This window comes from Eupeodes corollae, chromosome 3, assembly GCF_945859685.1.
Source record: "Eupeodes corollae chromosome 3, idEupCoro1.1, whole genome shotgun sequence".
Taxonomy (NCBI): domain Eukaryota; kingdom Metazoa; phylum Arthropoda; class Insecta; order Diptera; family Syrphidae; genus Eupeodes; species Eupeodes corollae.
The window spans coordinates 49839090-49911178 of NC_079149.1; the positions used below are offsets into that span (position 1 = coordinate 49839090).

General features: G+C 33.4%; 2 protein-coding genes and 1 non-coding gene across 9 annotated transcripts; 2 read left to right on the forward strand and 1 right to left on the reverse strand.

Annotated features, from left to right (window-relative positions):
- Window positions 1–3780: 3780 nt before the first annotated feature.
- Window positions 3781–34692, reverse strand: LOC129951055 (serine/threonine-protein kinase meng-po). 7 transcript variants are annotated; one of them, XM_056063060.1, is made up of 8 exons: window positions 34206–34691; window positions 27518–28353; window positions 6097–6358; window positions 5894–5993; window positions 5649–5831; window positions 5063–5549; window positions 4665–5013; window positions 3781–4232 (listed from the first exon to the last, which is right to left on the reverse strand). In XM_056063060.1, the coding sequence occupies exons 2-8, from the start codon at window positions 27578–27580 to the stop codon at window positions 3988–3990; spliced, it is 1689 nt and encodes a 562-aa protein (XP_055919035.1). In that variant the 5' UTR covers window positions 27581–28353; window positions 34206–34691; the 3' UTR covers window positions 3781–3987. The 7 variants fall into 7 exon arrangements, with proteins under 7 accessions (XP_055919035.1, XP_055919034.1, XP_055919033.1 ...); XM_056063061.1 differs by having other exon boundaries at window positions 4019–4232; window positions 4642–5013; XM_056063059.1 differs by having other exon boundaries at window positions 3781–5013; window positions 27518–27661; window positions 34454–34692.
- Trnar-ucg (transfer RNA arginine (anticodon UCG)) lies at window positions 27601–27673 on the forward strand. Its single transcript has one exon. It is a non-coding gene; the product is annotated as a tRNA-Arg (tRNA).
- An 8449-nt stretch (window positions 34693–43141) lies between the features above and the next one.
- Window positions 43142–44683, forward strand: LOC129950456 (uncharacterized protein K02A2.6-like). The gene has a single exon (XM_056062395.1). It carries the CDS (start codon window positions 43142–43144, stop codon window positions 44681–44683), a length of 1542 nt encoding a protein of 513 aa, XP_055918370.1.
- The last annotated feature ends 27406 nt before the right edge of the window (window positions 44684–72089 follow it).

Here is a 72089-nt window from a genome sequence, read left to right on the forward strand (position 1 = left end):
TTTAAAACTGTCAAACAACTCGATACTCGTTCGAAAGTAGAAAATTTTTTGAAAATAAGTTGGTATAACTGGCATTCGATTCTACTTTCATACGTGGTACTATTTGAAAGTAGAATCGGAAATGAGTTTCGAATAGAATCAAAAGTAGAATCGAGATACATAGTAGGGCCCCTGATTTCCTCCGCCTTTACACGTTTCAAGCGAAACTTTTCATTGAATGTAAAAGTATCAGAAATTTCATAATTTATACGCTGTCGATAAATTTTTCTTCTTCTACGTATATGTTGCACGAAATGGTCACTTAAATCACTATCGGTGCTACTATGCCTGCGACGACGTAACGACATTCTTAAACTGGAGACAATATTCTTATTGCAAATTACAAATTGTAATGAAATCTACTCATCATCTTTCTATTGTAAGAAATGTTCATAAACTGAACAAAATTGTAAATATATTTGATTTGGTGGAACACAAACTTACAAAAAATAATTTATTTTACAAATTTGTATTTGTAAACTACAACAAAAAAACTTTTTGGTGAAACGCAAATAATGAAATTTCTACAAAATTCCCTTTGTAATCTACAACTACAATTTTGTAACATAATTATCTCGTGAAACAGAAAAAATCAATTTTTCTACAAATTTGTTAAAAAAGCACTTGTAATTTACAATTTGTAATTTGGTGAAATAGACCACAGAATATTTTTGGATTATTTATTAATACAACTTTTTTTATTTATATTTTTATATTTGTTCTTCATATTGGAATTTATTTATATTTATTTAAAATAAATGTAGATGAATAGAATATATCAATTAAACAAGTACAAAATGTAATATATTTACTTAATTCATACTACAATTTAAAGCAACTTCAAAGTTAAATCTAAAAAAATAAATCTAAAATAAAAATATTACAAATTTAATACATTAAGAGCGTCCATAAAATGAAGTTAGTTAAATTATCTTTATATTTCAGAGTTTGTGCTTCCTTAGGACTAATTTTGTTATATTTATTTAAAATAAATAAAATAAACATGTATTAAAAGGTTAAATATTAATTGAAATACAAATTTAGACTAATTTTTTTACTTCATATTGAAATTTATCACAAATTGTTTAATTTTAAAAGTAATTAATTATTATTGAAATTTAAAAACACGATCATTTTAACATTTTCGGGTTTTAAACGAGTTCTTCTGTCACTAATTATTTGTCCGGGCTTTGAAAATATTCGCTCACTAGGGACCGATAAAATTAAATTCGGTGATATCGGTTGTCGCCCTTTCCAAAAGGCTAATGGATCAGACTTTCTGGCTTGAAAGTCTTCCTCAATATAGCCCTTGAGTTCTCTGATTGCCGATGATCTTAAATTTGAGATAATATTTTTAACAATGCTTTTATCAAAATAACTCCACAACATATCATCGCAGTTGACAGGAACAGCAAGAACTCTCACTGTCGCAACTCTTGATGAAGATTGGCATATCAAAGCCAGTTCCTCCTCCAAATTTATTTTGGCTATTCTTTTAACTTTACACTTTGGTCTTAAATCTGTAACACTTAGGTCTTAAATCTAGGGTTCATTACGGCGTCGGTTTGGTGCACAGAATTCCTATAAATTGGAATGAACCTGTGGGTCAACAAGCCTTTGAGTTCATTCGCAAACTCCTTGGTGAACTGGAGGAATCATTAGAACACGATACTTTCCTGGTACTCGAGCACCGTGTACCAAAACAATTATTTTTGAAATGCTCACAAACTTCTCAACGCTAAACCTTAAACTTTTAATTACGTTTAGTAGAGAAATGAAATTCAAACTTAGGCATGTTACAATAACTCAAATTAACCTTTTAGGTAAGACAGAGTTAAAAAAAAAATATGAAGATCCGAAACTGTCATTTTAATGACAAATACAAATATATAAAATAAGAAACATTTGTGTTTTCAGAACTTTAAATAGTTTTTTTCTTTTTAAATTCAATAAAACCAAATAGAAGATATTATATGATTGATTTATATTTGTATTCTTGTGTCCTTACCGATCAGCTGATTGTGAAACGTCAAAACCAGTTTGCCCTTAAACGCACTTTAGAAACCCTTGACTATGTAGCCACTAACTTTGTGAATGCGACCATTTTATTTTTAACAGCTATCTCAATTAGCACAGCTATCTCTATGTGCACCGACATCTCCTTTCAAACCCTCTCTCCCTTTCCTAGTGCTCACACTGTGTCTACATAATAAGGGTAATATATCCCCTTGAGTGTGCGCTTATTATAAAAAAAAAAAAAAAAAAATTGGCAAAATTGTGAAGAAATTTGAAGAGACTGGATTGGTTACAGAATTTGTAAGGCCTGTTCATTATCGCGATCGTCTAGCTCGTAGCACTAAAAATGTCGCTGCTATAAGTAGAAGTGTTCCCGAAGACCCGAATGTTTCGGTTCCTCGTCGTTCTCAGGAATTAAGACTGTCTTACGGCTCATTATGACGTATTTTACATTTGGAGGGGTGGAGTACATTTCTCACTCGGTGGGTATGTTAATAAACAAAATGGTGGTATTTGGGGTTCTGAGAAGTCTCAAATAATTGAATATTGGCCATTACATCCACAAAAAGTCACTTTTTGGTGCGCTCTTCCGTCCGGAGATGTGATTGGACCTTATTTATTCGAAATCAGAGATGGAACGACGGGGCCTGATTATGAGATTCGCGGCGAATCGTTTTGCTAGCGAGTTTGCCATTTTTCAGTTATTGCCTTCGCTTTCGCCCCGTTCGTTTCAAATTCGACCAATTAACGAATTCAAAGGCGAATTTATAATGTCATACTCATAATGTTTGTTGGCGAGTTGAAATCCGACAGCTTTTGTTTTGGCCGGTTCACAGGCGAAGGAGTGTTTATTATTCACTGTTCGATTTCGTGGATACTTTCTTGATTTTAATTATATAAAAATGTGAGTTAGCTTTATTTTAATTTTCTTGTAATTTATCCAAAAAATATAATGAAATATTAAATTTAAAAATTAATTCAACGAACGATAAAAACAAGCAAACAAATCGACATCAATTTGTGGCTCTCGTAGAGTTTATATAGAACAACAATTTCATTGCAACAAATTCCCCCCGTGTATAAATATACACCATACTTGAATCCATTTTAAATTTAATATTGCTTACAGCAAATTTCACAAATTTACTAAAATAAAAACAAAATTTTGTGGAAAGCTCTCAAACTAAAAGTGTCAAATCACTGGAATATAGGAAGAAAAAGTCAAACCAAAAGTTTCAAATCACTGGAATAAAGGAAGAGCTATTTTCGTTTCGCCGCGAATCCGTTAATAAGGAAATACGACGCGAGTCGAATTTGAAATTTATAATTTTCCACAATCCACAATTTTCAATAAATAACCGCAAATTTCACAAACTCAATCAAAACAAAACAAATTTTGCTTGGAAAGCTGTCAAAACACTGGAATATAGGAAGAAAAAGTCAAGCCAAAAGTGTCAAATCACTGGAATATAGGAAGAACTATTTTTGCTTCGCCGAATTCGTTAATAAGAAAAAACGACGCAAGTCGAATTGAACCTTATAATCAAGCCCCTGGGAGCGTAATTTTTCGTCGTGGTATCAACTGGCCACCAAGGTCAATTGATTTAACTCCCTTTGGACTTTTTTCATTTTACCGTTCTAAAACCAGCATGAGGCAAAATTGTTTGTGTTTTGAGAGCAATTATGAATTCTTGAATAATAATAAAAATAATCAAACATCAAATATTTAAAACTAAAATCTCATTAACTTTATTTAGCTTAAATAGTACAAAATGTATCGCAATAGATTATAAATGTATTGTAATAGATATTAATTATAATCTTTAAATAGTAACATTTAGGTTATTTATGTGTAATGTGTGTTTTTCTTTTATTAAAAACAAATTTATATCACCACCAAAGAAAAGAAAACAAAAACAACCCGATCATTAACTATTTCTTCTTTAAAATAGCAAAGCGATCATAAGGTGTGTCTTTCATTGATGTTCCCGAATGGAATCCACCGGAACTTATGTGATGATTACTCTGATTCTGTGTCTTACCATTCATCGGAGTTCTATTATCTCGCATTCTATCTATGTTAGTTGGAACAGCGATGTCTTCTTTTTGTGTCATCCACTTCGTACTCGGGGCATCGCCATTGGTAGTAGTGGTTGACCCATAGCCGCTGTCCTTGACTTCAGAAGATTGCCGCGAATGAAATGAAACAAATGGTGACGTCATAGTCGCCTGATCAGAAGTTGTTGGCATTGTAGCAAGCGATTGAAAAGCATTAGCAAGCCCCATAAAAGATACATTATTACCATTAGCATTGGGCTGATGATGATGATGCACTGCACCATTATCATAATAAGATGATGGCCCATTTAATAAATGATTAGTTGTGTCAAGAGCTGACGAAGAAGCGTATAACTTAGAATTGGCTAGCGCTAGCTTAGCCGAATCGTATCGGTTCCGTTGGAGAAGATTCTTCTTCACTACGGTCGATGTGCCGCTGGCAAAATTATTATTAATGCGTGTAAGAGCGTCATCAGAGCTCAATTGGTTAATACTAAGCGAATGTGACATGCCATTTTGCGGACTAACCATATGATGCATAGGCTGCTCACCTAGCGCGTTCATATTCGTCTCGGATGCATAGAGATGAAAGTCACTCGATAAGAGTTCATTGCGACTGCCCAATGTAAGAATACTCCCTTTGAGGCTGTCAGTTGAAGTGTTTAAGGAATTCATGCCGGTAGGGGAGGGACTGGATTGGATGACAGTGCCCATGGAACTTGGTCCTTGCTGGAGAGCTCCAGTGCGGGGATCAAAGTGTTTCTGATTGGCGTCTTTTAGAGTTGTCTTAATTTCCTTTTTGGCCGGCTCAACCGTGCGAATTGAAGAGATGTGACCTGCCACTGGCCCTCTAGACACAGACGAGGATGGAGATGCGGATGCATCAGTTTCTTCTTCATTCTAGAAAGAAAATATGTGAGCATATACAAATTGTAATATCAAGTCTTACTTCATCTTCTTCAGTTATGATCGAGGACTCGATCCAATCTTTGATACGATTCTTCTTTGCTGTTCTGTCGACGTTCGACTCGATGCCACATGCCACCAGGGTATGAAGCAATCGATGTTTTTCGTCGGGACTGCTGTGGAACGAGTACATTGATGGACACAGTTCATCAGTCTCGTATTCAGCCATTTCTTTTTCTGCTGTCTTGGCAAGCCACCGGTCATCTATGAACTTAGCCAAATCTGCTAAATTCTTTGGCCTTCGTTCGGGTCTAGGTTCCAAGAATCTGCGAAACATTCTCGAAGATTTCGATGCAAGAAGCTTGAATAACTTTGGCGTTCGCCGAATGGGAAGCATCATTGTACCCTGCCATGTTAGGTATCGAACATAGCGAGGGTCATCGCTAGCTGCCTTCTGCCAAGGCAGGCAACCAGTGAGACAAACAAAAATTACAATTCCAAATTGCCACACATCGTGACTTGGATCGGCCCTAAAAGTAAGTAGAATCAAAGAGATTAGTTTAAAAAAATTACTTGGACAGTCTGAACTCGAACCATGACCTTTACGTGATATTTATATCGAAACTTACTTGTAAGTGCCTTCGGGCTTGATTTGTAATACTTCCGGAGGACTGTAAGGCAGCCATTCATTTCGCCTCTCCACTACCGTATCGGTTTGATATGATTCTCCAAAATCGCAAAGCTTGACTCGGGAAAAATCAGAGCGGTAAATGAGAACGTTGTCCAGTTTAACGTCCCGATGAACTATGTCTCTAAAAATGTGAAGCCCATGAAAACTACAAATTCTTTAAATGTAGTTATACCCTTAACTTACTTTGTGTGCATATAATCTAGAGCGCATGCAATTTGCTTTGCCACTCGCTTGCTATGAAGCTCTCCAATGCCAGTATCCGTAACGTTAGATGTTAAGTCACCTTAAAAAGTTAAATCAAACCCGATCAAATTATAGTTAAATATTAATTACTTAATTTTAAAAGATAAATACATATGAATATGGAACTTAAATAAAGACCTTACCCAAAGGAGCATATTCCTGAGTGAATACATAGAATCCAGCCGTTTCGAATGCCACATCGTATGTCGTCACAATATTTCTATGGATGCCTAAATGCAGTCCGTAATGGAATTCACGATAAAAGTCCCGCAGCGATACGTATGGCTTTGGTACAGCTTTGAGGACCATCTCAGTTTGGGAGGCCCGATGCTCCACCAGAAGTATCTTGCCAAACCATCCCTCACCGACAATTTGCAGAATGTCGAACTCATCAACTAAATGGATCTGTGAATGGAAATGGAACGATAAGAGAGGGTTGGTTTTTTTTTTTTTTTTTTTTGGTAAATCATCATCACAGAGCCAGAGCCAGAGCAGGAGCCTGAGCAGAGCAGAGACGAAAGGAGTGATAGCTGATATAGTGAATGTGAATGCAGAGAAATTGAACTTAATTGAAATTGAATGCAGCACCAGGGCCATGCACCAACTCACAGAGCAATGGATGGGATTCATATTATTTGACATCCTTTAATATCTGTACGCACTGCAGATGGAGGTATTAAGTTAACCATATTTAATAATAATTTTCCAGTGGGAAGCCTGATGCGTTTTATTCTATAGGGTAGGTATGATATGATGGGATTGCAGTATGAGAGCTATACGACCGACCGACGATACGCAAAACGCAGTAGAGCATTAGTGGGGGCTTTAAACTCAATCAGAACTTCAATAATGATATTATAATTTTTGATATCTGGTGATATTATTCGCAGTTAATGGTTAAAGTTGGATTGATTGTGTTGGCATAGTGAGCTCCGTTTGCATAATTATTTTGGAATCAAAAATAAATGAGACAAATTTCAATTCTAATCCCTTATTTTTTATGGGGTATTGAGAGGGAATCAGGATATTTTTGATGGGATTAGGCGTAATGTATTGATTCTCATTTTGTACGGGGTAACTTTTAACCGAATAGAACTTCTAAACGAAAAAGTTATCAGAGGAAAAGTCTTTAAATGTGATTATTTAACTATGTTAAAAACAATGGAAAAAAGTATATAAGGTATATAAAAGTATAGAGGCAAAATAACCTAATGCTAATAGGTCACAGTCTTACTGAGGTTTAAAGTGTTCCTTGATCAAAGTTTAAGATTGAAACTATAACCTAAGGATAAGAACCAATAAATAATAAACCCGAGGCTTGTTTGATGATTGTAAGGCAAGTTGACTTGAAAGTAAGGCAAGTTTCTAACATCTGATTGGCCAGCTGCCAAAAAAATTCCTTCTAATTAAGGCAACTTTAATGGAAAGTTGTCTGGAAAGTTAGTCAAGAAAAATCTTCTGGCACGAGTACGATAACTTTGGCGACAAGATATAATAACGGTTTTTGGTAGAGGGGCTTAATACAAGCATTTTTACTATGGGAGGGGGGTCTATCTCCCCCCGTTTAGGCGGTAGGGGCAATTAAAAAAAAATATGTACATTAAATGGAAAAAAAATAATTAAAAAATAATGGTAATACATACAATTAAGTTTTATACCTTTTTTTAAAGCCAACATTTTTGTCTATTAGCTTGTTTTTAAATAAAGTCAAAACTATGCATAGTTTTTGAAAAAAATAGTTTTAAAGTCAAAATTTGTGCAAAAAAAAAGTAAAAAAAAGGGTTAAAGTGTAATTTTTCAATACTTCAAGATTAAGTACCACTGTTTTTATTTCAGAATTTATTGCTCTTATTTGTTTTTGATCAAAAACTAAAAACAAGATGATTTTATGTCTTTCAGTTTTGAGAAAATTGAAAATAACCACAACTATTATTTTAATTTAATTCTTTTTTTTTTGCATGACTGGTCTTATTTTGATAGTAACAATGGTAGGTTCGAGTTTGGTTGTATGCAACAGTGGGATCTGTAAGGGGGGGCATGCTGCCCTCCTGCAACCCCCCTGATTGGATACACTATAGGATTTGTGGTGGGTGCAAGTTGGAGTGCGTGCAAGATGAATATATCTTAATCCTTATTCGATTATTACTATCAAAATAAGCCTACGTTAATACCTAAGCAAGGAAAAAGTAATTTAATTGAAATATTTTGTTTTTGTAATTTTTAATTTTCTCAAAAACTTAAAGACATAAAATCATCTAGTTTTCAGTTTTTGATCAAAAACAAATAGGAGCAATAAATTATGAAACAAAAACAGTGGTAATTAATCTTGAAGTATTGAAAAATTACACTTTAACCCTTTTTTTTACTTTTTTTTGCACAAATTTTGACTTTAAAACTATTTTTTTCAAAAAATATGCATAGTTTTGACTTGATTCAAAAACAAGCTAATAGACAAAAATGTTGGCTAAAAAAAGGTATAAAACTTAATTGTAAGTATTACCGTTATTTTTTAATTATTATTTTCCATTAAATGTACATATTTTTTTAAATTGCCCCTACCGCCTAAACGGGAGGAGATAGACCCCCCCTCCCATAGTAAAAACGCTTGTTTTTAACTGTTCTATACAAATCCGTCATCAAACTTTGTCTCCAAAGTTATCGTACTCTCCCCAATCTTCCTACCTATCAAGTCAATTCAACTTATGTCAAAATGACAACTGAACATGTTTTTTTCATTCAAGTGAAAGCTGAGGTTTACTACTCTATAATTTATTTATTTTCTGCACAATTTCATTTAATGTTTCCTGTAAAAGGGTTCCTTGTCAATTTAAAAAAGAAATAAGTAATATTTCTTTACAATGCAAAAGACAAATCGTGATGGACTATGTAGCTTCCCTGAGGAGTGTTTTGTAGACAATAATGTTTTTGGTAGTACTATGAACTTAAAGTAGAGGTTTGGGAAGCAAAGTTATGAATTTGAAATTCATGACACTTGGAAAACTAACTAGTTCCTTGGTAAAAATGTATGTTCAAAGAAAGCAGTCGAATGCAAATGAAGTCCTTATGTTGTCTGAACGTGCCCATTAAGCCCGCTCAGACGTCATAAGGGACTTGGAAGTAAGGCACTTTTCCATCATCTAATCGGCCACCTGCCAAAAACTTGCCTTGCAAATTCATTGGAAATTTGAATGGAAATCTAGTCACAACAAATCTCCCTAACCATCAAGTTAAATACACTTATGTCAAAATGAAAGCTTATCATAATAGGTCCATTCGCTTACTTTCTGCACTAAAATAAAGATATATTTTAAAGAGTGGGGGTTTAATTCTCCCACAAAAAGACAAAACTTCAAAAAACTTCAAGCACATCATGCTGGTCCATTGTTTTTTTTATGAAAAAACTTAATTAAATTTTAACTTGAATTTAATTTAATTTATTTGAAGTTCTATAAAATTTGACACTTTTACAAATCAGCCCAAAGAAATTTCTTTGGCTAAAATTAGCAGGTTGGTGAAATATTTTACTCTCTCGTGAGCGCTCTCTTCTACGAAAAACTACAAACTTTTTGAGTACGCGAACAGGATTTAGTTAAACTTCGTAATTTTTTGTTAAATTAGACTGTTTTAGAAATGTACGCAAACAGACCTAATATTTCATTTAACTGAAAGCTGAGCTTTATTTTACTACCCTGTGATTTATTTATTTTCTGTACAATTATATTTTATATTTTGTGTAAAAGGGTTTCTTGTCAAATTATAAAAGGAGTAAGTAATATTTCTTAAAAATACAAAATACAAGTCGAGATCGAATTGTAGCTTGTCTGAGAAATGGTTCAGTTTTTGCACGATCAACTGAAGGTGGAAGTTAGCGAAGTTCCGAGCTTGCAGCGTATGACACTTGAAAACCTAGCTAGTTGCCTTGTAAAAATTTGGGCTTAAAGAATACACTTCAGTCTAAGTCGGACCTTCAGACGTGTAAGAAGCGTAAACTCTGTCGTGTGTGAGTAATTAATAATCCATCATTACCAAGCGCGGTAGATCACCCAAACCCGAGGACAAACAATTGTCCTTGGATAAAAAACTTTGTGCAAACATGGATCATTTGACTAGTAAAAATACTCCAAATTGGAAAGATTCCAAATATTGGAATCCCCTACAGTGTCAACCCGATAATGATCCTGAAGAAGAAGTAATGGACGATGTTGTGTCGCCACCTTCTCAAAAAAAAAATTATGTTCCACCAATTAAACTTCTTAAAAAACCAATTGAATTTGTGCATAACTTAATGAAATCATTAAATATCGCAGAATATTCACTAAAAAGACTATCTATTGGTATAAAAATAGTGTGTGTATCCATTGAAAACTATAATTCTGTCCTAGTTAAACTCAATGAAGAAAATTGTCAATTTTTTTCGCATGATCTGATTAGTGCAAGACATTTCAAAGTAGTGCTTTATGGATTAGATGATGTTGAAGTAATTTCACTAAAAACAGAACTAATTAAACTTGGTCTGAAGTGTTTGGACATTAAAAAAATATCTAAAAAATATGATCATTATATTGACACTATATATCTAATTTCATTAGAAAATGGTTCAATCAAATTAAATGATTTAAAAAAAAACTTTCGTTCAATTTTGCATACGCAAGTCAACTGGAACATTCAACGTAAACTTAAAGGTAAATTAACACAATGTCACAATTGTCAGATGTTCGGTCACGGCGAACGTAATTGCCACATTAAAACATATTGTGCTATCTGCGCTGGTTCTCATCAGACTGTCGATTGCACAAATATGACAAATACTAAATGTGCCAACTGCAACGGTGATCATAGAGCGACTGACCCTACATGTATAAGTCGAACAAAATATTTGCAAATAAAAGAACGTTCGTCACCAACAAAATCATTTTCGTCATCAAAACGGTTGGCTGCAGCAACAACAACAACAACACAATGTGCTTTCACTCCTAGCCACCATCAAGAACCGGTTTTATTAGAGTCAATGACCGATTTTCCTCCAATTCGTCAACGAAGACAAGCCCCTTTAAATCAAATCAGTTCGAATACACACCTTAAATCTCCAACGAATATTGCATGGTCAAATGGTGTCACTGCAAGCCCTGTACCTATTAGCAACAACAATGTATGCAACAACTCACTTTTCTCAATCGAAGAACTTAATTCTCTATGCATGGAGATGATATCAAGTTTAGCTAATTGTAAAACTAGAGTAGATCAATTTAATGCCATCGCACATTTAGCAACTAAATTTTTGTATGCAAATAATGATAAGTAACATGATGTTAAACGAATATATAAATATTATTACATGGAATGCTAGAGGTATTCGCAAAAAATATATAGAATTTATAAATTTTTTAAATTCTAATATTGTTGATATTGCGTTGGTGACCGAAACTTGGCTTTCATCTGAAGTTAGGTTACCATCTTCAAATTTTAATTGCTACCGCGTCGATAGAACAGACCAAATAGGTGGTGGCGTTGCAATTCTAGTAAGAAAATCAATTCAACACTCACTTTTGCCAATGTTTGCTACCAAATGTATAGAAAACATTGGTATAGAAATTAAGCTAGGTAATGAAAAAAATATAAAGGTATTTTGCGTTTATTTTCCCGGCGGGTCATCATCTGAAGCTAAGAAAAAACTGCTTAAAAGAGATTTGTCTAAGTTTTTTTCACTTAAAGACGATTATTTGATTGGTGGGGATCTTAATTGTCGCCATAGAGATTGGGGTTGTCTACGAGCAAATGCTTGGGGCAATATATTGTCAAACCTTCTTCTCACATTTCCTGTCTCTGTTCTTTTTCCGTCCAGTCCAACTTATTTTCCTTCATCGTCCCGTGGAAGTCCATCCGTGCTTGATCTGTTTGTTACTAATGTTCAAACTAAAATTTCACCACCTTTTACTGTGAATTCGTTAAGTTCAGATCACGTACCAGTTTTTTGTCATCTTCTTTGGTCAGGGGTTGAGAACGTTAAATATTACTTAAACCTTAAAAATACTAATTGGTCATCCTTTCGTTCAAAAATTAAAAAGAAACTGCAAACGAATTCCGTAAATTTAGAAAATATTTCTAGTAATGCCGATGTTGATGATATTGTAGAGACCTTTACTGAAACTATTTTAGGTTGTGTTGATGAATGCGTTCCAAAAAAAAAGAGTAAAAATCGCTCAAAAATACTTCCAAAAGATATTTTAGAACTGATTAAAATAAGAAATGTTCATAGAAGGAACTGGCAGAGGTACCACCAACCATTCTCTCAAAGTATGGTGTCGTACTTCAACAAACGTATAACTTCTGCAATTGAAAATCTACGAAATGAAGAATGGAACACAAAATTAAAATTCCTAGAACCTGGTGCAAAACCTTTTTGGAATATAGTTAAAATAATTAAAAACAAAAATAGAAATATGCCCTTCTTAAAAACACAGTCTGAAACATTATATACTGACTTTGAAAAAGCTGAAGAACTTGGCGCAGTTTTTTTAACAAACCATAGGGTCTCTCAACACTTGGGAGAAAATACAACAAACGCACTAGTTCAAGAAGCTGTACAAAATTTTAATAATTTAGAAATTATAACTCCTTCTCATTACTTTGTGAAAGACAATGACATTAGAAATATTGTCAAAAAATTAAAAGTAAGGAAAGTAGGTGGTATTGATAATATTAAAAACGTTTATCTTAAAAATCTACCTCCGATCGGTTACGCACATCTTACAATCATTATTAATGCTTGCCTCAAACAGCAATACTTTCCAAATTCTTGGAAAGAAGCTAAAGTTATACCTATCATCAAAGCAGGTAAACCTTTAGAAAGTCCCCAAAGTTACAGGCCAATTAGCCTTTTAAGTAGTGTAAGTAAAATCCTAGAAAAAGTGCTTAAACAAAAAATAGGAAAGTTTATCTGTGATAAAGAAATTTTACCAGCCCAGCAATTTGGATTTAGACAATTTCACAGCACCTCTCATCAAGTTAAGAGAATCTGCGAAATTGTCAAAAGAAATCGATCTTTGGATAGATCTAGTGGAATGATCATTTTAGACATTGAAAAAGCGTTTGATTCAGTCTGGCACAATGGCTTAATTTACAAATTGTTACATTATAAATTTCCACCTTACTTGAGTAAAATTGTTCAAAGTTTTCTGTCTAAACGTCGTTTTAAAGTGCACGTAAATTGTGGTGTTTCTAGTTTATTTGAATTCAATTTTGGTGTTCCCCAGGGTTCTGTACTTGGGCCAATATTATACAACATTTATACTTCAGATTTTCCGCTTCTTGCAGATTGTGAATCAGCAATATTTGCTGATGATACAGCAATACTATCATCGCATAAGTTCAGTCTCAATATTGAGACGAATCTCAAAAATGCAATTGAAGTATTGGAACGTTACTATAACAAATGGAAAATTAAGCTTAACTTGGAAAAAACGCAAGCGATCTTTTTTTCAAGAAAAAGAAAAGCTTGCTATCTTCCAAGTAATCAGCTGCAAATCAGTGGTATAAATGTTGCTTGGGAAAAATCAGTTAGATATCTTGGTGTATACCTTGATTCTAAGTTAACGTTTCAGGAACATATAAATAAAACACTGAAAAAAATAAGTGTAGCGATAAAAATGCTTTACCCATTTATTCATAGAAAGTCTCTGTTAACAAATAAAAGTAAAATAATACTGCACAAAGTAATTTTTCAATCTATTTTTCTGTATGGATGTCCCGTTTGGGGAGATTGTGCAAAATGCCACATACAAAAGCTACAAATCTCGCAAAACAAAATTTTAAAAATGATGTTGAACCTACCATGGCATTATTCAACACAAGAACTTCATAACAGAGCAGGTGTTGAATTGATTTTCGAAAGAATTCAAAGATTAAATGAACGATTTATGTTAAAATGTAGTTTTGCTGAAAATAGTCTTATTAGTGAAAACTGTTTGTGAAAATATTTTTTTCCGAATTTGTACATATTAATATCATTTAATGTTGCATATATTGCTTGTAATTATATATTTTTTTATTTTACTTACATGTTAATAATTTATTTATTTATTTTCTTTTTTTTCGTAATTTATTGTTTATTTATTTATTTATTAATCTAATCGTTTACTTATTTACTTGTTTATTTATTTATGTATAATTTTTTTGTAATTATTATTTGTTTATTTATTTATTTATTTATTATGTTTATTTAGTTATGATTATATTTTATGTAATTCTTATATGTTTATTTATTTATTTCAATTATATTTTTGTTTATTTATTTGTTTATTTACTTATTCACTTATTTATCTATTCATCTATTTATTTGTTTTATTATTTTTCTATTTATTTATTTATTTATTTGTTAATATATTTATATATTTATTTATTTATTTATTCTGTAATACGAATGTTTAATCATCTAGTCATTTTAGTTTTAAGTTTTCTTTTTACAAAAATAAATAAAAACCAAAAAAAAAATTATAAAAAGAAATATATAAAATATAACAAAAAAAAAATATTATATAGTTTGATAAATGAATTATATTACTATTATTGTAATTTATGTTTATAGATATACATGTATGTATATATATATATATATATATTTTTTTTTTAAATTAAGTGAAGGTTTTTCCTTTCGTGTTTTCCTTCAAAATCTCTGTTATCATGTAAATAAATATTGTAAAAAAAAATAATGTTTCAGTAGAAAGATATTATATATCATATCTCTGTATGTAAAATGTGCGGTGGCAATCCTTGAAAAAAATTATAACGAAATAAAGAAATCAATCAATCAATCAAAGAATACACTTAACCGCAAATGAAGTCCCTTATGTTGTCTAAGCCATTGGCTGCGTTCAATCTCAGACAGATAGGGTATCCGGATATTTTTTTGTTAGTGTTTTACGTATAAAACAGCTGATCAAAAGCAGCTGAGATGTCAAAAAAGGTATCTGACAGAACAGCTGATTCAACTCATGGTTGAATTCCAAGAAACTTGAAAATTGTTTCAGCTTTTTGTATTTGTTGGTAAACAAAAAGATACAAAATGTTAGTTGAAGTTGTATTTGAGGATGTTCTGTAAATAATAGATGATGAAGAAGCTATTTGCCTCCGAATTTTTGAAGGTAATTATGATCTATTCATAAAAGTCCTCGCTTCTGTTAGGATAGTTTTCTGCTAAACGTAAATCGTTTTAAACCGGAGATTTCGCAAGTAAATTATAAATCGTCAAGAATTCCAATTGAGCTAAGAGGAAATTTAACATAGGTTAGAGATTAAGGTTAGGTATCTCTTATTTATTAAATTGTTAAGCACCTATCAATTCATCATCGTCCGACGAATCATTTGAATTATCCATTAAATGTTTTATCTTACAATAATTTTGAGTTCGAAGCTTAAAAGTTTCTCAGCTTTTTGGGAACAGCTGAAAGTTATTTTTATTTTTTGACAACTATCTCAATACAGCTATCCAACTCTTTCAACAAGGTATCTAAAAATCCCATACGATCAGATTGAGTTCGTAAACGTCACTAATATAAAATTGTGCCCTCAAAAAAAGATTAATCTTAATTCGTCAGAATCAAGAATAAGTGTCTTTCCTGGATCGGAGATCATAACTAAACCATTCTTGATACGATGACAGAACCTTGATTCTTAATACCATGACGGATGCAGGGGGAGTGGTTGTAGAGATCATGACCTGCCTGAGACATATTGTTCATAGGTTTTTGATTTATAAGTAATGACTTCATGTATAAATTTGTGGGTTATGTTTTTTATTCAATTTTCTGTTAAGATCTTATGAAAAAGAACAAACATTTTGTAATGACCTTAATGGTTTTTACAAAATGTAAACCATAGATAAGGTACATTACATTATTTCATCTCCTTTCTGTTGTAAAAAGAACACAGCATTAAGAAAGGATAAGAGACCGGCGATCTGAATTAAATTTGTTGGTGATTTGAAACACATGTTTGTTCGAGATCTTGACAAAATCGCAAATAAAAGTTACTGTTTTGAAGTTGCCTTTAAAAGTGTTTTATTTTCAAAATTGATAAAACATACTACTTTTTAAATCTTCAATGCCAAATTTTCAAAACAATTTTTTTTCTTTTTTGGATAGCGTATATTTTCAAAAATATTCGGTTAAATTTGTCAAGGCCATATCCCAAATACTCTCTGAAAGGAAGAAGTCTAAAAACCAACTGCTCGCAAGTGTTATTTGCAATGAAATCGTTTCATTTTTGGTGACATTCAAGAAATCAAAGAGATATTAATATGAAAAAGGCTTTAAATTTGAACTGAGTATACGCTTGAATCTCTACGACGATGTAGTTGATTGGATGGAAACGTACTATATGATATTTAAAGGCAATAAACACACTTTTCACGACGACGCTTTTTTGTTAGATATTAATGCATATTTTTCGATTCACATATAAAACTAAAAGCGAAGAACCGAGCTAGATGTTTGTTGGATAGGCCTAGCCTATAGTTCCCCCAGGACTGTAGCTCCTTTTTTTAAGTAAGTAAGTGTGAATGCTTTCACAATTAAGAAGTTGTAGAAATATTAAGACGATGTCTTGTTTTAACACATTTGTTTAAGAATAAACTGTCACTGTTTAGCTTCAAAAAATTGTAATATTTACATATAAGGTGAAGGTGGGCCCTCATAAAAGTTCAATCTTCATCATCTGCCTTATAATAAATAAAATTTGTACAAAAATTCGATTTTATGGTAAGTTTTTGACCCGCCCGACTAAAAGTCTTAATCCGCCCTTGTCTTGACGATTTATATAAAGAATGGTCAGCTAACATCATATCGCACGAATTTAATTGTGAGACCCTCTTTAAAATCAAGTTTTTGGCCAACTTTATTTGATAATTGTTTGTTTTAGTCTTCTTAACATCGAAATGCATTTCGCATTTTTTTAAGTAAAATTTTTGAAAAGCAGAATCGCTGCATTTACGCAAATGAGAATACTCACGTGAATATTGAAGAAACGATACATCCACAATGAGTGTCAATTTTAGGTTTTTTTTATATATGTGTACATATGTATGTACATGTTGTCCAAAATGACTCGGGCTTATCGACTTCCTTGCCACGAAAAACATGGTGTTAAGTAGCACAAGATTCCCTCTCCCAGATATCCACAAAGGTACTTGGCGATCTCCCAATGATTGAACATGCAATCAAATCAATCATGTTTTATTGACGGAACACACACCTGTAACATACTTGGCGTTCGTACGTGCAGATTAGCTAGCATAGATTTCGACCACAACGAATATCATATCCATGGAAGCTCTTAGGCGAACAACAACCACAAGGAGAAGATTCAATTGAAAGACTGCAGCAGGAGGATACCGCCAATGCTTTGGCCGACCGAGTATCCTTAGAGCTTACGAGAAACCCAAAACGGACGAGATGCGCCCAGAGACCCACTGGCAGCTTTGGAAACAAATTTTTAGGAATGGTCAGCTAGCTTTAGTTGTTGAGGGCTTTATATGGTGTAGGTGTAGATCCAAATGCTAAATACTCCATAATATGTCGTAAGAAATCCTAATTCTAGAGAAAACGACGATGAATCGACACATTCGGAACTTCGGCAACACTTTCACTTATGATGATACGCAGGCCTTACAATATCTGTAACCAATCCAGACTCTTCAGATTTCTTCAAAAATGTTGGCAACTGTTTGCGTAATTGGACGATTATGTTTACCATAATCTTCTCTTCAATCACGATATGTAGCTCTAGTAAGTTTTAACAATTTGTTTGCGCTGTGCTATTGTTAGTCAATCCTAAAGATCTACGACCCATAAGACTATCATCATTCCTTCTTAAGACCCTGGAAAGATTGATTGATATCCATTTAAGGGCACGTATCGATACAAGGCTTCTGTCTTCGTCTCAACATGACTACTGTAAAGGTAAATCGGTGGAAACAGCGTTAAACACTTTAGTACGCACCATCGAATATTCCCTCCATCATAAAGAGTTCACTATGGTTGCTTTCCTTGACGTCGAAGGTGCCTTTAACAACGTGGACACATCTGCAATCACATTTGCACTGACATCTCTAAATGAAGAGCGTTCGCTTCGGGAGTTAATTCATTTAATGCTTACTAGCAGAATAATTAACTCAAAACTGGGCAACTCTTCTAGCAGACGATTCGTTAGTAGAGGGACACCACAAGGCGGTGTTCTATCCCCTCTCCTCTGGAACCTAGTGACGAATGAAATCCTAACTATTCTGGATGCGGAGGGTTTCAGAGTGATAGCCTATGCGGACGACGTTGCTATAGCAGTTTCAGGAAAGCATCTTAATATCTTAAAAGAACTCTGAAAAAATGCCTTAGACAGACTAATACTTTGGGCTGATCGGTGTCGACTGGGTGTTAACCCACATAAAACCGATCTGGTCTTATTTTCGAGGAGATACAAAATTCTATTTGTCAACCCTCTTTATATTAAAGGAATCCAATTAAAATTCTCAGACGAGGCTAAATATCTAGGTCTTGTCTTAGACAAAAAACTAAATTGGAAACGCAATGTACAGGAAAGAGTCAAAAAAGCTACTGTAGCTCTCTTTTCTTGCAAAAAAGCTATTGGTAATAAATGGGGTTTACAGCCAAGAATCACGCATTGGCTATACACATCGGTAATCAGACCGATTTTAACGTACGGTGTGGCAGTATGGTGGACTGCTTTAGAGAAAGGTATAAACAGGGATAAGTTAAATAAAGTCCAACGTTCAGCCTGCCTATTTATAAGCGGATCGCTTCGCACGACCCCGTCTGCGGCACTGGACACCCTGCTCTACCTTACACCTCTTGACATATTTAGCAAACAAATAGCTGCAAGCTCAGCTATTCGCCTCAATGCTTCGTCGCAGTGGACTAACAACAACATTGGCCACTCCGTATTTCTAAGGTACTTAGAATCAATTCCAAAGCACACAGACTACACCATCCCCCAACTACAATTTGACAGAAACTTCCAGACTTCTACACCTACCAGATCTTTTTGGGAGGATAGGACATTCTTGGAGGATGAGTCAATCCATTTTTACACAGATGGCTCAAAAACCAAAGAAGGGGTTGGTGGAGGTGTGTACTCTGAACGACTGAAATTAAGTCTCTCAAACCGCCATTGTAGCGTGTTCCAGGCGGAACTTTTGGTGATTAAGGAAGTCCTATCTTAAATGAAAGAAAACGTGATACCAACATCTGGTATCCGTATTTTCTCTGACAGCCTGGCCGCTATCAAATCTCTGGACTCTGTCTCTACAAACTCTATAACAGTCCATAACTGTCGATCATCTCTACTGGAAATGGCACAACAGTTTAATATTCACCTTTGCTGGGTGCCGGGCCATAGAGACATTCCAGGTAACTGTAAGGCAGATGAACTCGCCAGGAACGGTACAGTACAGCCCATCCTACCACGTTTGGCAAGTACTGGCATACCAATCGCTACTTGTAAACTGTTGCTAATGCAAGACGCTGCGAGGAGGGCAGGCACCAGGTGGAACAACATCTCCACGTGTCAAGCTACAAAAAACATCTGGCCAACACTGGATATAAAACGTTCAAGGTGCTTGCTCTCTCTAAGCAGATCGCATATAAGCTCGATAATAGGTGTCATAACCAGACATTGTCTTATAGGAAGGCACGCCACGAGACTAGGCGTATTCTCAAATGAGTTTTGCAGAAGCTGTATGGACGAGGAAGAGGAAGAAAATGTTCTTCATCTTCTCTGCACATGACCTGCTCTAGCTCGAAAACGCAAGAACTACCTAGGAGAATTCTTCTTTAACGATCTAAACGATCTAAATCATATCGGTATAATCAGCCTCTCACTCTTCGTAAGGGACTCAAGCTGGTTCCATTGAGCTTAGGAGGAAGCCTCAAGATTCATTTGGTATCACAATGGGCCATTAAACTGGCCTAAGTGTGTCCGTTTCCATCTTGGACAGCCACTATAACTTAACCTAACGTGCTATAGTTAAGTGATCCAAATTGCGTAAATGTCAGACTTTCAAAAATGGTTTAACAACTTAATGTCAAATTCCAAACCTATACTTTTGAAACCGCAAATGGATAACCCGTTATAATCGTTTTTGTCTAAAAGGGAGGAGAAGTGCTCCCCTTTAGACACCCTAATGAACTTTAACTAGATTTTAAAGCTGAAGGTCAACTAGAACTATATAGTTTCATATTTTCCATTGGTGTTTCTTCAAAAAGCGTCAATAAATATGGAAAGAAAAATCAGCAAATGTCAAATTACGGTAAGCAAATATAAATACTGTCACTTCAATCAGGATTAAATGACGTTGAACATAAACTTTTTCTTTAATCATCATGACACAAGACATAAGACAAATACAATGACAACAAAAATAAATGTGTTCCATTGGAAAAAAGTATCCTGAAATATATGTACATACTCGTACATACATCTGTCAATTAAAATCTCCATAATTTCCCCAGAAAATGCTCAATAAAAGTTAAAAAAATTGTACACACTACAAAAACCTATACTAAATGCACTTACTTTTTAATTATGTGTTAACATTTATTTCTTGGTATTTAATTTATAGTGTTCCAAGAAAAAATTTAAAACACTCAATCTTAATACCGAAGAACTTTTCACCTAAGCTCAATAATACATGATTCTAGGTAAAATAAATTCCTTAAACAAATTACCAACCAAATTCAGTGTAAACAAAATTAAACAAAAATCCAAAAAAAAACTGCAATCGAAAAGTGATAATATATTTTCGCATGCCTCGTCATAATTTCATATCAATCATCAAGTGAAATTTAATTTATTAATATTTAAAGAAAAAAAAATTCGAACGCGAAATTTAGCCGCATGTTCGACCACATGCTGAGTAATTAGATAATTCCTGGCCAATAGCCAATGGTCAATTTATCGAAAGTAAAATACGAAAGTCTGCGAAATATAAAAGACTAATCTCATTGTAGCCGTCAAGACCTATTCGTGCCTTAATGATTCTGGGATGTGTCTCTCGATTAATTGACTTTAAAAATACATACCTACTTGTTGTACTATAATGGCTGTGTTGAATTCTATTAAAATGTGAAGGAAAAAGGGGGCAAGTACAGGTTATAAAAACGTCACCAGATGGCGTTTTTTTGATGTTCATTTCGACGTTTGGCCGGCGGCTCGAGAAGATTAAAGAAATAAATGTGTGGTCCCAATCATCCGTGAACTCTTTTCCCATCCACCTCCACATTATAGTGGAATATTATGTACAATTAGGTACATTATGTGATTAATATGTAAATATATAAAAATGTTGAGTAAGTAGAGGTAAGTTTTGAAAAAAGTTTCGATTTCTGTCCTCAGTGGCGCTGATGAAGTACAATACAAGCAATAAAATTGAAATAGGAACGGCTACCTGTACTTCTAGCCCAATTCTACGGTATTATTATTATATACTCGTTTATTTAATTTCTTGCTTGTGATATTTTGTAGCTTGTGTATAGTTTGGCCATATTATTCGCTGGCATGATGCCACTTTAGAAAAATGCGCTATTCCGAAACTCATGTTTTTTTTGTTCATAACGGTAACGGAGGAGATTATTTTATGTTTCTGATGGCTGAACGAAATAAACAATAATATTTTTGGGGTGACAAATTTGATTTTGGTGAATAGAATGTATACACAGTGCAAACAAACTTGGAATCTTAACAACCATATTCCGTATATTTGAATGTAAGGGAAGTATATAGAAATTCATATTCAGATGACTTTTGTATCTAATAATATGACATAATAATAAAATAAATAACATCAAACGCGTTAATATCAACCCTGCTTAAAAATTCGTAACAACCTAGCTTGAAACTATCGTAGATCGATAACGTGTAGCATTGTTAATCGATAAACCATAGCTTTTACACATGACTTGAGATATTGATAGAATGATGACGGAAGATGAAAACACCTACCTCAACAACTGAAATATATTGAGACCGTATATTCACACCCTTGACATTCAAGCAACTTTAATGGCAACACAAACACGCTTCACCTTGCTTCGCTTTTGTTTGTCATGTCTGACAGCTCAACAGCTGTAAAAGAGTCATCAAACAAAATACATTTGCTTTTTGAGGTATAAGCATTGGTTATTAGAAAAAATTAAAAGGTAAGTTATTGAAATATACATAGAATAACTATACAATTTTTTCTTGAAAAGGTTTTATTTTTGTAGAACAGAAAATGAGTTTCGAAGAACTCCTCATAGATTGAGCTCCCAGAACCACAGACGTCTCTCAGTCTGCGCTTCTTCTTGCTTCATGAGTTGAACATACCCACGATAGGCTGTGGGAAAAAATAACAGCTGCTAATGACAGAAGTGTCATTTTAGAAATGAAATGTCATATTAGAAATTTCATTCAAGGCAACCTCGAAGCAGGCCCATCGTAACGTAGACAAACCCGAAGCTGAAGCGTGTTTGTCCTTCAGCCATAAGTCTCTCAACATTTTAAGTTTCATACCATTAAATTATATTGCAACTAACTTATCTTTTTTAAAGTCTATACAAAATGTTTTTTTTTGTTTCTTTTAGTTCTAAATGTCCTATTTTAATTTTTGTCTGAAAGTGTTCCTTTTTATGGTTTAGCAACAGAAAGATCCGTTTGTTGATTGGTTACAGGTTACACCTGTAGTATATGTAAAGACTTTCGTCACCACTTATTAACAGGTGTTATCTACACTCATCTTTTTAAGCACAATAGCTTCTAATCACTAGGCCTTTGTGTATCTATAAATGTAATATTTTTGGTACCCGTCTCAGATGTCAAAATAACTTCCATTAATGCGAAATGATTTAATTACAAATATTATCCCCTACGCGAGTGTCTTTTAACATTTAGACTGTTGTCTAAATTTGAAAGTCTCCAAATTCCTAATCAATTTAATTTTAAAAGTTTTAATTTGATTACTTATCAACTATCATTTAATTGTTTATACTCATATTAAAGGCGATTAAAGAAGATGTTAAGGAAAAAAAAATGGGTTTTCATTCAAGTGTTTTTTAAAAAAACAACCTTAATGAAAAATCGTTTTTGGTAACAAAACCCGGAAATAGTTATGTGTTAGAAAAAAGTTGTTGGTACATAAAGGCTTTTGTCATCTGTCATCGTTTGGTATTTGACGAGTACACCTAGAGGATGATTTTTCAAAAACCATAAAAAAGTTTTTGAAACAAAAACACATAAAATTCAAAAAAAATTCATGAATCGATAGTACGGTCCATATAATTTAATGAAAATTATTTCATACAAATTTGACCTTCCTCAAATGGTCCATCCCCTAAGTCCAATTTTGGCATATACTCTTTCCAACATTTTGGCCGGTATCTCACATGCTTCAAAGTTCTTCCAATGCGGACTTGTCTGTTTAGACATGAGCTTTAACATAGCTCCACAAAAAAAATAGTCTAAAGGCGTTAAATCGCACGACCTAGGCTGCCAAATGACCGGTTCAGAACGTGAAATGAAATGTTCACCGAACTCACCTCTCAATAAGTCCATTGTTTAGCGTGCTGTGTGGTTGTGGCACCGTCTTGGTGATACCACATGTCATGCAAGTCAAGTTGTTGCATTTTGGGCAAACAAACCAACCACAGTTACGTTTCGATTTGCATCATCTTTAAAGAAGTACGATGGCACCAGCCCATAAACCGCACCAAACTGTGACTTTTTCTGGGTGCATTGGTAGCTCTTGCAATACTTACTTCTTGCAGATATTCGCTCAAAAATCGACAATTCTGCTTATTTACGTACCCATTGAGCCAAAAGTGAGCTTTGTCGCTAAACACAATAAAATGGAAGAAGCTCGCGATGAACTTTCTTAACAGAGAACGCATTTTGATAGCTAAATTCAATAATTTGCAAGCGTTGTTTGTTTGTAAGATTATTCATGGTTAAATTAAAGACCCAATTGAGGACGTTTGACAGTGAAACAAAACACGAAACGTGCGTCAGCTGTTTATACCAGTGTTGCCAAAAAGAAAATAGCTAAAAAGCCACACTTTAAAATATGAAAAAATAGAACGATACACGCTTAAACATTGCATTCAAATTGTTAAAATTCACTTAAAAATGGTGAACATTGTGCAGTCACAATTTGCACTTCTTCTTCAAAAAAAAAATACACTCTCTGAGGATTTTATAAAAACCTTTAAAACAAACAAAAATTGATTCAAAACTTTTCTTCAAACTTTTGAGAAGAATGAATGAAGACTTTCGTTTTGTTTGTGTGTTTTATTTTTACATATTTTTAAAATTTGCAAAAAGAAAAAGATTATTTCCTCTAACAGAACGCTAGGTTTAAGCTCAATTTCTGAAACATGTAAGTTGTGTGCAAGTATTAAAAAATCGAATTTTGTAGATACGTAGTTTAAGTAAAAAGCGGAGGAATTGTGTCCATTAGATTTAAATTTATTTTTTAATGCCCGGTATTTTTTAAAGCTTCGTATTCAACAATAGATAAATGCAAAAAAAAATAATTCTAAAGTAAAGTAAAGTATTTTTTTGTCAAAAAATGTATTTACATTTTCTAACTGCAAAATGACAAAAATTTCGTTTTACTGTTGGCGTTCTAGTTTTAACTTGCGACCTATAGGAGCTACATATTATGGCATCTTGAACTCGATATTTTAATCAAACATGACATTACGATGGCAAAGAAGTCGAAAAAGAGAGTCCTCTGATTCCGTCCATCTGCCTGCATATCTGCGTGTTCACGCTTCTACAGATCAAAGTATTGGGTTGATTGAACTCAAACTTAGAAGTTAAATTTTATTTTATTATTATTATTATACCATTAATGAATTTTAGCAACTTTACTTCACTATATAAAGTGTTTTTCTTCCGATACTTATGAAATATTAGTTTTGATTTATTAAAAGAAATTATTAAAAATAAAGTACTTGAGAATTTAGCTAATGTCTCATACATTTTCTTTAGGTTTGATAGTTCTGAAATACAGCGTGAAATCTGTTCATTGAGACGGTACAAACTTGAATTTAAGCTTATATACTAACCCCCTCAATCTTGAAAGATACAACGCAAAATTTAACTAGACAAGTTAACTTTGGCAACGAAACACTTTAACTGTGCAAATTGAAATAATATAAAGCGTGTTTATTTTTAGACAAGTGATGTTCAAAGCACTATTCACATGAGCACGACAAACGACTAACGAATATTCGACGATTTTGACGAAGTTTGACTTTGACTACAGAAACCAAAACAAGAATGATTTTTTTTAGGTTAAGTACGCGCGATTATTTTATTCGTTGAGAGTGTGGATAATGTGAAACGCGAATAAAGCTTTTCAGTTCGTATCAACTACAATTTTTTCCGGACGAATGAATTTGTTTTCTTAAATTTATTAATATATGATATTGAAAAGTAAAAGTATGCATCATAAATCAAATAGAAACTATATTGCTATCGTTTTGTTAAGAATTTGTGTGGAAATATGTCTTCAAACATATATAAACTCACATTTTGTAATTCATTCGTCGTTCGTTGTTCGCGCTCATGTGAATGCTGCTCAATCTGGCAATACTTTTTTCGGAGTTGATCTTTTTGACAGCTGTCGCAAATCTTTGAAATGTATTTTCATAAGAAAGTATTATTCAGCGATGAAGCTTAATTTTGGTTAAATGGGACGTTAAGAAGCAAAATTATCGTATTTAGAGTGATCATAATCCACAAGTTATTGTTGAGATGCCGTTACATCCTTATCCTTCGGATGTGGAACGTCAACGGCAGCGTAAAATAAGCTCATTCAATTCTGATCTTGAAAGCATTGTACAATGGGGAATCAATAATCTAATGCTTCGAGAACTCAATGCTGTCTCCTATCGTTAAAATTCGAATATAACTAATATATTTGGGCAGGTGCCCCTAAAACAAGCTTAAGTATTTTGGACGGGATCCAAAAAAGAGCTTTGAAAATGATAGGCGATAGAACTATAACCGAAACAATTAAGTCACTCGAACACCGCCGCAATGTTTCATGCCTTTCGTTTTTCTACCGCTATTTTTATCAACAGTGTTCTGTCGAATTAGCCAATTGTATCCCCCCCCTTAAACAAATTTAGCCCTAATACTCGTACTTCTAGGAATGCACATCAGTTTAACCTTGAGCTCTTTTTTAACCATACATTGAGAATTTGGAATGCTTTACCCAGCTTGGTTTTTCCCTATCATTTATCAAACTTTAAGACCAATGTGCATCGATATGTCCTCTTTAATCCTTTCCTATTTTCCTAAAGCCCGCATTGCGTTTAAACATTAAACATGCTAAGGGTATTAATAACACCTTGAGTGCCCGTTAATTATAAAAAAAGTCACTGTTTATTGTGATCTAGGGGCAGAAGAAATCGTTGGTCGTTATTTCTTCAAAAATAAATCTGGCCAAAATGCAACATTCAATGGAAGGTTTGTGAAGTCACTATATTTGCCAAGATAAGCCCGGACAATATCTGCGAATAGAATATTAGGTGCATTATTATTGACATACGGCACCAATTACAATTGAATTTTTTAGAGCCAGCCGCTGTGGCCACCTACCGAAAATCAATGTGTTTAAAACATAATGTCAAGCCCTTAACTTTATACGAAGCTTAGTTCTTGTCCATTAAATTAAGTTTTATTTATTTGTACCTATTTATTCTTAAAAACTACACGTCTAAAGGATGTTCTTTTTGCATTTTTGCATATATTTACATTTCGTATTTACGGAATGACTTGATTTATTTGTATTTACCTTAAATTTGTTAAAATTAATACAATTGCTTACCTATTCATCGACCAATACTCAGCATTTAAAATTTCTAATCATTTGAATTTTTTCATTCAAACGAAATCAAATGATTTCAATAATCAAATTTTGTAGAGTCACTACACTTTCGTTATTCCTAAATATTCGTTTGTTATTTTGGTACCGAATACTTCAACAATAAAATTCTACAATGCCCACACAAAACATATTGATCGATCAAAGAATTTTTCTTCAGAAACACAATAGAAAAAAAAAAACAAATTTATCAAATAAAATAAATTTTAAATTCTATTGCTCATGCTCTAAAAATTAAAGCACAAAGATGTATGAATATTGTGAGTTCTTCCCAGAAGTCAGAACTCAACTCAACTCACTCAATTTGCAAACCATTATTCTTTTCAAAATGATAACAATAAATAAATGTTTCATTTCTCAATTTCAATTAAATCAACAAACAACTTATAGGTACTCTTCTCTCAGTTCCACACCCAACAGGCTTTCATTTCAGTCTCAAGGCAAACAAAGCAAATTTACGAATAGGTACATAGGTATCAACATTTAAGATTTATAAGTAAATAATCAAAACCAAGTTCTTAGCATTTATTGTGTTTTAATCAAATAAACAATCTGACAATTCAGAATGTATTTAGGCAGGTATAATCTATATAAAATAACATTGCCCATTGTGATTTTGAAATTTTACAAACCTTTTCCAATTCGAATTCTCGTATCTTATGAATACTCCCACGCGGCTTCTTCATAACAGACATGTTGCGGCAAATTTACATGTGACCGTGTGGCCTAATGGATAAGGCGTCGGACTTCGGATCCGAAGATTGCAGGTTCGAGTCCTGTCACGGTCGAAAAATATACTTTTAACTTTTTAATTCTTGTAATTTTAAATGTTATACAAATTTTGATTTATGTTATAAAACTTAAATTGCAATTTGTGTATTTTGTTTTATTAAACAGAACTTTGTGTGGCTTGTCTAGACACAGCACCGGGAAATACACACTCGCATGAGTCAACAAACTTTTACCGCGAATTTATTAATAGTTTTTCTGTGTGCTCTTTATTCGATTTATAAATTTATATATTTATGTATAGAGAAGTTTTTGTTGTTTTATATTCCGAATGAGTTAAACAATGAAATTGTTCTTTGAATATTGAATTTATTTCATGTGCATCATCATCTCTCGCACTTCACCGCTTCGACGACCACGACAACGACGGGGCATAAAACAAAAGATTTGCATTCGAAATAACTCGCGTAAGCACGCCCCACGACACTGTTAACCATTTTTGCAATGCCACTCCGAATCACATTCACAAAGTGTGTGTTCGGCTTTATGTTTTTTTTTCTTTTTAATTTTTCTAGAAACAGGCCCGAACTATTTTTAGGAAACAGAAAGCATAATACAAAATATACATTTAATGGTTTTTAATGAAACAATTATTTATCAATCCATCAGAAGAGCGTTTTTTGCCAAATTATTATAAACAAATAAAGATTGATGTGTTTTGTTTTTTCTTAGTAAAAGCCTATAAAACAATAAAATATTAAATATAAGTAAGCACTATTTTTGAGGTTTAAATTTAATCGCAGGTCACAAGAAATTATAACGGAATCAATTTTAGATTTGTTTTAAATGTTTATTTTATTTTATTATTAATTCAAAATTGTTTTATTAGAGTATTTTTCTCTTTAAAACATTTCACTGAATTGTTGCTTTGCATCTAGCTTTCTCGAATGCTACGGATACACTGCTTTCGGAGTATTTTCGAATTTCGAAAGCGTTCTGGGATATTTCAGAATTCAGATGATTTGATGTTGCATTCTGTCGAGGTACCGAATGCCAATACTATACATATATTTTCGAATTATATTTTTGAGTATTTTAAAGATCAGTGAGTATTTTAAAGTGACTTTATGGTTCTCTTCTATGTACTGTTTTTAAGACGGTTTGTTTTTATATGTGCTGAATTTTAAAACAAAATTGTAAGTAGTTCTTGTAAATTTTTATTGATTCAAATGTAATTGTTTTGAAAACACATAATAAAAACATCATGTTTCAAAGCAGAAATGCCCCATGCAAAACAAAATCAAGAGACAAGTTGGTTTATATTTGATTCTCTTAAATTAGTATAAGATAATCAGCAAGGTTCTACATTTCACTTTTACTTTTAAATTAACTTTTACCCATATCTATTAATTTTTTTATTTTCTCGAAGGTAAAATGCAATAAGTTTCCGTGTTCTACATTTCGATTTCTGCAATTTTTTGAATGGTTTTTATTTGACTAGATTAAGTTTGTGTGATTTGACTTCTACAAGATAAAATTGTTTTAAAATAGAAGTAATTTCAATTACAGCTTCTATTCATACTTGAAGAAAAGGACAAAGCATTTAAGCTATTTTTCAGCACTACAAATATCATCCTTATAACATTTCGAATAAAACAATTAACTTCCTATAAGTGGATTTTTTATGCCAAAAGATTATGGCCAAGAAAAACCTTAAAGTACACGGTTTTCGGTTTTTTGTATTAAAGGTATTGCAAAATTACTCATGACTTTCTATTATTGAAAACCTTAAACGTGTTTATCTCAATACTGAATTTTTAAAATTGGCCGGACTCATAACTTTGTAAATTTTCAACCGATTGATTTTAAATTTGGAATGAGTATTTTAAAACACATTTTATGTCAAAGAACGTAGAATTTTTTCACATTGCGTAGTAAATGTGTTATTATAAATTATAGGACAATGTGAGGCCAAGATTGTTAGCACTTTTCTAGAATATATACTATATATACAATTAAAAAAAATTACTCATTGGAATTTAAAAATTACAGCAGCTGCTAGTCCGGCCGTGGACCCTTAAAAGAAGACTTCATTGCAAAAACATTGCATTTTGAACAATAAATGATATGTTCAATGAAATCCTGTTTCTGTAATTATATGTATTTTGTTGTTTTTCTAAGAAAACCTTAACAAAAACCCCATTTTTCCGCTCTCCATATAGGATGGTCTAACCCTTTCAAAACTGAAAAACTTCTGAATTGAAAAGTATATCTGCAGCTTAATGTAATGCACATCAACACTGAAAAACTTAACTTTTGGTTTTGAAAAATTGGTCGAAAAATACTCATTTTGTCATAAATAAATTTATAAAAACGTCGATATTATTTCATGTTTTCAAAAACTTATTTTTGAATTTAAAATACCATTTTTAAGATTTGTTTCATTCAGTTTATAATTCAATTGTATAAAAAGTCAGTAGAGGAGTTGTTGGAAAAACGGTAAAATTGATGAAGGCATAAATAAAGTTGAATGCAAAATTTAATTTGGATTTCTAACACCTTAAACAATACTGCTTTTCGTACAGTAATGTAGGTGAAGGTAGTCAAAAACTGTTTCAAGTAAAGTTCGTGAAACGATTTTTGTGATTTATCAGAAAAGTAAACAAATTGAAATCAGAATCTTAAGTAAGATAGTGAGGATATTTGTAAGCAAAATAAATATTATTAATAAGTTATTCGGGTTCGAAAATATTTTAAGTCTCAAGAGAAATTTCAAAATCAATGCTTTCGCTCGAGCTTTTACTATTTGTACATTTGGTTGAAAATCAAATGCATTACTTTCGTACTAAGATCCGATTATCAAACTCTATCATTTTGTTAAAAAAAATATTGTTTTCGATGACTCCATTAATTAAAGCTTGGGTCCGAAAAATAACAGGTTGCGTATACGCCAGAGTGTGTCATTTTTGTATCAGCTCTTTAAAGTTACTATAATAACAACTGATACTCGTAACATAATTTTTCAATGTGACGTGACGTGATGGCGAAATACGTTTTTGTTTGCTTAAATGTCAATAAATCATTGTATTTAAGATTGGTAAGGCATATTGGTAAGGCATACAGTTATTTCTAAATTTGAACCTAATTTTTGGTTGTTAAATATGACTTCCATATATTAACGGTTGGGACGAAGACTAACAGACTTCAAACTGAAAACGAAGACTTACAGATTATTTCTAGGCGAAATGCGAAAACGATTAATTTATCATTTTGGAACCTGATATAGTTTACTTCTAGAATTGCGCTATCGTGTTGGGCCTTATAAGGTAAAGCCGTTCTTAATAAGCCCCATTAATTTTGATTAAAGAATTTCGCAAAAGTTCTTGCAAAAATAAAAGGTTTTAAAGTAGAAATACTGAATATTATATTTTGTATTTATTTGTTGAAAAAGTCAAAAAGAGACTCTTCGCTCTAAAAAATGGCTTTAACGCCATTAACTAGTTTCCTTACATAAAATATACCATAATGGGGTCTAAGCGATGCTCAATTCTTGAGAACGTTGTAGAATTGACTGATTTGGCATTTTTTTGTAAATTCTTTTTTATTAATTCAATCTTAAACTTATCTTAAATCTAGACAAAAATTCATAAATTTATTTAAAACTTGGAAAACCACAGAAGCAAATTTAACCATCTAACATTTGTTGTTTTTCATTTTTTATTTTTCCTTCTTTTTTTTCTTATTCCAGGTTTTTTTTTTTTTTACCACCATTCCTAAAATTAAACCCTAAAACTATAAAACTAGTGTGTAAGCCAGCCAAGGCTTAAAACCCCATCCCGACTACCCACTATCAAGTGCCGATTGAAGCCACCAAAACTGGTTCTCCTGCTTCACCCTATCAGTTCGGTCCCGTTCGGACACAGCCCTACTGAACCGAAGGAGCTCTGCTCCGCCTTGTGCCATGACGTCCCGATTGTACAGGAGTCGCCTGACGTGGTAGATAAGCGGAACTGCCAAACTATCCTGTATCAGACCGCATCTATCTAAGAAGAAGAATGCTTCTTGTGGAATGAAGCCGCTCAAGCGTGCACTTTCAAAATACTAGTCGTTTGGATAGAACACCCCGAAAATTAAATTGTTGGTCAAGGACATAGCTCTTGCAATTTGACCTCGAATGAGTTTTATCACGAAATTGTCAATTTTGTTGATTCGAGCCCTGTTGTATAGGCCCTCGTTGGAATAGTAATGCACGTAAGAAGATTCGGATGTTCGGTATAAGCCGGTACAGTGTCGTTAACATTGCCGAACACCCGACACTTCTCGATCTGAGAATGACTGATTTGGCTCGTTTTCTAGGCATGTCTCACGGAAAAGGCAAAAATGCGCAAGGCATATATAAACTCACATTTTTGTATTAAACTTTGCCTGTCTACTAGGGCGTGAATTTCGACCAATAATAGGAATCGAAGCTCTTAAAGTTGCGGTTACGGACTGAATGATTTTTGCAGGTGATTCTCGTCCGCGTACTTAACCGCGTTGTAAATGTTAGGTATGACTAAATTGATAGTGACATTTCAATGATAAATGAAAGCCTCTTGTCAAGTTGTCAAGTCACTTTTAGAAAAAAGCTATATATAACTTTTTTTTTAACTTTGCTTATCTAATCCTAGTAATATCGGTAGGTTGTAAAGTTTAAGTAGATGTGTATGTTAAGAAAATATATACCCTCATCTTTTAATTGGTTTAAGTGTCATTTGATATTCAAAGTTATTGGAAATTGTAGACATTTTACTACATCTGCTAAAAGACTGCATTGAGTTTTGTAAGATTATTGCATTATAATTGGAAAGTAGGTGTAGAATTTCACAGTTTTTATGTTTACTTGTGCAATATTGATAAACTCAAGATATCTTTATGACCTGGTGCCCACTAAGAAACTTAAACATCGCAACATTAAAATTACTGTACGTTTCTAGTAACAGCAACACCAAGTAACAAAGTTGCTTTATATCGTTTCCACAACTTCCTGCAAGAACAAAATATGGAAATAATCGTATCAGTAGAAACGCACATAATGTGATGACATTTGTTTTGGTTTGGCTATGACAAACGGAAAATCCCGTATTTTGCACCTTTTTTGTGAACTATTTAGTTGCCTTAAGTAGACACTGTCCTCAATAATCCAAAGGTACTGAACCATGAGAGAGAGGTTAAAGGAGTTCTTTTTTATTTAAACCATAAGTTTAATTTTTTTTAAATTATTTAGTAAATATCCTTTGATATATGTTCAGAATCAGAACCATGTCTTGGACCATAATCTGTGATCAAAAGGCAAAAGGTTAAAGTTTTGAACTTAGCTAAAGTTGTTTAGCCATTATTGTTTCTTATATGTAAATATGTATGTATAATGTTTATTTGTATAATCTGTCGTATACTTAAACCAAACTATGTTTTTACTTCAAAACAATAATTTTTTTCATTACAATAATTTAGCCCTTGATTTCAATCCTTTTGCAATTTAGATTTCAATCCAGATAATTTCAAATAATACAAAAAAACTATTTGATCAATTTTTACTGCACTAAAAGAGTTTTAATTTAAAACTTTTTTGATTCATATTCTTGTCCTTCAAAAGTTGACTGCTAATGGCAACGTGTTATAAGTTCATTGAATTATGATCTTGACAGCATTGTCTAAAGGGTAATTAAAAAATTCGTAGAACTTCACGCCCCGAAAACTCAATGCTCCCTACTTTCGCTAAAGCAAAACTATTCCATGATGCCGCTATCCGAGGGTGGAACTTGTATCGAGGAAACTGAAAAGCTTTCAGTTCTAAGCGTAAACTGTTTTTTTATGGAGTGATCACATATAAGTTGTAAGTTAAAACGTTGCTAAATGTTAAGATTTTCTTCAACGATACACATTTTCTACACCTTCTGACCTAGTTATAATATATTTAGCCTTCATTCCCCAGATGCCTTTATTATAAAGTATCTTGAGACGTATTCAAAAGAGAGCTGTAATGTTTCATGCCTGTATTGTTTTATCCCAACGTGCATAAACTATGCTCTTATAAGTCAGATACATCCCCCCCCCCCGAATAATTCAACGGTAATACATGCACTTTTAGAAATACTTATCAGTTAACCCTTGAGCACAACTTCGGACATTCTGTTAACTTTAGAGATTCTTTTTTAAAACCACACTACACGAATGTGGAATGTATCTCCTGCTCTTTCTAATTTACAGACGTTCAAAACTAATATGCATCCGTATATTTTTTGACAACTTGTAAATCGACTTAAAATCTCTTGACAAAATCATATGAAGCAATAGTTTTATTGAATTTTAATTTCAACTACAGTCAAACCTCATCATACAACTGAAAACTACATTTATGAATGACTTAAGACTCAACAAATGCAATTTTAAATACCCAAACGTCAAAATGTTTTCTTGATTTGCTCCACTTAGTTAGCATATCCGAGATATGTACATAATTGAACATTCACAAAATGTTATTTACAAAACTATTCAAAAATATTCCGCAAGTCAACTATATAACAAAAAAACAAAACACATAAAACAAACCGTCACTCTCGCGTGCAGCAGGTCTAAAATACGTTAGACACTTTTAAACACTCTATTGTGAGGATCTATTTATAACACAAACTTTTTCTTATTTTTTTTTTTCGTTTTTTGAAAAATGAAAAATCACTTCCATTCAAAGATTTTCATCCGACCGAAATTTTGTAGGTATTTAGCATCAGTGCAGTAAATATTTCGTATATAATGCTGCAATTTTCAGCAACAAATAAAAAGTGAAAGAAAATTCTTACATAAATCACTTTGGACTCTTAGACAAATTTTTGAATTTTTGAAATATTTAAAAAAAATGTGGAACAACAATTGATTTTGGAATTTTATTTGAGAGCAACGGAAGGAAAAAAAACACTTTTTCGAGATCACCAGCACCAGAGGAATTTTTTTCTATTTTTATAATGCGACTTAATGCGTTGCGCGCGAGTGTTGGAAATTTTGCTTATTTCAAAACGTTCGGCGAGAGAATCAATTGCAAACTAAACCGTGCCGAAGAGCAAAAATGTTTTCAGGTTAAATTGTCTATTTTGAGATTTCGAAAATGATAGGATTCAGAAGACGATGATTTTCTTTTGATTTTCGGAGTAGGTACATCTGAATAACGCATGCGTTTGAAAGAAGTGACACGCGACGTAAAGCGGTTTGTTTTGTTGGTTGCAGTTGGGAAATTTGTTGTAGGGTAAATAAAGGTAAAATGACCGGAATACGGACTGGAGACCATTTTTCTTTTGCCTTAGATTTTCTAATTCTGGCTTCAAAATGTTTACCATTTTGTACTACATTTTAAAAATTTCAATGTTTTGTTGAAGGGTTCTGATGAATGGACTAGTAAAGTTCAGCTCGTTTCAAGTTTCCAAAGATGAAGCATAAACACAACATTCAGGCGATCTACAGATGATCCAACTCCTGATGTGGAATCGTGGACACTGATCATTTTCTTATTAAAACCCCTTAAGGAAACAATGCCTGAGACTACAATGAGTTGTTGATCGGAAAACTCTCAGCTGTTCTCCCATTCACAAGCGTCAAAACCATTGAAACCACTACCACGATATCATTTAGAAAGTAGCAGAGACTCCCATGGGCTATCAGCCACGAAAAAAGAATTGGTGGTATGATGATGAATGTGTGGTTCTGAATCGGGAGATGGAATATGCACGAATAAAAAAGCTTCCACAATAAGCAAGAGAGCAGAATTGTGAAAGTAGAAGACAAAAGAAAAGAAAAGAGCATCCGCAGCTTCTTAACTCAGTTATCTGAAAAAGTCCATTACCACCACACGCCAGATCTTCAAAACGGTTACAGAACGGGAATGCGATTCAACGAATAAAGCATATGTACCGAAGCAAAGGTAAATGCAGCATTTCCAGTAGCTGTTGAATGGATATCACGGTCTGTGCCTTCGGAACGGAACTCATTAAATATGGAAGCAATGTCCTCTGCACCATTTCGTCATACCCAATTGTGGAAAGATCAAATAGCCCAATATGCCTAATGCGTCTTTAACCTTTCTGCGACATTATGATCGGCACGTACCAATGTGCAGGTTTTAGGACAAGCAGGTCAACGATAGACCAAATATTCACATTAAGGCAAATCTTGGAAAAGACCAACTAATTTCAAGTCTAAATCCAGCATGTTTTTATCGATTTTAAAGCCGCATATGATGCCATAATTTGCCAGGAACTTCTATTAGCGAATGCAGCTTTGCCGTATATGGTGAAAAAACTTGCGTCGCAACGTTAAGATCCGACGAAGAATTATCTAGAGAACCGCTGCTACTTTGGTTTGGCTAAGCAAATAGGTTCAGCACTCCTTTCTCGAAAGACAAAGTGCACTTTTTACAAAATGTAATTTTTACCAGTTTTACTTTACGGCGCCGAGTGTTAGATGATTAATAAAAAAGGGGATTGATCCTGGCCATTTTCGAGAGAAAAATATTTCGTCGGATATTTGGTCGAATGAAGGAGAAGATTCAATAGTAAAATGTACGAGCTGTATCAAGTTGTGAATCTGGCCCAAAGAGCAAACACACGCCAAGAAAATCTTTAAAATTCCAGCAACCAGGTTCGAGACGAGTAGGAACACAGAACCTCCACTGCAAGGACCAAGCAGTTACTGACGAAAGAGCACTTTATCTTGAGGACTTTAAAGAGCTTGAAAAGGATCACACGATTGCCGGATAAGTAAGTATATAAATGTTAAGGCGGGTACCGTTCTATTATTTAGTAATGGCGTAGTTTTTATTTGTCAAATATCAAAAGATGACAGCCTAAAAAATAAGGCTAGGCTATACAAATATTAAACCTGTTATTGAAAACCCTTTACATTCCAGTATCATCCTATTTCTGTCACTTTTGATGGTTTTATTTTATTGATCAGAGGGCTGTTCGAAAACTTTTTTATAAAACATTTTTTAGTTTCTTAAACTGTTCATCTATGTGCATAAGTCTCCTATTTTCTCCACCCAGTCTTTAATTTTGTAAGCCTTGATTTTTACTTATTTGAAATACTTTTAAGTATTATTAAAGATAACAATTTTGAACACTCCTCTAAAAGATTGAGTACTCGAATTATATGTATTTTATGTATGTATAGATAAGCAGCATAAAAATCAATTACTTAAAACTAAAAACTTCGTTTTTTTTTTGTTCATCTGCACCTTAATCCGCACCACTTGTAGAGTTTCACAAGAATTTTTATAGAAATTAAAAACGACGAAGAAGGTATTCAGTTGTACGCACCAACTACTTCCTTCAGATCCTGCAAAAACTTCTTCTTTTATATTTTACATTAGACGTAGGTAGGTATAGGTAGTACGAACCTATCTACAACTGTGTTCTATTGAATTTATCATCTTCGTTATTCACTTTGAAAATCACTTAAATTGAAATGCTAACTTGTGCTAAACTCAGCCTTCCGCCGCTTTTTTTTGTGTTGTTCTCTTTTATAACTTTTATTTAATGCCTGGTTTCTTCGATAAAATTTATTTTGACTTCAAGGCAGGCAAAAAACTTCAGATGAAGGGAATATTTAGATGTGATACGTGAAAGCAAAATTTATAGCAGTAGCGATCTCTGTGTTCCGTATTTTTTGTTTCTTTAATAAACTTTAAATATAATTTTGTATCAACTGTCAAAAGAATCAAACAACATGGCTGCCATTAACTGTCAAAACTACTTTATTTTGAGGAGGATAAAACATCGTCTTGAAATAACATCTCTTCGACATAAATATCCTGGAAAAATAATTCTGTTAAAAATAATTCTTAATGCCTTTAACGCTTAAGAAATATGATTAAGAAATGAATCTGTTGGCAATTTATTTTGACGCCTCATCACCCGCTTTTATTTGACTTTTTAAAAGAGTTAATGAAGTAAGGCAGACATGTTTATTCTTCAAAAGAGTGCGAGTGAGAGAAAAAAACGCAATGTCACTTTAAAAGAGTATGAAACGTCAGTTTGACGTATTCGATTGGATTCGGAAATCGATTGGTCATATCTGAACCAAAAATTTGAGTTAGTGTGTTGCATGATATATTAAGATGAACCAAAAAGTGTTGTTCTTGGTTTTATTGTGTCTCTGAAATCAAAACGTTTTAATGGCTCGTATATTTATTTTTTTAAATTAAATATTGAATTGACAGATTCTCCTACATCGCGGACATTGAACATTGTTTGCATGTTTAAAAGTCTGTTTTAAATTTCAAATCTGAAAATTGGAAACAAAATTGTCCCCAAAAGCTAAAAAGGTCAGGTCAAAATTTAAAAAAGTTTAAAAAAATTTCAAAAAATGTTGCCTATTTTTGAAAGTTAGAAATTTCAACTTGGTTCAACCGGGAATTAACCATGCTGTCGCTGAATACTGAATTACTTCTACGAACAAAAATAAAAAAAACATGAAAGGACTCTGACTCTGTGATTGTTAAAGTCAATGAAAAAGTTTCTTTTGCGCTTATCTCATCCTTTTCTGGAGTTGGAGTTCCTGCATCTTTTTCGTTTATGATTTAATTTTTTAATGGGCATCCAAAGCGTTCTTGTAGTGAAAGAATGAATAAAAAAAACTTTTTTTTTCAAATTGGAATCTCATCCAACCCTTAAAATGTGCCAAGGCAGAGCACATCAGCCCTGTTTCCCGCGTTTTATATAGCATCACGGATACAGATGGCAACAGTCGCGGGAGCTGTAAAAGCAGCAGTGTTGCGGAAGCAAACTTTGCACCAAACTTGCAACTTTTACGTTGGTAGGTATAGTATACTCCTAGGTATGCGCATGCATGCTGCAGGAAGAGAGGAGGATACGAGCATCAGGATGAAGGAACACAACTTCAAACGAAGGGTGGAGCGGCACAAAAGATGTTTTCAAAATATTTTAATTTGTCCCTTGCGAGTAGCTTAGGGGGTCGAGACTCTGACACACAGGGTCTTGAGACTACGACAACATAACGAAGACGCGATGCTAAGAACGATTCTACGACAAGCTTTTGCGGGCTCATAATGTGCATCACATAGTTTGTGTGTCTCAATGTGTGGACTGTTTTTTTTTTATTCTATTTCTCATCTTTAGTGCGGAAAGGAACTAAAGTTTATTTTATAAGATATGCAAAAGGATGCCCGGGGAGTTAGAGTATAAGAGAGTTGGTACCCATAGTTAAGTAAACCCAAACCCAAACCGTTCGCATTCGCTTTTACCGCCACCATCTCTACTCTCGATTGTGCGGAATGAAAATCGGAATGCCTTAAACGATGTGCATTCACTCAGAGTGCTCAGCGTTCCTCAATTGCTAAAAGATGAATAATTCAGGACAATAGATGTTGTATATATTGTATATTGTTGCATGTTGCAATTTTCATTTTTAACAAGATTACCGGATGCATTGTTCGGGGGAATTCATCGTCTCCATCCTCGTCTTCGTCGTCGTTGGAGCAGTGGGTAGTTTCTATATTTACTCTATATAGTTTGGGTGTCTTGTTTTTGTTGTTATTTTAGGAAAAAGTTCTACACGAACAAAGGGTATTGTAGATACATTGTGAAGGTTGGTATATTTAGGAATGAAGCCGTGTGTTGAAGTTCCTCATGAAAATGACAGAAGTATAATTGGCTTTTTAACATAACAATGGTAATATTGTAAATTATATACACAAATTGTTTTGTGTCGCTGATGAAATTGCTATGTTTCATTCAGTTCAAAAATTTGTATACTACTGTTCCACAACGCAAGGATAAAAATATGCACACACAAACATAATATAACATTATTGGTATATGTAGGTTGTAGAAGATGTTTAAATAATTTTCCAAAATTATGTCTGATGCACAATTTGATAAGTTTCAACTATATGAAAAGTTTAACATCTCTTATTATTGTTGGGATGAAAAACAGAAATAAAGACAAAACTTTTTCATCAACGACAAAACTTTAATTTTTGATTGAATCAAAGTTTTACTATGCGTGTGTTTCAAGAGAATTATTTAATCAAAATATACTACAAATTAACATCTATGAAAAAGGGTAAATTTCCATGAATTATTTTATAATCATGTTGGGTGGTACGACTGTTTATATGTGCTGCATTAGCCTCTAGTGGAAAGTTTTAATGGTAAGTGAAGTGGTGGTAGAATATATGAAAATATTTCATACAGTATTGAGAAAAGTACAATAGGCCTTTTTAACCAGCCCGTTTATCACCAAAATATCTAACTCAATGGTTGAATTTTTCATTTTTAAGATATTTAGTTTGCAATGAATGAATGAAAGAAGGGTAAGTGAAATAAGATTAACTCTAAAAAATTGGTCTTATTTCACTTTTATAAAGTGCATTTAATCCAATTTCCAACAGCTGGTCGTATTACAGTTGAACAAAGTTAAACAAATCCAAATTGGTTTTATTTTACTTTACACTCAAGCTCGCATCTACCCCAAATCCTATAGTGTGCCCAAGAAGGGGGTTTGCATACCTCACCGTAAAAAATAATTTGGTCTTATTTCTAAAAATAATTGTGTTCTTGTTGTATATAAATATTCATATATATGAGCAACTGTACTGAATTATTGCTTTAAATATCAACTTAATCAAGTTATCAATTGATTTAATATTTTCCTGTTATCAAAATAAAATATTATTCGATTTTCATTTATATTATAATAAAGACGTTTCATAATTGAGTTAAAGGAATCCGCTTTTCATTCAATCCAGAGTTCCAAGACACAACAGTATTGGCGACGAGGTGAACACTTATTTTCAAAAACAGAAGATCATCGAACATAAAAATGAATTCCGAGCAACTCAATTCCTTGATTCAAGCTATGTCGAATATGACGACGGCCTTGCAAAATCAACAGGAACATCGAACGGCAAATATAAGCATAATTTCAAATTTCGACCCATTCAACCCCAAGGTTGAACAATTCAATAATTATAAAGAACGTTTAGAAAATCATTTTCAGATAAAAAAGATATTCGAAGATAAAGAGATGTGCGCTAAGTTATTGCTTCAATTTATTGGTTCTTCAAATTATTCGTTACTGACGTCACTCTCAGCTCCCAAAAATATTAACGAATTGAAATATGATGAATTGATTGAAAAATTAGAGAAGCATTTTTGTCCGAAAAAAAATTCATTGGTAGAACAACATTATTTTTTATCGGAATATCAAAATGAAAAGGATTCCATAAATGATTACTTAGCAAAACTTCGACAAAGGGTACTATACAGCAACTTCAACTGCACATGTGGTTTGTCCATAGCCAACATTTTTCTACGAGCTCAATTTATTCGAGGGCTTAGGGACAACAACATAAGAGAAAAACTACTTCAGGAAGAAAACTTGGAATTCGACAAAATTGTTGAACAGGCGATTAAACTCGAAGCATCAAAAATTAATTGCAAACTCATTTCAATTACGAACAACGCTTCGAACATAGAAATAAATAAAATATCAAATTCAAATTTTCAATCTCAAAATAAAATTCACAACCATGGCCCAAAACCTCGATCTCAAGAATATTCAAAAACGAAAAAATCGAAATCTTTTATAGATTACAAAAGTTTGGGAATCGAAGGACTGTGTCTACGATGTGGTAGAAATAATCACCTGGCAAATGATTGTAAATCTAATCGAAATCAACTAAGTTGTGAATTCTGCAAGAAACATGGTCATGTGAAGCGAGTTTGTTTGAAATTCGTATTAAATAAATCAAACCAGAACACAAACGCTATTACAAATGCAACAGATAACGCAGAGTACGATTATTCAGATAACATACATCATTTAAATAAAATAATTAATGTTTATGGAAAATCTGAAATATTTTCAATAGATGGTCGCAAATTTTACATAAATGTTTCAATAAATGGGAAACGTCAAGAATTCGAAGTGGACTCTGTGGCAGGCTTCACGTTACTTCCAGAGAAAGATTTCAACAAATTGAATTTAAATGTTCCCGTAAAAAAGTCAGATATTGGTTTTCGATCCTATACTGGTGAGATATTTGCTCCAATAGGAAAGGTTGAAGTACAGGTCCAATATCAAGATACAGTATCGAACGAGGAAATGTATATAGTTCCTTCAAAATACGCACCGCTTATAGGCAGAGTATGGATACGACATCTTAACATAAATTTACAAACGATCGATCAACCTACACGTACTGTCAAAAACGAAATTTGTACTATCGATTCAGTAACATTGCTAATGAACAAATATTCCACTATTTTTGAACAAAGAGTGGGATGCATTCCAAATGTTGTTTGTTCACTTAAACTCAAAGAGAAAACCAAACCCATTTACGTAAGAGAACGAGAAGTCCCATTTGCACTGCGTGAGAAAGTTGAAAAAGAACTAGATGAACGGAATAATTTCAAAAGTAAATACAAGCGATTGGGGTTCACCGATGGTGATAATTCCAAAACCCGATGGTAAGGTGCGACTATGTGTGGATTACAAAGTTGGTGTAAACCCTCAGCTCGAAACAGCTCATTATCCGATTAAACGAATCGATGAACTTTTGAATCAGTTACGAAATTCAAAATATTTTTGTCGTTTGGATTTATACAAGGCATATTTACACGTTTTAGTCTATGAAGAAAGCAAGCAAGTACAAACTATATCAACACACAGAGGCACGTATCGAATGAACCGTTTATCTTTTGGCATTAAAACAGCTCCTAGTGAATTCAATAGAATACTAGACCAAATACTTCAAGGATTAGAAGGTACGTTATCTTATTTTGATGATATTATTATTCATGGTGCAACAGTTACTGAATGCAAAGAACGATTAATTAATTGTTTCGAAAAATTACAAAAGTACGATTTACATGTAAACAAAAATAAATGTGAATTTTTCAAAACAGAAATTCGATATTTAGGCTATGTTATACGTAAAAATGAAATTCTAAAGTCACCAGATAAAGTTCAAGCTATTAAAGATATGTCACGGCCCAAGAATTCAGATGAAGTACATGCATTTTTGGGTATGATTACTTACTATTCAAAATTCATTCCTGATCTTTCGACAATAACTTTTCCTTTGCGACAATTACTTCAAAAAAATTATAAATTTAAGTGGTCAAAATCGTGCGAATTAGCATTTATTAAACTCAAAGAGGAAATTATGAGCAATCGTGTATTAACTCCTTATGATCCACAGTTACAGACTACTTTAGCATGTGATGCGAGTCCTGTTGGAATAGCAGCTGTTTTGTCACAGATTGATGAGGGTGTAGAACGACCAATTGCATTTATATTTCGATCACTAACACTGTCAGAACAAAATTATAGCCAACTCGACCGCGAAGCACTAGCTATTGTTTTTGCCATTGATAAATTTTACATGTATCTACATATATGGAAGAGAATTTATTTTGATCACAGATAATAAACCATTAACCAGAATTTTTCATCAACATTCAAAAATCCCAGCAATGACATCATCTAGACTTCTAAGGTATGCTTCGTTCCTTCAAGGATTTAACTACAAAATTCAACATAAAAAAGCAGAGGAACATCTTCATGTAGATTGCTTGTCGCGAAACCTTTCAACCGATTCATTTCAAAAATTTAAATTTTTCCTAGACGACGAAATCAAAGACCTTCAAGACGAAATTATCAATCAAATATCAACCGTGTCGTTAACAGCAACATCTATAGCGAAGGAAACAGAAAAAGATTCAAAATTGTCGAAACTTAAACAGGATTTACTTAAAGGCCAAATAGAAAAATCAGATTATTCTTTACAAGATGGTGTTATTTTTAAAGGAAATCGCGTCGTTATTCCAAACACTCTTCAAGACGAAGTCCTTAAAGAATTGCATCGTACTCATATCGGAATTGTGAAAATGAAACAACTGGCTCGTAAATATTGCTATTGGAATGGAATAGACTCAAGCATAGAAAAACTCGTCAGGTCTTGTGAAAAATGTGCTCTTTGTAAGAATAGTCCTCCTCAGATCACTACTCATCATTGGGATGAACCAAATGCTAATTTCGATAGAGTACATATTGATTACGCTGGTCCATTGCAAGGTTATAATTTCTTCGTTCTAATCGATGCAAAATCAAAGTGGCCAGAAATCAAAGTTACAAATTCAGCTCCTACATCAGAGGTAACTATCAAATTTCTTCAAGCAACACATGGTCTACCAAAAGTTATTGTATCAGATAACGCTTCGATTTTTCAAAGCAATGAATTCAAAGCATACTGTAAGGAAAATGGTATAATGCAAAAATTTATAGCACCAGGACATCCAGCTACAAACGGGTTAGCCGAACGATATATTAAAACATTAAAATCAAAATTAAACGCGATGTCAGAAGAAGAAGGCTCAATACATAATAAAGTACGTGAAATATTATATCGTTATAGAGCAACACCTTTATCAAATGGTAAAAGTCCAGCACAACAATATCTTGGAAGAGAGATGAGAATCAAATTAGATTGCCTATGTCCTGTTAAATATGAAAAATCTTCCAACGAAAAAGTCAACTCAATTCGAAATTTAAGTGTGGGAGATAGAGTTCAGTCAAGATTTTACTCAAACGGAAAGCCAGCTTGGAAATTTGGAGTTGTTAAGAAAAAGTTTGGTCAACTGCATTATGAAATGGAGCTCGACAATGGATATGTATTAAAACGCCATATAAACCAATTATACAAATCAGAAGTGGTTTTACCCGAAAAGGAAAATACTATTCAAGAAGATCAACCGAAAAGAAGTGATCCAAGTATAGATGAAATACAAATTCAATTTGAGCAAGTTCCAGTAATTCCAGGAAGTTTTGAAGTTCGAAGACAATCAGGAATAGAGACAATGAACATTCCTGAAAATCGAATACACACAGACATAGAACCAAGCAACATTCCTGTTCCAAATCGAAGAAGAATAGAAACCGACGGCGGCCAGGATATCTTCAAGATTATGAATAAAATAGTGTGGGAGATTGTTGTATATAAATATTCATATATATGAGCAACTGTACTGAATTATTACTTTAAATATCAACTTAATCAAGTTATCAATTGATTTAATATTTTCCTGTTATCAAAATAAAATATTATTCGATTTTCATTTATATTATAATAAAGACGTTTCATAATTGAGTTAAAGGAATCCGCTTTTCATTCAATCCAGAGTTCCAAGACACAACAGTTCCTTATTTCCCTTTGTAAATGTGCAATATGACCAACTATTCAAAAGTGGCTTTATTCCACTTTGGAAAGTGCAATAAGACCAATTCTTAAAAGTTTGTTCCATTAAAGAAGGGGGTAATGATCAAGTCTTACGATGTAAAATTATACTCTCAAATTTTTCGCTCCACAATCCATTTTCTACATATTTTTAGAGTCGGTTTCTTTTCAAAAAAGAGGCTGGGATGCGACCCACACTGATAACTTCCCATCCCGTCTGTCGATTTGTCTTGCTTAAAAGTTTGTCTATATGTACTAGTATCAATTTTTACCAAATTTGCGTACTATTTCTTGTAGATTTTATTTTTTATGAAAAAACGGACTGTTGTATTTTTATATAAACATTACTGAATATTGAAAACAATATTTTCTGTGAAATAAAATAAGTTTGAAGCCAATATTTTTAAATTTTGAAAAGCTATTTGAGTCGAAAGTAAATTTTTACCAAGTTTTAGTATTGTTTTTTTTTCGAGTTTTTTTTTTTTTGTAAAAAACCTGTCAATTCGATTTTTTTTTAAATTTTACCAAATGTTAATAACAATATTTCTTATAAGATAAAATTAGTTTGAAGCCAATATTTAAAACTTTTGAAGAGATATTTGAGTCGAAAATCAATTTTTACCAACTTTTATACATATTTATTAAAAATAATTGGTGTTCAGGAACAAACAATTCGACTGTTAACAGTCAACCATTTGAACGTCATTTTTAAGTTTAGGTTTTTGGTTTTTATTTTTTGTAAAAAAACTATCAATTCGATTTTTCTTAACATTTTTCAAAATGTTGAAAACAATATTTCTTATAAGATAAAATAATTTTGGAGCCTAAATTTCAAGTTTTTGAAAAGATATATGAATCGATATTCAATTTTTACGAACTTCGAGTAACGTTTTTTTTAGATTTTTATTTGTATAAAAAAAACTGTCAATTCGATTTTTCTCAAAATTGTATCAGATGTCTAAAACATTATTTTTAGTTGAAGTAATATTTTAGTCGTAAAATTTTGGAGGTGACAATTTTTTTTCAGTTAAATATTTACTTCTTTGATATCACGTTACAATATATTATATAAAATTTGATTCAAGTCTCTAGCGTTTTTAGTTCGTAAGATATTGAGGGTTTACCAACATTTTAAAATTTTTTTCAAACTGCTATGGTAAAAAAAGCACCCACGCAAGAAAGCACTCTCAAGAAATTGAGAGCCCTTTCTGCCTTATATCTGTATAAAAAAATGTATTTGAAATCGATATCTCTTCTGGTTCTTGAGCTATGGACGACGAAAAAAACGTCGCGAACGTACGGACGTACGGACGGACGTCGGTTTCTGTTTAAATAAAGGTTTAGTTGAGGGCAACTTTTACTTCATGCATGTAGGATGTGCCTACTGTCAACACCCCTAGTCCGTATGCCGGAAAACGATGTGCCAATACCATATCATCCCATTATCTTCTGTTAATCCTTGGCACCGTTGCTAAATCATACGACAGTCAAATAAATCACCAGCTAGACAAAAAGAACAAACGACCAGAGAAGAAGAAGCTTTACGAACACGCTACGGTTACGACATCATCGCGACGCATCGACCTTTCTTTTATATTATTTGCTAATTGTACTTAAAGTTTAACTTTAGTGTAATATTTTTCACAACTTAATTTGAATTTGTACTTATAATTTAGTATTTAAAATAAAACTTTTAAATCAGTTTTACTGAATAAAACTGTCTTTTGTCGGCGCACCCCTCCCACATGGTGTCAGAAGTGTTAAGATCCCCCTGCCCTTAATTTCTATAAATTCGGTATCGGATTGTGAACTATGTGTGTTGATTAATATCAAATAATTTGATTAATTAAAAGAAAAGAAAAAAGAAATAGTGAATTAGATATTACATGCAAAAAAAAAAAAAAAAATTAATCTGTGAAAGTGCTATGTGAAAAAAAAGTCATTCCCATTCCCACAGAATAAAAAGTTACTCTCTTTGAGTACAGTCTCCAAAAAAAAAAAAAAAAAACGGATAACAGACATATTAAAACCGATAAGTATCATTTTTTATATTGAACTTGAAAATCAATAGATATTTACATAACAGCTACATTCTTATTTTAATTTGTAATTCTGTTCACATGCATTAAATGAAGTTAGAGGAACTATCTACTAAAAAGCTTCAATTTCTTTTAAAACAACGTGGTTTATCGTCAAGTTATAGATTAAAAAAAGAATTAATAGAAAGGTTAAGAAATGCTTTGATGTCTGAAGTAGAAGAAAAGTTATTAACGGACAGTGTAGATAACTGTGAAAGCGAAAAGGAAGATAATCTAACTGAAAACTATCTAATTAAAAACGGTTTAAGCGATTGCAGTAAAAATACCGAAAATAGTGAATCGATAAAAATGGCCCAAAACAATAATTTTGTGTTTAAAGATGTAGAAGATTCACTTGAAACTTTCAATGGTGAAACGGGAAAAAATATAACAGATTGGTTAAAGGAATTTGATGACATTTCAAGTGTATGTGGGTGGAATGATATACAGCGCTATTTGTATGCAAGAAGGCTTTTGAGGGGTGCTGCGAAGTTAGCGATAGAGTCAGAAACGGGGGTACATAGTTGGAACGAACTCCAAAAAATGTTAACGAAAGAGTTTGGTCAAACAACGTGTAGTTTGGTCGCGCATCGCGCATTAGAGGCGCGAAAGAAACGTACCGAAGAATCATACCTTGAGTATATGTTTCATATGAAACAGATAGCAAATAGGGGAAAAGTTGATAATGAGTCATTATTGTCTTATATAGTGGGTGGGATCCCTGACAGTGTTTTAAATAAAACCATTTTATATGAGGCAAAAACTTTCGATGAACTAAAATCCAAATTCAAAATTTATCACGAAATGAAAGTGCAAAGGCAACGAAATAGGGGCGATGAGCGCGCGCAAGCTCACCCTGTAAAAACAAACGAAAACGGCAAAGACAAAGAACCAAACAAACAACGTTGTGTCAATTGTGGTGCAAAGACCCATAATACAAGTGATTGCCCATACAAAGAAAAAGGATCACGATGTTTCAATTGTAATGATTTTGGGCACCTATCAAAGAAATGCCCTAAAAAAATCTCGAAAGTAAACAGAGTTACCACGCCGACGGTTTTGGTGGAATTAAAAATCAATTGTTTTACTTTTAGTGCTCTTATCGATACCGGTAGTCAATTGTCACTTATTAAGAAGTCAATATTTGGCCGTTTAGATGAAAAAGTCGAAAACTCGGGTACTCTCCTTGCGGGCTTGGGCCAAGAGATTCGACAATCGATTGGTTCGTTGAAGTTATCAGTTATGATTCAGGGCACGAAATATACGCTTATTTTCGATATCGTAAACGATGAATGGTTATCAGAAGATATATTAATAGGTACAGAGATTTTAAAATACGCAAATTTGAACATTGAAAACGGACAAGTTAAATTAACCCCTATATTTTCAAACTCATGTTGTGCTAACGATGTTTACGAAAATGACATCTTCAAAATAGACCCTAAAGTTATGAAAAGTGAACAAATTTGTGATTTTGATGGCATTCAAAATGCTGAAATAAAAGATAGTCTTAAAAACGCCATTAAAGCTTATAGACCACAAAAACCGGAAAAGTCATGTGTCCAAATGAATATTGTGTTAGAAAACGAAAAACCTATTTATCAGCGCGCGAGGAGATTAGCTCCAAAAGAGAAAGAGATAGTTCAGTTAGAAATTGCAAAATGGTTAGACGAGGGTGTTATTGTCCCCAGTAACTCTGATTTTGCAAGTCCCATAGTGCTCGCGAAAAAAAAGGATGGTGCTTACCGCGTATGCATTGATTTTAGAAGACTTAATACGAAAATTATAAAAATACGATATCCCCTCCCGCTTATGGAAGACGTTCTCGATGAACTTTACAACGCCCATGTATTTACGACTTTAGACTTAAAAAACGGTTTCTTTCACGTTGACATTGCTCCCGAAAGTAGAAAATATACCTCTTTCTTAACACCTGATGCACAGTACGAGTTCTGTAAAGTGCCGTTTGGTCTTTGTATATCTCCTTCCGTTTTTCAGGAATATATTAACCAAATTTTTAAAGATCTCATTTTGAAAAAGCTAGTGCGTATTTACGTGGATGACTTTATAATCGCTTCGAAAGATGAATACGAAAATTTCGATACATTATTGTTAGTTTTAGACGTCGCAGCTAAAAACGGTCTTCAATTTAATTGGAAAAAATGCAAATTTATGTTACGATCTATAGAATTTTTGGGACACATTGTCGAACACGGTACGGTTAAGCCCTCGATCGAAAAGACGAAAGCAGTAAGAAACTTCCCTGAGCCTAAAAACGTTAAGCAAATGCAAAGCTTTCTCGGGTTAACAGGTTTTTTTAGAAAATTCATACCCAATTATTCAAGAATTGCGAAACCCCTATCAGATATGACAAGAAACTCTATGTCTGTATTTCGTTTTGGACATGAGCAAAGATCCGCCTTCGAACATTTAAAAGATCTTCTGTGTAATGACCCTGTCTTAAAAATCTTTAATCCAAATTTACAAACCGAATTACATACCGACGCCAGTAAGATAGGCCTTGGAGCAGTCCTACTCCAACTTCACGATAGTGCTTTACACCCAGTGTTTTATCTAAGTTTCAAAACTAAGCCTGCAGAAGAAAAATACAGCAGCTACGAGCTCGAGGTGCTCGCTGTAGTAAGATCTTTGAACAAACTCCGCGTTTATCTAATGGGACTAAAATTTAAAATTTACACTGACTGTTTAGCGTTTCAGATGACTATGAAAAAAAAAGAGTTATGTTCACGGGTGGCGAGATGGGCTCTACAACTAGAAGAATTCGATTGCGAGGTTTTGCATAGACCAGCTAATGCCATGAAACATGTAGATGCTCTTAGCAGAGTACTTACTATAACAAACGTCGAAACCGGAATTTTACATCGTGTTAAAAATGCGCAAAGCAAAGATGAAACTTGTAAATTAATTTTAAATGTGCTGCAACGTGATAGCTACGAAAACTACGTTAACAGAGGCGGTGTTTTGTACAAATTCCTCAAAGGTTCATATTTACTTGTTGTCCCGAAAAACATGCAAAAAGAAATTATTCGAAACGTACACGAACCAGGTCACATCAACGCCCAAAAGGTAGAAAAGATTGTTAGGCAGGAATATTACTTCCCTTGTATCCAAAAAAGAGTTGCAGACGTTATTTCAAATTGCGTGTCTTGCATTCTTGCAGTAAAAAAGAGCGGAAAACAGGAAGGTTTTCTAAACCCTATAGAAAAAGTTGATATACCGCTACACACCTATCATTTAGACCACCTTGGCCCGATGCCCTCAACGGCTAAAAACTATAAGTACATATTTTGTGTAATGGATGCTTTTACAAAATTTGTGTGGATTTTCCCGGTCAAGACAACAACGACGGATGAAGTCCTTAAAAAGATGATATTCCTTGAAGACATATTCGGAAACCCACACCGAATTATAACGGATAAAGGTGCTGCCTTTATATCGACAGCATTCAAAGAGTATTGCGAGCAAAGAAGTATCCAAAACGTTCAAATCACGACTGGAGTTCCTCGGGGTAATGGTCAGGTGGAACGTATGAACCGCATTATCATAGAAATGCTCACCAAACTATCGATTGAAAATCCACTTAGATGGTATCAACACGTTTCACGACTTCAAAGGACGATTAACTCAACAGTATCCAGAGCTACAAAAAAGACACCGTTTGAACTTTTGATCGGTGTACCAATGAGAAATGAAGAGGATATGAGGCTTTCGGAAATGATGGAAGAGGAGATAAGGAACGAATTTGAAGCAAGCAGAGTTGAGCTTCGAAGAGATGCTAAACTACAAATAGAAACGTTGCAACAAGAGAACAGAAAAAACTACGACAAAAACCGAAAACCAGCTTACAAATACGCCGTGCACGACCTTGTGGCAATACAACGCACGCAATTTGGTCCAGGACTTAAAGTTCAACCTAAGTACCTTGGGCCGTATGAAGTTACAAAAATCAAACGCAACGACCGATACGAACTAAGTAAAATTGGAAACCACGAAGGACCCAATAAAACGTCATCTGCTGCAGATCTTATGAAACGATGGATAAATGATGATGACGATAACGAATCTGATTCATCCGAGGCGGATTCAGCGCAGGATGACCGAATGTAGGATGTGCCTACTGTCAACACCCCTAGTCCGTATGCCGGAAAACGATGTGCCAATACCATATCATCCCATTATCTTCTGTTAATCCTTGGCACCGTTGCTAAATCATACGACAGTCAAATAAATCACCAGCTAGACAAAAAGAACAAACGACCAGAGAAGAAGAAGCTTTACGAACACGCTACGGTTACGACATCATCGCGACGCATCGACCTTTCTTTTATATTATTTGCTAATTGTACTTAAAGTTTAACTTTAGTGTAATATTTTTCACAACTTAATTTGAATTTGTACTTATAATTTAGTATTTAAAATAAAACTTTTAAATCAGTTTTACTGAATAAAACTGTCTTTTGTCGGCGCACCCCTCCCACATGCATAGCTAGCGTTCTGTCTTTTTTGATCTTGTTAATTCTAAAATTTTTAAGAACTCAATAGCCCATCAGGACATGATTACACTCTACATGCAATCTTAAGACTTGATGACTTGTCTTTCTTTTGATAAAGGGTGCATCACACCGTTTAATTTGGACAAAACTCTGGTATTTTAGTCAAACCAATAACTAACAAAAAAGCATACTAATTTGTACCCCTACAAAATGCTGAATGGGTTTTTTTTAAATATTTTATTCCTTATTAATATTTTACATCAAGACTTCAATATTATTGAAATTGAGAAATATAGTTGTAAATAATTTTTTAAACAACTTAAAATCCTAGAAAAAACCAAATTAAAAATGTATGGCTTTCATGAAATGTGTCCGTTCGAGCTTAATTACTAGCCTTGGAGCTTTTGTCAATCAAGTACAAAACAAAGTATTGTAACGTATAATATTTTGCATTAAAAATGGATTCATGAATAAACTTCAAGAGGCTGGCTTTTAACACCTGCCAAACTAAGCTGTTATGTGAAGATACATAATATAAATTGACCGCCTAGCAATTGAACAACGCTTTAAATTCATGGAATGCCGAACTAAAATTTTGTATTTAATAGCTTCTTCTCAATATTGAATTAATAATTAAATACAAATTAAAAAAAAAACAAATTTAAAAACCGTTTGAAATTTAGTAAATTATAAATAACGAACTTGTCGAAAAACAAAGTTTCTAGAAAATATGTACAGAAGAAATACGGAAAAACTACCAAAGTTTTCCGTTTCTATCAGCAACTATCTTAAATAAAAGTTACTTTGCCTGGTTTGCTGGTTCTTTAGTCCTCCCTTATTCGAGGTTTGAATCTGCTCACGCTACTACTTTTTACTGCTTAAGCACGAAGTCAATTTGTAACCATTATCTTTAAAAATTTAAATGCTATTTTATTAAACTAACAAACATTAATTTATTAGCACTTTTTCGAAAATCGTTAAAGCGTTTTTTTTAAATAAATTTTTATTTATAAAATTTTCAATTTTTTAAAAAAATATTTGTGTTATACAGTTTGAAAGTGCTTATACACTCCTCGTCAACTGAATACGCACAAACATTTTTTAATAAACTTTATCAATTTTTTCCAAACAGTGATGGTTATTATGCCATCTGTTGATTCCCTTAAGATGTTAAGCAGATAATTCCGAAAGAATTATCCAAAAACAACCGCAAGTTTTTCTTCAACCACTTGCAAAGTGTTTTATATGCAAAGTAGGAGTTTTTTTTAGTCAACTGAATAGGTACAACGGACATTTTCTTCGTTGGAGTGCTTGACAACTTAAATTAACGATTTTAGTGTTTTCAGTAAAATTTAATTCTTGATTTCAAATTTTAAGAAATATGTTCTAACAGTGTTGAAAAAGCTAAAATCGAACAAGGCCTAACTTGACGTGCAATAGCTGATAAAGATGGCCGAAGTTTTAATGTAGTTCATTCTTACTTGAAAAATAAAGATGCATACGACAAAAACATGAAGGGAGGTAAGAAAACAGTATCAACAACAGCTGAGAGACGAAGAATTTTAAGATATGCATCAAATTTGTCTGATTCTGTGGCAAAAATAAAACAAAAAGTCGGCGTAAGCGCAAGTTGCTCAACAGTTTTAAGAGTAATCAACAACGCAAGCCATCTTTAACGAATGAAACTTAAGAAAAAACCACCACTTGACGAGATACGGAAAATCTTGCGATTAGATGTTTCAAGACTTCACATGAGTTGGAAAAAAGAATGGTATCACGTGGTTTTTTCAGATAAAAACATTTTAATTTTGATGGCCCTGATGGGTTCAACTTTTATTTTCACGACTTAAGAAAAGAAAAAAGATTTTTAAAGGGCCATCATAGTCCTGAACCTGGTATCATGATATGGGGAGCAGTCAGTTATTATGGAACAGTTGAGGTTGTAACATCAAAAATGGCAACAACTGGTTATAAAGTAATTTTGGAAAGAAATTTTCCTGGATTTTCTAACATCTTTGGACCCATAAACGGGAACTACCAACATGATAATGCGCCTATTCACTCAGCGCGCACAATAGAAACATGGATAGAGAAGCAAGAAGTGCAGTTTTCGTGATATCGAATTTTGAAAATAAAATAATCCAATTTTTGATCATCAAATATTATTTAGACAGAAATCGGTTAATTTTTTCTTTTATTTATTTATAATTCGTTAAATACTATTAAAAATTCTTAATATATACTTAAAATCTAAAAACATAAACTAGACTGTTGAAAAATATTAATTTTAATTTATACTTTTTATATTATCATTTGGTGAGTGAATGCAAGAGTGAAATTTATTATAGATTTCAATAATTTCATTTAAGGGAACACCATAGTTTGATCTCCTCAAAAAAAATTGAAACTTAGTTTAGGATCTAAGACAACACCTAAGCCTGAAAATACATATACTCTACTTAAAGGACAAGAATCAAACATGTAACTAAAAACGATTGGAACTTTTTTCCGTGTAAAACTCATGGTTTTACATTTGTCAACATTTAAAACAAAACGATTATTATTATTATTATTGCACCATTCCCTGAATGACATTTAGTCTTCTTGCAAGAAAAGATAGTCAGATAGAGTTAATTTTTGCTTTTAATTTTAATGTCATCAGCATTTATTTGTACAGACGAATTTTGTATGATCAAAACCAAGTCATTTGTAAATAAAACAAATAGAATAGGACCAAGGTGATTACCCTAAGGGGCACCAAAATTCACAACAAATAAACGTGAACACTCATTACTAAATTTAAAACTATAACGTCTATCTTGCAAATATGAGGAGATCCAGTTTATAAAATAGTCGTTAAAACCTTGCTGTGATAGTTTTAAAAGTAATGTTTTATGACACAATTTGTCAAAAGGCCTTGCTGAAATCAGTAAAGATACAATATACTTGTTCACGTTTTTCAAAAACATCTAAACAAAAGGATGTAAGGTGAAATAGATTAGTAATAGTTGAATGGTTTCTAACAAAACCATGCTGGTTATCACAGATAATTGAACTACAGTAAAAAGAAAGGACGCTACATACGATTGACAGTTTAGGTATCACAGATAATTTAGCAATAGGTCGGTAGTTTATTATTTCGTTTTTAGGACCTATTTTGTGTACTGGTTCTTGAGAAAAGTAAAGAACAAAATAAGGGTTCTATGGCGGTGTCTTTCTGTAGCAAAACAAACAAATTTGTTTAGAGCACATAAATAAATAAAAATCTTTCGGTTCGTTTTTGAGAAAATTAGAATTTTAGATTTTTGACCAAAAAACTTTGTATGTTCAATCTTAAAAAATGCCTGACACAAATCTGCTCAAAACCTAAAATTTGAGGATTTAACTCAATGAAACCAATTACTTACATTCTAAGGGCGAGGACTGATACAGACAGACAGACGGACGGATTTACTTTTTTAGATTTTACCATAATCGTAATATCATGGGTGCATAAAATCTCGAGTTTTGATTTTTTTACAAAAGGCTTACTTGTCACATAGCTTGTAGAAAGAAAACAAAATTTAAACAATTTAAGGTTAAGGGTCAATTATATAAGACAATTGCTTTTAATGATTTTCTTTAAAAAAAACATGATTTCTAAATATTTATATTACAAAAAATCAAAATTGTTTTTAAACACCAGATTTTGAACAGAAACAAAATAATTATTCAATTTTTAAAAGTTCTGACTTTCATGATTGAAATACATAGATGAATAATGTCGATATCTAACTCCATTTTTACAACACTCGGCTAAAAACAATAACACTTCTTGACCGATGTTTTCATTATTTACAGATGATGTTTGAAAAATTTTACCAAACCATTTTCCCAAAAAAAACGTTGGGGAATTTTATTTTATTTGTGTTAATAATTTCTCAAATAAATTTTGGCAGTTCATAAACCGAATTCTTTACTTAAATTTAACCTACTTTTTATTAAAATCACTTACAAATTTTGTAATAGTAGAATTGTAGTAGTTGTTTGGCATAGTTCGTACAATGAAAAGGCACATATGCAAAATTTCTATTTCTAGGTCGTAAACTACGGGAAGATATATAAATATTAAACAATGATAGTTAAATAGAACCAACTATGTTAGAATTCAGAACATCGAAAGCAAATAGTACCGAATATAGTTTTTTTCTCAATACTAGAGGTTTTAAATCAATCAAAGCACACCAATGTAAAAAATGTTCTAAAAGCTATTTTAGTAAATATTTTCTGAACCTTTTCAATCCAATGCAACAATATTCAAGCAAGAGTCTAACAAAGGATATATAAATGGTTTTGAGACTGTAAAGGTCTTCAAAAGTATTTCTAGAAACCCATAATTGAGTTAGCTCTAGAACTAACACCGTCAATTTAAAACTAAAAACACAAAGATTACTCCAAGATCTTTTTGGATCGCTAATTTGTCTAATAAATGATTTTTAATTTAAACAATTATATTTAGTATCTTAGAAAATGTTCCAATACTGCATTTTATTTAATATTGAAATATAATCCTTTTGTTGTACACCAATTAAAAATGCATTCAATATCAGTCTAAGTCTTACTAGCACCTAATGGAGATGTTACATAGCTAAAAATGTTGAGATCATCGGCGTATAAATGACAATAAATAAATAAAAAGAATAAAGAGTATTGGTCCCAGATGGCTGACTTGCGGTACATCAGAAACTTATCAAGTTTCTTATATCATTGTCTGAATACCCCTTTATATTTGGCATGGATACAAAGTGATCATAATAGAAAAATGTGTTTAAAAAAAGTACAAAAAAAATAGTTTGGAAAAAATTGGAGCAAACAAAGAGAACATGTTCTGTTTTGAAGATAAACAATATGAATATCCTACGTAATAGTTTGTATTTTTAAAAGCACTTAACAGTAAACCAATTACAAAATATTATTAAATAATTTTACTATTTTGTTGGGAATAAGAAACTGCAATAACGATACTTTATATTTAAAAATCCTTAGTCCAAAATTTTAGTGGTTAAACCCTATAATCTAATGAGCATACCTTAACTAACCAACCAAGGATACAAATTGGCCACAAATGAATGCTCTTTGTTTTATTATTCCGATTCGGATTCGATAACATTTAAAGAACAACACAGCTAGTATTAAAAGTTTCAAGAGAATAATAATAATAAAATTCAGTTTCAAGACCGTACACTGTGGATTTTGCATGATTTTTTATTTGCTTTCCCGTAATTTATTTTCAATCAATTCGTTGTACTGAAGTAAGGTATTGCACAAAGTGCGGAATTATTATGAACAGAAATCTGCGAACAATATAATTTTCTTCTTTCACACCACCTCATATACCATAAACGTCTATTATGCCCACTTAACATCAAAGTTGGTTTGGGAGAAGACTAAAACAATTCCAGGTAGTTTGCCAGCGAAAGAAAGCAAAAAAAAAAGGAATTACTAGTCCGTAGGACTTTTACTAAATGAATATTTATAATTTTAATTGAAAAAGTTTTTATTCACCTTCTCAACTCAAACCTTTTTTGTGAGTTTTTCTCTCTTGCTTCATTGCGATACGATGTTTTCATTACACTATTTACTCAATACTCCATTGTTAAGTGGGAATGGTGGCCTAGCTAGGGGTTTTAAGCTTTTCCGCCGCCACTGCCACCTCTGCAAAGAGCCTGTCAGGGAAACCGCTAATGTTTGCGCCTTGCATTATACAAGGGGTATTTGCGGTCAGGATACAATGCAGGTGAAGAAAATTCATGCCCCCAAGGGTCAGGCACTGGAAAATTTCCCATGTTGCTGATGCTAATGGCAAAAAGAAAAGTTTTCCTCTTTTTTTTTTTTACGATTGAAGAAATCCTCCATCGGATGCATATCAGCCTTTTAGAGCCCTTACCACCCTCGACCATCAGTTTTTCGAGACAAAACAAAAAAGGAGTCGACCCCGAGAAATAATGGGCTCAATGGCATGGAGTAATCCGTTTTTGATTTGCAGGTGTACCTCCCAGGTGCGTTGTTCTCAGCTTAACTAGGAGGCTATAGGTATACCATCTACATGTATGTATGATGGAATCAATTGATTGCCAGAAGGCTTTATTCAGTGGTGTACACAATGCAATTGCTGGTGCGAAATAAGTGATGTTTTTATTTTTAGCCTCAATTCTCTCTACCAAACTCACAAACTCCCACCCACCAACTTACCAATGAAGACCGCTCAACCTACGATGAGGACGGACCAAATGAACGGATGTTTTCGATTGGAATTTTCCTGATTGAATTCGAGCGAAAAATATTTGAAAATAGGCTTTGGTAGTTCGTATAGGAAGGTAAAATATAAAAGAACCTGTCGGTGAATTAGCAGTGGGATGATGACGACGGCACAAAGGGAAATATTGCATTGACTGGGGCTGTTGAAGTATGTTCCTATGATGTACATAAGTAATCACATCTCTATATTTATGTACATAAGTGTGTACCTATAGTAAAATAAAGGTTTTTCAAAAGCATTGAAAAATATTTCAATCGAATCGATAGCATCGATTGCTAATTAAAACATTTGCAAAATTTGAAACATCATCATCATAGTCAAAAAGAACCTTAAGCTCTTTTTGAATGCAAATGAGAGTTCTGATTGACAGGGCTGGCTTCCAGTAAATTGAGGGGCTGTCACTAGTTTGAAAAACATACATGCTCAACTATAAACAAAAGTAAATAGACGGATAGTAAGTAAATATATTTTGTTTACCTATTCTATTCTTCAGAAATGCAGATGTCAGAAATGTCGGATTAAAACACAATTGACAGATGAACAAGTTGATAGAACTGTTTTCATTTTTTGGTAACATAAAGGGTTTAATTTTCAATGGGTCGCCTTTTTAATAGCTGTCATATTTTGACATTTGACAAATACTTACTTATTTACTTAAGAAAAGGCGAGGCGATGTAGTCCTGTGTGATCTAGGGCCTAATCCAACAAACTTCTTCATCTACCTCGGTCCAACTCGAAGTCACGTAAGGAAACTTTTCACTTATGCGCCCCAACTAATTTTCGGTCTTTCTCTACTGCCGGAGCATTAGTGAGTTTCATGGGACCCAGCTCTCAGAGGCGTTGCGCTTTTATCCTTTTGGATAAGTCTGCATCGTCGCTATACAACCTGTACAACTCATAGGTCCACCTTCTCTTATACTCACTTTTTACGTGTAGAGGAACGAAGGTCTGGAAACGACCCAAAGTGTTTAAATCCCTTTTTGTCATAGTTCATGCTTCTGAACTGTATAGAAAGACGGGGATGATGAGGTTACCCGAGAGAGGGCTTTAGTACTCAATTCCTTTTTTAGAAAAAGAACCTTATTAACCTATTTATAGTACCGCTTTAACTGAGATATCGATGTTGTTGGTCCCTTCTTGGTGACGAAAACCCCATTGAAATAACGCTGAGTTCTTCGGACTATGCCAATGTCATCAGTTTATGCTAGTAATTCTACAGACTTTTAAAATATGAACTACCTATTGTTGACGTGGAGCTCTGAAATATTCTTTCAAGGACAATGTTAAAGAAATCACATGACAGCGCATCACCTTGTTGAATCTTTTTTTTTGACATCAAAAGGTTCGGTTAGGTTTTTTTCAACCGATTTCTTCATGGTCGCCCTGGATAAAGGGATGAGTTTGGCAGGGATGCTAAAACTAGACATGGCTCTGTACAGCTCGTCCCTGTAGATGCTGTCATATGCGGCCTTGAAATCGATGAAAAGATGTTGAGTGTCATTTAGATGTTTTTGGGTTTTTTCTGGGATCTGCAGTAATGTGAATATTTTATTGACTATAGACTTTCCTAGTGTAATTCTACACTGATAAAGATATATAAAGTTGTGAAGAATGGGTTTCAGACGGTCACATATTATTGCAGAGAAGATCTTGTAAGCGATGTTAAGGAGACTGATTTATCTATAGCTGGTGCAGTTTAGAGGATCCCCTTTTTTCAGCATCGGGCAATAAATACAAGACTAAAAACCAGGTTTAAACTAGGCATTTTTTTAACGAAATTACACCGTATTTTTTCAGAAACACCAAGGCTAAAGCCAAAAAAATCTTCAGTCATATCGTATCTTGGCTGGAATTGCATCAATTATCTGAATTTGTATTGAAAATTCATCTTCAGTGAGGCAAGTTTACACAGAGGCTACGTTAAAAAGCGGAATTTCGCATTTGGTGTTCGGAAAATAGAAGACTGATGATTGTTTAAAAACCTCTATATCTATAATGTGTCACTGTTTGGTGCGTTTTTGGGCCCGTAAAAATCGGTCTTAGTGTGATTGGAATGGACATATTTAAAAATGAGGCCGTTGCAAGTGCTACGTTGATTGATTTACGCTACTCACCGCTACATCTCTCTAAGGATATGGTTCTGTAACTGTAGCCTATGCGGCTTTTAAGCTGGTATCATCGTTTTTGAGTGACAGTGGCACGCGCTTATCTTTACGATGAAATAACCACCCATTGATTTATCTAAAAAAGAGATTGGGATGCGACCCACACTGATAACTTCCAATCCCGTCTGTCTATTTGCCTCGTTAAAAAAGTTTGTAGGTTTTCGTGTTGGGTTAAAAAAGTTAACAGTTGAATTATTATTTTTACAAATTTTAAAATTGCCAACAATATTTTTCATATAAAGAATTAGTTTAGTTTGAAAATCAAGTTTTGTTAACGAGGTTTTTAGTCGAAAACAAATTTTTACCAATTTTAGTAGCATTTTTTAAATTAATTTGAGAGATATCAAGAACCTAACCTAATTTTTACCAAATTTGCGTACTATTTTCTTAGATCTTATTTGTTTAAATGAAAAAAACGGACTGTTGCATTTTTATACAAAAAAACTACCTACTGAATATCGAAAACAACATTTTCTGTGAAAAAAAGGTTAAAGACAATATTTTTAATTTTTAAAAAGCTGTTTGAGTCGAAAGAAAATTTTTACCAAGTTTTAGTTTAGTTTTTTTTTTTGGTTTTTATTTTTTGTAAGAAAAACGGTCAATTAGATTTTTCTCAAAACTTGACTGCATGTTGAAAACAATATTTTTAAAAAGATGAAAGTAGATAAAAGCCAATATCTCAAAGTTTTGAAAGACATTTGAGTCGAAAATCAAATTTTACCAACTTTTATTAAATTTTTTAGGTTTTTTTTTTGTACACACATTTTTATTTTCAGTTTTTTTGGTTTATAAAAAAAAACGTTAAATGTTTTTTTTTCCAATAATATACTAGTTTGGCATTACGTTACAATATGTAATATAAAATTTAATTCCAGTCTCTAACGTCTTTGGTTCGTGAGATATTTAGGGTTAACCAAAATGTTCACCTTTTTTTTAAATTGCTATGGTAAAAAAACCACCCACGCAATTTTCTTGAGAACCCTTTCTGCATCTATTTGTAATATTATCTGTATAACAAAATGTATTTGAAGTCGATATGTCTTCTGGTTCTTGAGCTATGGACGACGAAAAAAACGTCGCTAACTTACGGACAGTCATCTTTCTAAAAATCATTTATTGCAACTCTAGGGACCTTGAAACGTCGAGAAATGTCAAAATTTTCAATTTGAAAAATCGGACCCATTACAATATCTTTCTATGGGAAGTTAAAAATGTAGGTTTTAAAATGCAGCCTCTTATTGTCTGTAACTCTTACCGTAGAATTTGATAGTTTTGAATATTTGACGGGTCGTGTATTATATAGTGCTTTTAATAATTATAACCCAATTTTCCATTTGAGATTTAACCTCCAATGAAATTGACAAAAAATATAAATAACAAAGGAAAAATTCAATTTAAAGCGTTTTGGCTCAATGATTTAAGACATTTTTCTTTTGCAAAATTTACCGCGCGGTAAGGTACTTCCTAGGGTCGAAAAAATCCAGAAAGTTATGGTTCTGTGACACGATCAGGAAGAAAAGAAAAGCTCAATGACCGCGAGGAGCGAATAATCGGTCGCGCCGCCAGCAATTTAACTGTGAGTTGCGCCAATTTAGCAGCGCTGATTCAGACAAGAGTGTCAAAAAGAACGGTTTGGAGAGCTATTCAGCGAAATCCAAACTTGTGTTAGTCTATAATAAATCGGGTACCACGTCTTTTAGATCATCACAAGGTCTCTAGGCTTGAGTTTGCCAAGAATAATATGGACACTAATTAGAAATCTGTATATTTGAATTAAAAGTTGATATTGAATCTTCATTAACGTTTTTTTTTCATTTACATTATGCTTTCTTTTTTTTAAGAGAAAAAATTGAATTTAGATGGTCCTAATGGTATGGACTGTTATTGGCGTGACTTACAGAAGGAACCGAAATATTTACATAGGTGGAATTTTGGTGGCGGCTCGGTGATGATGTGCTTTCTCTTCAAAGGGGGTAGAAATGCAATTCACTTCTTTGACAATGAAAAGCAGAGATTACATTCAATTTCTTTGAAGCAGTTTTTTACCTTTTTTGGCAGATGACCAGAATCCATACCAGGAGAGAAACAATGTATTGGTTGGGAATAAATACTATTGATTCAATGAATTAGCGGGCATGCTCTCCGGATGTAAACCCTATTGAAAATCTTTCGGGAGTTCTTGTCAGGAGAATATACATGGAAGGAAAGACACATGAGACGTAATCAGAGCTTAAACACGCTCTTCTTGAGGAATGGCTTAAAATCAAGCCAGAACTCTTGGATAACTTGATTAAGTTCTTCGAATTTTATTTGATTTTTTGCTTAATTGATTTCGACTTCAAAGCTGTTTTTAGGTGGGTAGCCTTAGAAGCCGTCCAGTTGCAGCGTTTTTGCAGTTTTCCTTTAGATACTCTGAATAAGTGAATTAGAAGATATTGGCCTTATTTGCCTGCCAATAAATGATCGAAAATTATTCTCCCGCTTGCAGCCAAAATGACGGACGAACGATAGGTTGTGGTTGTTATTTTCATTTTATAGAGCCCTTTATTTTCACTTGATGGCCCTTGTGTCCTTAAAATAACTCCTGCCGTTTTTTAAGCCATGCACTCTTCCCATACGTTACTAATTAATTTATTCGTTTGGTTTGAAAGGACCAAAAATACATGGAACATCTAAAATTTTGATCATTTACTTGGCCGACGATATGCGTTTTATAAAATGTTAATAATAGTAGCATTATGTATGGTTAGGAAAAGTGGTTTATTTACTGCACATGATATCAACATGAAATCAGGAATTTCAGATTTATTTATAACAAAGAATTTTCTGCGAATAGAGTTTGGTAAAAAAGGAAAATGAATTTCATGTGCTCCATTATTTTTTTAAAGCTGTTAAAATATATTGTAAAAATAATATTTGTATTTTCATTTCGAACATACGTTTAAATGCAATCAGGCAAAAGCAAAATTTGTATATGCAAGCAATATTCAAAAAAAAAAATAGTATAAAAACTTTTGTATTATCATTGGAAAAACAAATAAAGTAATTAAAAAAATAATTGTTTGCTGTGTAAAAATGTATTGAGTTCGTTTTTCACTTTCATTAACCAATTATTTTAAGAATACATTTGTGTAACGGGTTTTTATAAAAAAACACCACGAAGTAGAATTTTGTTTTGTTCTTAAATTGAAGCACTGTTCGCATAAACTATAAATCAATTTTATGGTCAAATTATTTTAGAAGAAGAGGTGCATTTCTGGTTTGATGTGTCACATCCAACATTGACGGTTTTAGGGTGGAACTCTTGACACTCCATTTGGTTCCGAAAAAATCAATTGTTTGGTTCAATTTGAGCTAAGTATAGGGTCTCTTAACAAAGATAATTACATCAAGGATTCCTACACCACAATGTGTCAATTTTGAAGGGTCTAGAATGCGTATGTACCGAGATTCTGGCATTTAAAGTATGCTTGTATACCAAAACGGTTACAGAAATGTAAAAGTGCATGTTCCGAGGAACTAAAATTTCAGCCTTCCGGACCTTCAAACGGTGGAAGCTATCAGGTATTTTTCTCAAAACCCACCCCTTATGACGTTGGGTGCTTAGTACTTCAACTGGAGATTGGGTTCCAACCCGACTAGAAAGTTATTGAAGGAAGTAAACTAGAAAGAGAGAGACAAGTTTTTTTTACTAAGTCACACCTTCTAGTCTAATGTTCTAGTCATGCTGAACTACTTAGTGACCAATTTTTAGGGCTTCTACGATGTATTTGGAGCTCAGGCCATGTAAGGAGCGGTTATTCCGGCTCTCGCCTTTGGAGTTCTAATTAAAGAACTGGCCATTCAGTTTGAAGCTCGTGCGTCAAGGTGACTGACCATGTTAAGAAAAGTATAGTTGCGAAGCATTAACATACAACACGCCTCGGATACAGGCGGATTTACTGTTGACAGCACACGTAAACGATTTAAGTACAACAAACTTCGGATCTGTGCGTAGAATCCTAGGTCCCTTAATAGACATACTTTCAACATCATGGATGTCTGAACTTTCTGAGGAGCTAAAATCAATTCGGATCGCTACCTCGTTGAAGCCGAGCTATCACTTCCAAAAAACAGGGAGATGATGGACAAAATTACAACTTCGGACGGCTACAATCGCAGGAGATCGGCAAATCCTTTTCCTAACGAGTCACAAGTAACCTTTTTCAAAGTTATTTGCTTTGAAATAGTAGCAACGTTGCCAAGATGCAATCAGAGAAGCAGTAAAGAACCAACAAGAAACTCCTGAATTGATGAGAAGAAACAAGATACCCCTGCATTGATGAGAAATGGCGTCAGGTTAATTCAGCCAAACAACAGGCACGCAAAGCTGCTTACAAGTTCTATTAGTAGAAGAGAATAGAAGCACACCAACTTCTCAGAAGGAGAAAAAGATGACATGAAAAGCGGTGGAAGATGTTAAGAGGTTCAAAAGCAGAAATGAAGTTCGGAAGTCTTATGAGCAGGTGCAACAAAACCCACTCGTGCATAAACCTTGAACCGAAGCCTGCAAAGATCAAAGTGAAAATATCATAAAAGAACTGCAGTCAATGCTGAAGATATGGAACGACCACTTCTGCAGACTGTATAATGGTAACGATTCAAATAATCGGAAGAAGTCAGCGTGAAGTAAATGGGGCTTTTGTGAGTATTGAGACAGAGGTTGCAAAAGTTGGCCTAGCGCTTATTAAGGGCAAAAAAACCATTGATAGACGCAACTGTGAGGCTGTTAAGGACTTTGTCTACCTAGGCTATGCTATGAATCAAGAAAAGAACACCAGCGCTGAGATCAAACGAAGAAATACCATAGCTTACGACTTTTTCCTTGGACTAAGAAAGCAATTGAGTAGTTAAGGCTTCTCTGAAGCAACCTTAGCGTCGTTCTATGTCATGTTGAAGATAAATGGTCTTCGCGTGATCTACGGTCGTGTATTCTGTACGGGCCGTACTGCGACGTAGACTTATTCGCCAGTTATAGCTATCATTAGTTTTCATTATTGAAAACAAACATTCGAATTTTGTTGGCAGGTCGTTTATAGCTATCATTTAAAATGTCTGTCATTGAAAATAGTTTCCTGATTGAAAGCCACCGACAAATTTTTATTGACAGAAATCTGTCATCGGAATTGTTTGAAGGTGGAACACAAATCAGTGGAACAATTCGTTTCACTTTTAAACATAAAAGTGTCAGCTGTTCAGGAAAACAAATTTTCGTCCGGAAAATAGAAACATACATTTTTAGAGAAAAATAACTACGCAAATAAACTTTTTTTCTCAAAAAAAAAAATGTATTGTGTGATTTCCGATCGATCAGTACAGAATTTTCATTTCTAATCAAAGAGAGACACCGTCAAATATCGATTCAAAAATGTTTCCGGATCGATTCCAATAAAAGCTATAACTGGCCCCTTAGCCAGAAGGATAAAAGTCCATTAACCAAAACTCCGGGCCGGGAAACCCATCGAATGCACGCCCAAAGAACAGAGCAGATCGGATGGAAATTCACACAGGGGTGTAGTGTTAAAATGTTGTTTTGCAGATCCTTACTCGGCTTTAAGGGGCCGGTTATAGTTATCAGTAAAATTCATCAGTAAAATTTGAAACAGGAGGAATCTGAAATGTTTTACTGATGAGCGTTCATAGCAATCCGTAAATTTAAGTCATTAAATTGTTGTTTTCTTTCGATCATAACATCGAGCTTCGCGCTTCAGACAATTTTTGTACCGTTGCTTTCATCAGTAAAATTTTTAATGATGTGATCGGAACAGTACAAAATTGAAACACCAACACTAAAACGAAATGGATTTTTCTTCGGCAGTCAGCTGTTCCATACAATAAAATTTAAGAATTAAAAAACATTAATAAAGAATTCATCTTATTGCAACAATCTTTTGCTAGAAATAAATCTGTAACATGTTCAAAAACTAAAAAATAACAATTTTACTGATGGATAATAACCGGCCCCTCCCTAACCGATGTTGATATCTGATACAATTTTTCGCCAGTTAAACAAACTTTGCAAATAAGAAAATGGCAATAATGCCAGTGATACAGTTTTCGTCAACGAAATGTTGGCTACATCTCAACAACTTTAATTTTTGTTTAAGAAAAAAGAATAGAAATCAATCGTTTAGAACAAACACAGCCAAAAACTCCTGCATGTAAAGACAGTTGGAAAAATTATTAGAATCGAAATCTTATGCTTCCCAATTTTTTGAGACATAAACTGCCTTCATATTTTGATGTATGCACGAATAGATTATTATCAAAATATTGCGTTTTTGTTTTAAAGCTGTAAGCCGGACCGGAATACGGAACTTAAGGATACCAATTTATCTTTTTCAAACAGAATTTTAACACCATCTCAAACACACTCTCTTTTCAACACCAAAAACAAAAATTTCTTTTCACTAATCTAACACTCTTATCGCAAAGCCGTCTTCTTCTTCGTATTAAGAACCCAAAATTAAGGAATAAGGAATTTCAATTAAAACTCAATACAACAAAAAATAAATACACACATATAAAAAAATTAAAATCGCAAAAACAAAATTAAATGAAATCTCTTCCTCATGATTAAAATTCCATCGAAATAATCCTCTTCCAATTCAAAGATAAGGACTAAGCGACCAAAAGTATAGTCGCTTAAAAAAATCAACAACAACAACAATAAAAGGAAGAAAAATCTGGACAATTGGATAAAGAAAAACAACAAGAACGGAAAAGGAAGAATGAAAAAGAAAAATGCATTTTAATTTCCACCCAAATGAGGAGGACTATAAATACACCCCCATCCGTTTTGGTTTTAAGCTCTGCGGGTATGCTGCTTCTGCCTCAGCCTTGAGCCTAGGGATGTGTAGTGTAGTGTAGGAGTGGCCGACTATGGGATTTCACGCTACACTGAAGGTACAAGTGCATAATTTGTTTTCCATTATTTTTTTTTGCGCTCCCGTCCCGTATCAGCCTTTTGTTCTTCCATCCGTGTTGTTCGACGAAAATTTATAACTCCGATTGGAGTCCACTGACAAGGAAACAAAAAGCAGGAGACCAAGACGACAGCAACAGCAACAACAACAATAAAATCACGGGGACAGGATACAAAGGACGACTCGAAACAAAATGAGATTTCCCCGAGTCACTTCTTGTGCGTCTTCTTTGGATTTTCTTTGGAATTATTAACGGAGATTTGCCACCCTTCAATAATATTCTTTTGCACTTTGCTGGCTCTGCATATAGCGGCGGAGTATAGAGTGTATATGGTATGTCCTTGCTGGCTTCAGTAAAGGATATTGTGTTTTAGTTGTGTGTGATTTTTGGAACGATGAAGCTTGTGCTCCTGTTGTTTCTTAGTTCTTCTTCTTTCTTTTTCAAATTAAATTTTGTGGCCTTATCCTCTTTAGCTGTGCGATGTGATGTAGGTACTTAAGATATATACGAGTGTCCTTCTGTGTTCTATATAAAGGTATATATGATGGTCTTACGCTAACCCATACCTTCTGGATGGCGTTGTTATAAATTGCAGTGATGGCCGGAAGGACTCTCGAATGGATGACTGTGGAAAATTAAGGAAAAACAGAAAACCTAACTCGATTAGGCATTAAGGTTCTTTCTTTTTTGTTTTGGACGGCTTTCTTTTTATATCTGTTTGTGCCATTTGTAGGAATAGATAGGTAAGGGGTATAGGTAGGTTAGGTAGGTATAGCTAACTCGTTTAGGTTTCTAATGATGTAGCAAATGAATCGATGGGATTGTCAGAAGCCCTTAACTATGGTCCATAAGGTATTGTCATTGATGAGTATCGTAAGAGCGAAATTCAAAGAATCCAATCTATCGATATTCAAGGCAGTTGTATGTGAGGGGTGGGAGAGTGTTCTGTCTGAATGCTTAATTATATAACTTTCTCTGTGAATCTACAAATATCAAAATTATGTACATGTTCAACATCGGGCCATCGGACCGTAATATCAAAATTATGTACGGTACAAATTCTAGCTTAATAGTTTAAGTGATGGTTTAGCTTGGTTTTTCTATATTTTACGGAAAACCAAAAAGTAAGCCTTTTTTTCCTTAAGTACTGGAACCTAAGTGTATTTTCCATCAAGTCTCATTAGAGGACCATTGTAAGGTGAATTTCTTTAGATATATTTTGTTCAAGGTAGGGCAGAAGTAATATCATAATTATGCTTGATTGATATACACTTTTGAGAGCTTTTCATGAGTAAAAAGTGACAACAAATTGGGGTGATTAAATTTAAAGGCCCGATGTTGAATGTGAACCGTGCCTTAAAGTCAAGATTTGTTCTGCATTTAATTTAGCATTTCTCAACTTTAAACTAACTCTATTTCAAGAGTGTTCGTCAATAGCAATAGTTTATGATTAATTTTCGAAATTAATCATCTTTTAATGATGAGGCACATTTTTACCTCAGTGGATTCTTCAATAAGCAGGGTTATCGCACTTGGAGGAATGAAAAACAGAGAGTAACTGTCGAAAAACTAATGCATCCACAAAGAGTGACTGATTGGTAAGTTTTATGGCCTCGCGGCATCGTCGGTTAGGCAGTAACTGTGCTTGGTGTTCGCTTTCGTTAAAGGGTAACGAACTTTTTACTGCCATGTGATTTGACACCATTGGACTTCAATCTTTGGGGTTATTTGAATAAAAATATGTATATTAGTAAACCAGCGATAATTCAAAACCTAAAGGTGTTATTAAAAATTTGGACCATCAAATGGAGGTGTGCCGTCGAAGTCACGGTGCTCATTTGGCCAATATTTTGTTCTATACAAAATTGAACCCAACCAATATTATCATAATGAAACGAAATGACAATAATTTCTTGAAAAAATTGTGTTTTATTTAAAATCAACATCGGCCTTTAAAATTTGAACACCCATTATTATTATATTACCCTGTTCATTTCCTCGGGCTCACTAAACACACAATATTGTGAACAAATTGACAATTTATAGCTTTGTGTGAAATTTTAATCGAATCCTGCTTTTCAAAGCTCTCATAAAAGAAAATTTAAAGCTTTTGTCACATTTACGGATAAATGCATTTAATTTTTTTAGTTATTACCCTACCGATTTCTGTGGATCCCAGCACTAACTTTGTGTTATAAAATGTGTTCTAGAGCCTTCCTCACCACTTAACTGATTTTCTTATCAAATTTCGTTAAAATCCATCCAACTCTTTAAGCGCTACAGCAACAACAAAAACATCTGATATTTTGGTGAAATTCATTTTATTCTGGTGAAGATTGGTTTATTCAACACATAAACATCACACCGATTGAAATATAGGGTTCTCATTTCAAAAAAGTTAATTTACCGTAGTTAATCTTCCATTTCATACTCTTTCTTCCCATTTTCTATCTCTCTTTATAAGCTTGTAAAGCTTTATAGTTATATGCGAAAAGTAAAAGAATAAAAAAAATTGTGCGTGTCTTTAACAAGGATCTCCTCAATCTATCATTCCTAATGGTAATTTCATGCATCCTTCCTAAATAGGCGGCCATTTATTAAAACACCATCCCACAATATCTCCCATTGAAAAGGTATACCGAGTATAGTAAGTAAGGAAATGAATGAAGACCCATATAAGAACCTCGAGTATCCTGAGAAATATGGATGAAATATCCATATCCCAGGCTGGCAACGCACAATAGGCTTCCGTGTGTTTGTGCTTCTGTGTTGTTGTATATGGAATGCATGTGTATATATTCATATTAGGGTCTTTTTCATACATCCGCACTCGATCCTTGTGGAAAGTTCAAAGTGCCATGGAATGTGCGAGTGCATGAATTGCGAATTGCCTATCCTAGAAAAAAGGATATCCCTGGTGAGAGTTTTATTGGACATCAGCAGGCTCTAGATTTTGCATACAAATGATGCATGAAATAGTACGGAAGAACACTTGTGTATATTTAGGTATGTGTAACTATACTTGATGGTGCGGAGAATAGAGCGATGTGTGTCCTGTCCAGTTTTACAGCCTGGACATGGACCTGGACTAAAGAAATTCACAGCCCATTGGGATTGACCGATGGAAGTAAAGTTCGCCTGCTTCTGGCAACAATCAATTTCTTTCCCTTTTTGCAACAAGGAAAGGGCTTTCCTGCCTGTGCCTCTATTAAATAGCCGACCTGAATCCTTAACTTAGACTCTGTGCGCGTATATCCTTTATACTTATGTATGTATGTATATGATAAAGGGAAACCAGGTGTGTGCAAGATATATGCTTATATTTCTTTTGTGCAGTGTAACCTAAAATTTAGCAGTTAACAGTTGAGTTCCTGTGTGAGGTGGTGTAATTTTGTATAGTTTTGATTAGAAAGGACCCTAGCCCTCGTTTTAGGTTTGACAGGATTATAAATTGATTTTTACGTTTCTTGTTGTTCATAGATGGATGAATAAAGTGTGTTTCTGTTAAGGTGTGCAAATTTTTTGTGACTTGTCATAGAGGAAGCAGATGAATGCTTACAGAATTTATTCTTAGAATTGCGTATCGTATACCAAGTGGGATTTTTATTTGTATATTTTGGTGTATAAATTTATGAAGTCATTGGATTTACTGAATAAGTAAAACGGATCATCAGGTGACATGTTTTTGTACAATAATTTAGTGTTTGAAGTAAGTTAATAAATGATGCCAGATTTTTACAATTCAGTGCACTGGTTTAAAAAATAATGTTCAATGTTCAAATATCTAGAAAAAAATTACGTTGTAAAAATATCTTTAATATTATTTTATAGCAGAAGCATCAATAAAGCTCATAGTATTTCTATCCGTTTGTTTATCTTTTCTTGCCCCTAGAGTCTTAACCATTTGGTCAATTGAGTTAAAACTTAGAAATTATGGACTTAAGCAGAGCGCAAATGCGCTCTAAATATTTTTTTCTTAACTTGTTTTTTTTTTCCAATACAACAAAAGACTTCAGATGTTTTTTTTAGATCCTTTTAATTCTTCATCATAAATTATTTTAGTATTCGAAGTTTCGTTGTGACTTGACATTATTGAAAAGGTTTTTTCGATAGTTTTTGACCTGTTTTACTTAAAGAAGACTATACCATTGATTTTCTCTTTGCATTTTTTTAACCTTAGATTCCATTTTTTCAAGTCTATGTCTTAGGAAAAGCATCTTTAAGATCGACCATAAAATAATCATAACAATGAAATATTGTTAAAAATTTGTCTCCATTTTTGGTGTGTCGAGGTTCTATTGGATATGCTTATTTATACTTACTTTAGTTAATGTTAGACAGCTTGGTCTCTATAGCTAATAGAGTCCTCTAGTTTTGTATGCCGAATTAGGTGATACCCTTTCATATTACACCTGCATGCGCCACCTAATCATGGATTTTCTTTACTTGAATGTCCATCGGAACCCATCCCTCTAAGTCGTTGAAGTTTAAACAGGTCAGAATCTCAGTACAGCTTATGTCTCATCCTCTACTTTCCATCAATGCAGACGGGACCAAAAACCACCACGAAACATAAAATAGACGTTCTTCTCTCAATATTATTTAAATAAGAATTGGGATGATAAATGTCTTGTAAATGGTCACTTAAGTTCCACGATGGAATTGCCTTTAAAGTCTAAAGAAGAAGTGGTTCAGAAGATCTACTGTCCGTTTGATTTCAGCTTGTCTGAATCGATAACGTCGCCTAAGAATATAAAGTCCTCAACTGCTTCAAAGTCATAGCTGCCTATGATGGCGTTTCTTCCACAAAACTCACGTTTAAGGTCTTTTTTAATATCGACAAATCCGCATTAACCACTAAACTCATATTCTCCGCTTCATCTGATTCCTTATAAGCGGCCACTGACATAACTCTTTGGTCTTGCAATTTTATAAAATTCATCAGCGTATCCTAGGAATTCAACGGAACTAAGGAAGATTGTGCCCCTTGAATTAATAAGTGAGTTTTGGGCAATTCCTTCATGAGCAATGTTAAAGAAGTCGCTTGAGACAACAGGGCATTTTCTAAAACATTTTCGACATCAAATGTATCGATGAGATCTTATCAGAAATGCTAAAACTGTACATTTCTCTTCCCTATATATGTTTGTCATACGCGGCTTTGAAT

Excerpts from the sequence above, each read along its gene's own strand:
- LOC129950456 (XM_056062395.1), top strand. The coding sequence starts at position 43,142 with ATGACATCATCTAGACTTCTAAGGTATGCTTCGTTCCTTCAAGGATTT.
- LOC129951055 (XM_056063059.1), bottom strand. The coding sequence starts at position 27,580 with ATGTCTGTTATGAAGAAGCCGCGTGGGAGTATTCATAAGATACGAGAA. Across the intron at positions 5,994-6,096 it reads TCAGGAATATGCTCCTTTGG|GTGACTTAACATCTAACGTT; the intron begins GTAAGGTCTTTA and ends TAACTTTTTAAG. Across the intron at positions 5,014-5,062 it reads TCATAACTGAAGAAGATGAA|AATGAAGAAGAAACTGATGC; the intron begins GTAAGACTTGAT and ends TTTTCTTTCTAG.